This window comes from Durio zibethinus, chromosome 17 (assembly GCF_047325235.1).
Source record: "Durio zibethinus cultivar Kanyao isolate XHJ-2024 chromosome 17, ASM4732523v1, whole genome shotgun sequence".
NCBI classification, from domain to species: domain Eukaryota; kingdom Viridiplantae; phylum Streptophyta; class Magnoliopsida; order Malvales; family Malvaceae; genus Durio; species Durio zibethinus.
Window position 1 is genome coordinate 5395988 of NC_143178.1, and position 60948 is coordinate 5456935.

Sequence of the window (60948 nt, forward strand, 5' to 3'; positions counted from 1 at the left end):
ATGATTTGAAGCTAGATCCTTAACTTACTGATATTGTGTAAAGAATGCCTTTGTAAGGTCCTGCTAGGAATGAATACGAGTCTTGTCTAATTGAATATACCATATAATTGCAAAACTCATAAGGTTATCTTGAAGTATGTGCATTAACAACTTCTCATCATGAGCATGTGCTGTCATCTTTCAACAGTACATGGTGATATGGGTCATCGGACATTTCGTGTCGTCATATTTTTTAAATTTAAAAACCTTAAATTTAGGCAGAATAACCACATTAGAGATCAAACAAAGCTCGATTGCATCTGTGAAACCATAAAAATTCATTCCTTCCACTGCTCTAAGCCTTTCTTCCAATAGTTTCATCTTTTTCTAGGCACTAGTATCTTTCATTTTCTCAGGTATTTTTATCTTTAGCTTTTTTCTTTCTTTTGGATTATCCAAATCAGGAATCAAGATTGGATCGGATGATTTTTTCGTCATAGCAGGATTAGAAAAATTTTGAAACTGTCCTGAAACAGGTGCTGATGTCATTCATGGATAAATATTGGAATATCCACCGAGAGTATAAATTTGTACTCTAGTTCCTTAAGAAGGTTAGGTTGGTCGAAGCTTAAATCCTAAAGGGTATATAGGATCTGCTATATCTGACGATTACTTTTGAAGGCTAGGATATTTTTCTACTGCTTTTCCCTTGTCAAGTTTCCTGAGCATATCCATTATTATACTGAGATCCTCTCTTAGTTCTTCTTGAACTTTTTCAATTTTCTCAAATCGACTAGCCTGTTCTTGTTTTATAATTCTTATTTAAGTATTAATATTGTATGAATGACGAGTGGGTTGAGTCAAAATTTTTTAAGGGTGAGCTATTCTTGAACTTTTATTATCATAAATTTTTAAAAATTAAAAAAATCATAATGCAATGTGTCAAAAAAAAAATTTTGAAAGAGAATAAAAATGATACAGATGATGCATGAATGTAAGCGGGAGATATTTGCTCTTAGACTAATTTTAACACTAAAAATTTTTATTGATTCCATATAATTTTGATTACATGGGATTTATCATCCTAGAATTATATCCATAAAAACGTTTGGCTTGCTCATAATGGTCATTTGCTTTGTCTAAAAAGTTCACTAGGCGCTGTCTGTATTCCACTATGGGATTGACTTCTTATCTTAACACCTCTACTTTTTTAACCATTTCCCATGCTTTTTTCATTGCCTTACAAACTTGATTAGTCAGATATTCTATGTGCTATTGCCTTTCTAAGCTTTTTGCCTTCCACCTTATGCGAGCATCTCTTTTTGAATCACATGTGAAGATTCAATCTTTTTCCCTTTTCTGCCACTCATTTATTATTGCCGAAATATGATTCTTATGGTCTTACAGTTATAGCTCTAACCCTTGGATCACCTGGTGAAGTGATTCTTTCTCATTCAGTACTTCTAGGTATTTTTTTCTCTCTTTCGTGATTATGACCTTTAGCATTTCCTTTTCTTTCTGACATTCCACCAACCTTGCTGAAGCCGTATTATACAACCCTTTCCAATTCTAACATTCTTGAAAGATTTCGGTGGCCTCCTCTTATTTTTCTTGAGCTTTGCCCTTCTATTGGTTCATTTCTTCTTAGAGCTCATCCACTTCGTGTTGTCGAGATAAGACTTAGTGACCTTTCCAGTCTTAAATTAGACTCGTAACCTCTTATTTTCCTGGTGTAGATCTTTCAAATCATTATTAGCCATATCCCGTTCTTTTATAGCTTTTTCCAATCTGCTCTATTGTATCTCTGCTTCATATTTTAATTATCTCACCTTCTCGCAAAGTTTCAAATTTTTTTTTCTTATTTTTTCTTTTTTAGCTTCTAATTCTTTCTTCACAAGTTCAATTTCTAAAAATTGCATTTCTTCTAAAAGATTAGCTAATCGATGTGAGCTGTCATCAAAAGAAAGTATTATATCTCTAGGCCGCTTTACTTTTCAAATTTGATAATCGGGGGTGACATTATCGATGAGAGGCCTTAATCTCATTCTTCATGTTTTCTTCCATACTTGAATCAACTGCTCTGAGGTTTTTGGTGGATTCGGTTCCCCATAAATGAATTCTACTTAGGCCAAGCCATGAGTGACAGGAACAAATTGCTATGCACCAAATTGCCTAAGCACCATTAACGAAGCATAACTTACAACGCCCTATAGCCCTAATAACGATATCCATGGCTCGTTTCTTTCACGATACAACAAGAGCACCCGAGGTATCCAAGGCACCATCCATTCAATTTTATCCCCGGTAAGCCTTCGTATATATAAAACCCACTCTCATTTGATCTTCAATATCAGCCATTGACTTTTATGAAACTTTTTGATTGGTGCCTTATTTTTAAGATACGATTTCAAAAATGTACTCTTCCCACACTTGAAATGACTTCTAACCCACACATATAATAAAGGTGTACATCTTATGAATCGTCTTTTTCCATTTCGTCTACAAAAATTTAATGACCTGATGGTTTCGATTATGACTGTTGATGCAAGATTAATTACTTGGGTTTTAATTTACTCAAAAAAGTCCACAATTATCTCAACGTAACCCAAAGTCTTCGAAAAGATTACCATGTCATACAATGCTAGAGCAAATATAACTAAGCCTTGATCATCATTCTAATGCCCTTGAATGAAATTTCAGAAAAAATCCCAATAGATGTCGAGATGTTCACTTTTAGGCTTCGCAAAAGAATCTATGGTTTCTACTTTTACCCCCATAAGCTTGGCTAACTTTTTACGATAATCTGATTTTGACTTTTAAGTAAACACTTTGTCCAGACACTGTAGTTCTATCCCAAGCAAAACCTAATACTCCTCAATTGTTGGCACCAAATCCTTTTGATTAAAAGTGAAGCATTTATAGGATGGATCTCAAAACTATATAGCTATCATAACCAACTATTTATCAATCATTACTGAAATGAGAGATGTAATCTGTCCATACTTCTTACAAAAGCTTTCTTTTTTTTCTTCGCTTAACTGACCCTAGATAATGGCTAAGTCTTCTAAATCATTTTGTGTGAGATCTAAGTGCACATTTTTAGGTAACTCAGACACATAATCGGTACACAAACAGTCTTCACTCTTTTGTTGGGTTTCTTTTAACCAAACATATACTTCATTATACGACTCACATGAGACACTGATTGAAGATGAGTAAATCTATAATTCTATGAGATCCATGAAGACTTCTTAGGAAAAAGTTATCCTAGAGCAAATATCTCGATGTAGAACTGTATGATATGATTAATGTAAAAGAGAAAAACAAAACAAAATTGAGTTAGTGTAAGGATGTGGTTTTAAAAAAAACTTTTTTTTTAAGTTTTGAGATTTTTGAGTTTTGTTTTGTTTTGTATTACACACAACATTTATTCCTACATACTTTGGTAAACTCTAAAAAAAGTGGGTAAAACTCTACCTAAGGTTGGCTTCTTACTGCTTATTACATGCTGGATTTGGGTTGACATGCATCTAAAGGTTCTCAAATTATTCCTTACTATCGTCCACACTGGAATAATAAGGTACCCCGATCTTTACTCATTACAGGCTATGAACGAAAAGGGTTCAATTCAAGTGAAAGTATTTCGCTTGCCATTGCAGAGGTTATCACCTCACGAGGGCATGGTACTTTACTTCCCCTATACAGGATGAAACCCGGGTATAGAGCTTATGCATGAGATGCATCATATCATTATGTGTGTATATGTTTCTTAATTTATCAAGAGTAATATATACAAGAAAACTAAAGCATAAAAGACATAATAAAATAAATGTGTGAAATGTATGTGAATTTTTCGTTTTCAATTTATTTTTTTTTTCTTTTTCTTATTGAAAATGAAAAATAAAAATTTAAAAAAATAATTATGATTGTTTAAATCAAAATTTAAGGATAACACATAGTTAATTTTGGCCTGACTCTAAAAAAAATGGCATCCCCAGCGAAGTCACTAAACTGTCGTAATGATTTTGTGTCCACCAGACGAATTTGAAAACGAAATAAAAAATATAACGAAGTCGTCACCGATCTTTTTTTGGCTAGGTGTAATTGGCCACCTATTAAAACATATCTTTTTTATGAAATCTTAAAATTAATTAAAATTTATGAAAATGATAATTTTAGGGTTTACATAACAGTCTGAGTTTGAAAGTCGGTTATGTATGGGGAAGGATTAGCACTCCCACAGCACCCGTTTAAAACGGTATCAATTAATTACGTGTTATCCTTTAATTTTAATAAAAAATAATCTCATTTTCAATGTTTGAAAAATAATTTTCTTTTTTTATTTATTAGAAATTGTTTTTTATTTATTATTTATTTTTATTCGAGAAAAATAAATTAGAACATTTTTATTGAAATAATTCTTAAAATGTTCCAGTACGTTGGTAACATTAGAAAAACTTTTTTTCACTTAAAGATTTCTTAAGTATCGTTTCTCAGAATACCTTAGAATCCTATCATCAGATATTCGAATTTACTTTTCATAAAAATTATGTCATGCATGCAATGCAAATGCTAACATATTGATGCACACATTTTATTTTTACTCTTTAGAAATATTATGAATTTTTATTCTTTTTGTTCATTTAAAAAAATGAAGAAAAGATGAATTTTTATTATATTGAAGATTTTTTATAAATATTCCAATACACTAGTAATATTAAAAAAATATCTTTTCACCTAGGGAGTTCTTAAAGCATCTCTACTCGGAATACTTTTAGAATCTCATCATTGGATAAATTTTCTTTTTTTCTCATTTTTTATTACTTATTCTTAATTTATTAATTAATTTTTATTATTTTATTAAGGAAAAGAAAATTTTTTATTGTATTGAAAATTTTTTTTAAATACTCCAATACACTAGTAGTATTTAAAAAAATCTTCTCACCTAGAGATTTCGTAGGTATCACTATTCGGAGTACCTTTGAATCTCATCATCGAATAAAAATTTCTTTTTTATTATTTTTCATTAATTTTGAATTATTTTTATTTAATTATACTTATAAAAAACTTTATTATAAATTTTATTATTTATTTTTATTATTATTATAAAATAATAAAAATTTATTTTGGTAAATTTAAACAATTTTATATGCATAAATATTAATAATAAAATTTAAAATAACAAAAAAATTAAAAAAAAATTTTTTACCTGAATCGGACCAGTCAACGATTTGGGCCAATTTGGTGGTTCAATCCGGTCTGATCTGGTTGGTTCAGGTTCAGCTGTTCGACACCAGTTTGGTCTGATTTGGGTCGACTCAATTGGATCGATCGAGAGAGAAAAGGAAAAACGGGTTATCGGATCGGGTGCGCGGATCCAAGGTCGGGTTACGGGTCGACGCGCGGATCCTTTAGGGTCGAAACGACGTTGTTTTGCTATCTTCCTAAACGACGTCATTTTGAAGGCTTATTTAAAGGCCAAATCAACTTTTTTTTAGTTTTTTTTTCTCTCTCTTTCTCTCAGACAACTCTTTTTTTCTCTCTCTAAAACTTAGAATCTGACGACTGCTTTACCGCGCTGACCACCGTCTGTTGGTGGTCAAAAAAATAAAAAATCTCTAAAATGAATGTTTTCAGCCTCCTAAGTCTAGATCCTAGCCTAATTTTATGAAAAAGGGTTTCGAACAGCAGGGATCTAGCCTAAAAGGTTTCGACCAAACTGGCTTTTCTTGTTTCTATGATTTTTTTTCGTTTCTGTAGACTGGCGCTGTTGTTCCCATTCCAAGGACTGTTGGTTTGCTTGTATTTTGGTTCTTTTTTTTTTTTCTACAGGAAACTTTTTTTTTTAATCTGGCAATAAGTGTCTTTTGTTCTGTTTTTGGTTTTTTTGGCAGAGCTTCTAGGCTTTTTTTTCGTTTGTGTTTTTGCAACTTTATTTATAAAGCAAAAAAAAAATCAAAATCTCAAAAAATCTGAGATTTTGATTGCCTACGATTAGGGTAGCCACTAGCTATCAAAACGACTACCAGTGGCTGCTAGAGCTGGGGCAGCTTGTAGGCAGCTGTACTGCCAGCGATCGACAGAAAAGTTACCAAAAAAAAAAGAAAAAGGAAAAAAAATAAATAAATAAATACATAAAATGGTGTCTACATATGCTAGTCAATTATAGTTAATCTAGTCTATTATTTTCAGTCTCCATAACTACTGGTATAAGCACTTTATTTTGCCTAAGTCGATTCTTAAAAAGATTACTCAACTTTGCTTAAGGTTCTTTTGAAAAATGGAAACCAATGTAATAAAAGGGGCTTGAGTCAGTTGACAAGTAATTTGCAAGCTCAAGTCTAAGGGAAGGCTTGGATTAAAAGACAGAAAGGTATAGAATCAAGTTTGTGTGCTAAAACTTCTTTAGTTTTTTTTTACACAGGTTGGCTCTCTATAGATAACATGGATTCAAAGTTATGTGCTTAAAGGGATAAGCATATGGGAGATTCTAATCTCTCATAACTATAGGTAGGGATTGAAAAAGATGCTTAAGCTTAAAAGTATTGCTTTCAAATTCTTAACACAAATAGAGAATAAACTAATATGAAAAGATCCTAGCTACTTTACTACCAGTCTGTAAGAGGAAATACGAAATAAGCAATTGAAGGTTTGTTATAACGTATAGATCCGTGGACCTACTGCTAGACATGAATTAAAGGAGTCGCCACCAATCTTTTTTATTTATGTGTGATTGGTCATTTAATTGAATCTATCATATTTAAAGAAGACTCTCAAAATTAACTTAGGTATTTTTAAATAATAAATTTTGATCCATAAAATCAAATTTTAAGTTTGAGAGTACAATTAAACATGAGAAATGTTATAACACCTTCATGACGCCTATCAAAAGATAGTACCAGTTTGATTTCAAATTATCTAAGCCTTAAACATTTTATAATTTACCCAAATATTTACCACTGAAAATTGATCTTAAGATTACTTTAATAGTTTGGTAGTAATTTAAGATAATTCTCTTACCTCAAAAGTATTTATGGCGACTAATGTCCCATTCTAAAAAAGTTCCGTCGTTAGATTTATTAATATATTTTACTCAAAAAAATAATTAGCAAAATTCTTCAATAGTTTGATAGAATTTACTTTTATGCAAATCTCCCAATAATTTAGTGAGATTTTATTGTAAAATATTTATAAAATTTTACTTTTGAGAAAATTCATTAAATTTTTCAATAGTTTAGTAAGATTTAACTTAAGATGCAATCATTCAATAGTTTGATAGAATAAAATATAAAATGTTTTGTTAACAATTATTTTTATTTTTAAAAATTGATTTATGAAATTCTCCAATAATTTAGTAGAATATACTTTTTCTTGGTTTATTTTACTTATTTGGGTTCAAAAGAATATTTCTATATTTTTTCATATACAAAATTTGGTTTATTTTTTCAAGATGTGAAACTTCGAAAACCCTTCACTCATGCACCTCCCAACGGAAGGTTTCCTCGCTCTCAAGGCTCTCATGTATTAATTTTACATATTTGGGTGCCATTTAGTACCAAACGAGTTTCCTACTTTATTTTTAATTTTGTTATCTTTATTTTTAATATTTTTCTTTTTACATTAATTCAATAATTTTATTTTTGTTTCTTTAAAATTTTTTGTGGAATTCATTTGATATTTTTATGAAAAACTTTTTTGACACTTTCTTTTATTAATTTTAAATTAAATAAATTTGTAAAAAAAATTCAGGAATTTTTTAAACCATTTTTTTTATTTTGGTGTTTTTAGAATCTATAATTAAACTTCGTAAAAAAAAGAAGTCAATTTAGGTCTTCGTGTGATACCTCAATTAGACTTTTTTTTATTTTGTTTTTTATTTTTTTTAATTAGATAAATTATAATAGGTATATTTTTAAAATTCGTAATCTGATTAAACTTTTTCAAACATTTTTTAAAGTACCTTTGCCAATTCCCCATAGTTTTAATAAACTACACAAAGTTAGAAAAATGGAATGGAACTAAGTAGGTGAAGTCACAATTGCATCAACCATGACATCATACATATCGTAAAGAGAAGAACCAATAGAGAGAGAGGGAAAGCTTGTGAAAAAAACAAAAAAAAAAAAAAAGGTAGAAATGGGATTTTATGCCCAAATTCAACCCAAAAGAATTTTCTTTGTCCAATTCATAAAATTTAAAGTGAAGTACGATTATTGTATCAATTGATAGTAAAATTTTTTTACTATCAGAATTAATAAAATGGTATGTAATTTTTTTACGAATGACATACAGAATGATATATATTTTTATTATTAATAAAAATAAAAAATTAAAAAAATAAGATATACGCTAATTTTTTAATTTTATTTATGAAATTAAAAAATTATAATAATATATAAAAAAGAATTATATATGTTGTGAAATATAATTTTTAATTTATTATTCTTACTATCCATTCTTGATATTAATAAATTTTTAAAGTATTTTTTTTTTGTTTTGATGATTGATTTTTATTATTTGGCAAGAAAGTTAAAATGTTAAAGATATACGTATGTAGAAATATATGTGAGGTACACTAGGAATAGAATAATTTTTTTATTTTTTAAGGTCTTCGGAAATTTTTTATATCCATTAAATCTGCATAAGAATAAAAATGGATATAAATTTTTTACTGAAGAATAAATACTGATATGAAAATAAATATAATAAAAAAACAAAAAACTTTAAGAATACTCTACCTACTCCACACGCCTACCCATCCGTTTACATCCTTAAACTCTCCTCCCAAGCGTACTCTTTGCTCCTCGTTTTGATAATCGTGTTCTCTATCTGGTTGCCATGAACAACTCATCAATCATCAATGAATCATTCTCTCAAGATCCCTCTCCCTGTAAGCCAATTCCTCAGTTTTTCTTTTTTTTTTTTAAATTTCAGTCGTAACCGTTGACTTTTAATACTGAATTAAGTGTCACTGTGCCAGAAGAAGCACAAAAAGTAGCTGTTTCCATAAATTTTGCCTTCCCAACGCTTATGATGAACGGAATAGTGAAGTGATTGAATTTTCTGTAATTGGTGCAGCGCTGGAGTCTCTTGATTCTCTTCATTTCAATGATGGTTTACTATGGTAAAATAATGGGCAAAAACGTTGACTTTTATTGAAAATGAAATGCAAAGAGGAGCTGTCCAGGTCATGGTTGGGGTTCAGCCTGCATGGGTTTATCACGGCAGGGTATGGGCCATATGGCGTATGTTGAAATACTCAACCAGAAAAAATGAATGATGAAAAGCCAAAAGTCATGAGCTGCAGAGAGAAAAGGAGAGATCAGCATGTGATTTTCGGTGGTTGCATTGTTTCTTCTCTCTGTTCCCGAGAAATTCAACAGTTTTCAGAAGATCATGTGGGTGGTTAGAGGTTAGCCGGCTGGCCAATGGTTAGGATTCAAAGTTCAAATTAACATTTTTGCAGGGAAAGAACTCCAGTTTCAATGGATGGAAGCGCAATTGAGCTTTTCTGCCAGCATGGAATTCTGTTGTTGAGTTATTATGGGCTGTTGGCCCACCAGCAAACCTAGATTACAATCCAAAACCAAATAGGATTTTGTTTATCGATGTTTATTGGTCTATAAGCAGTCTCTTGGTCTACATGGCTTAAACTTGCTCTTACTCAGGCCTTGAGTAGTTGAGTGACAAGAATGAAGCCCATAATCTCTTATCAGAGGGGTTTTTTTTATTATTATTATTTTTTAAATAGCAAATAAAAAATTTAGATGAAATTGTTTATTTTGAATTTTTAATTAAAAATGATTAAATAAAACTTAAAATTGAAAATCCAAAATGATAAATTGAAATACCCTTTTCTTCTTAATTCGTTGAAAATTGGAATTTAACTATGATTATTAACCAAAATGTTTTGGATAGGATGAACTTCTCTGGTGTGGATCATGGATTCATCGAGCCTCACAGGACAGCTCATCTTAAATCCAGTCCAATGGACACAAGATGGGATCAGATAATGATGGCTATTCCTTCAGTTGGGATGATATGAGAACTGGAACGAGGGCCCTTCTGTCCAAGTCATTTTCCTGAACCTCATTCCTTGCTCCTCCTCTAATAGACGCTTAGCCAATTTTGGGTGATTTAACAGGACTTCTTGGAGAAAAGCACAGCAGAATTTCAATTATACAAATCACATTCAGACAACTACATATGCACCTTAATTCCAGGAACATCTGGATTCCAAGCCCACCATACACCAGGTCAACGCAGTATAGGCCTCTGTTAATTCTAACTTACTAGAAGTCTCAATTTCATTCGTAGCATGGTTGGGAAATGTTATTTTTGATGAGATGAAGTATTCTGCTACAATGGTATAAAAAAAATTTTGGAGGGCCCAGGGCCCCTGCCAACCCCCTAGCTACGCCCCTGGGGGCTTCTCTACAAAGCAAGCGAGAGCAATCTGCTGTAAGTAACTACCACATCTTTCCTCCTCTTAACGTAGGCCAAGTACCTTGACGCAAATGGTGGAGTAGCCACGTGTGGGACTTCGACTGTAACCGCAGAGAGCTTCATAGCACAAGCAAAGAAGCAGGTGGACTAAAGTTTAGGTGATAATCCTTCCAAAATGTCTTACATGGTTGGATTTGGAGAGACATATCCACAACATGTCCACCGCAGGGGGTCATCTGTTCCATTCATTCAAGAACATCCTAATCGCATGACGTGTAGCAATGGTTTTCAATACCTGTACTTTAGTTCACTCAATCCGAATTCCTGGTTGGATCTGTAATAGGTAGTCCTGATAGTAAAGACAACTTTGCAGATGATCGTAACAATTATCAGCAATCTGAGGCAGCCACATATATCAATGCACCATTTGTCGGTGCTTTTGCTTTTTTCTCAGGAAAAGCCACTGCAAACTAAAATCAGGCTTATGTAATAGCGAATATGAGAAAGAAAGAGAAGCTAATGTAGTAAAAAGAAAGTGTCGGGACATTTGGTGATAAAAGGGTATAATGATCTTTTTTCTCATTAAGATCTTCTAACAATAATCAAAGGTAATTCAAACATTTGTGTCAACCTAATTTGACACACTTAATGTCACATTAACTTGATCATGTTATTATTGTCCCTCATTGGTCCCCTAACTTTCATCTATAAATACAAACATCCAAGCACCACCAAAGCAAGTTCCATCTAATCCTAATCCTAATCCTTTACATTTTTTTCCTTCCGACCTTTCTTATTCTAATTTATGCGTCGAAGTGTAAACTCAGGGAACACTCTCTGCCTTTGCGTCTAATCGTTCTCTTCCAATCTCTTATTCTTTTAGGAATACCCTTACTTCGAAGCTAGGCACAAACACTTGACACGCTAGGTAAAGGGCCTTTTTTATTCATTAGCTGAGCGTGGAGCAATGCAACCCAAGAAAATAACATTGAAGGAAGGAGAGACAACTGTCCAAGCCGAAATAGAAATAAATAACAACCAACACTCAGATCGACCTGCCCTACAACAAGCCAGTCCAACCATGAAACAATTTCAAGCCTTAACCAAGCAAACACAATCCCTTAAATAGATGTTGTAAATTATAACCCCCACCATAGGCTTAGAAAGTGCCCGACCTATCATTTATAAATACAAACATCCAAGCACCACCAAAGTAAGTTCCATCTAATCCCAATCTTTTACATTTCTCTTCTTCCGACCTTTCTTATTTTAATTTGTGCGTCGAAGTGTAAACTCAGGGAACATTCTCTGCCTTTGCGTCTAGCCGTTCTCTTCCAATCTCTTATTCTTTTAGGAATACCTTTACTTCGAAGCTAGGTACAAACACTTGACGCGTTAGGTAAAGGGCCTTTTTTATTCATTAGCTGAGCGTGGAGCAATGCAACCCAAGAAAATAACATTGAAGGAAGGAGAGACAACTGTCCCAGTCGAAATAGAAATAAATAACAACCAACACTCAGACCGACTTGCCCTACAACAAGCCAGTCCAACCATGAAACAATTTCAAGCCTTAACTAAGCAAACACAAGCCCTTAAACAGATGTTGTAAATTATAACCCACACCATAGGCTTAGAAAGTGCTCGACCTCTCATTTATAAATACAAACATCCAAGCACCACCAAAGCAAGTTCCATCTAATCCCAATCCTTACATATCTCTCCTTCCGACCTTTCTTATTTTGATTTGTAAGTCGAAGTGTAAACTCAAGGAACACTCTCTGCCTTTGCATCTAACCATTCTCTTCCAATCTCTTATTCTTTTAGGAATACTTTTACTTCGAAGCTAGGCACAAACACTTAACACGCTAGGTAAGAGGCCTTTTTTATTCGTTAGCTAAGTGTAGAGCAATGCAACCCAAGAAAATAACATTGAAGGAAAAAGAGACAACTATCCCAACTGGAATAGAAATAAACAGCAACCAACACTCAGACTAACCTACCCCACAACAAGCCAATCTAACCATGAAACAATTTTAGGCCTTAACCAAGCAAACACAAGCCCTTAAACAGATGTTGTAGACTATAACCTCTACCATAAGCTTCGAAAGTGCCCGACCTAGTCACTCATGGCCAACAAGCTACGAAAAAACAACCAAGTTACGAAGAGATGGAAGCCTCTTCGACCTCTAGAGAAAAAAATTATAACAACCTAGCTTACCACTACTCCAATCACAACTCGACACATACCATGACCCAACAATCCAAACAAACAAATCTTGAACTCCAATCGAACAAGGACCTTGAAGCTTGGATATAGGCCATGGAAAAAGAACTAAAGGCAAAGGAAGTGGCCTTTGAGAAAAAGCTTAAATTTTTGGAAACCTCGCTATTTATCGAAAAGATTAATAGAGCTATATCTCCAAAAGGGTTCAAAATGTCGACTTTAGAAACTTACAATGGTATTTTTTACCCTTTCAATCATTTAGAATTTTATAGAACTAACATGCTGATGTAAGGAGCGAATGAAACTATGATATATAAAGGTCTTGCTATTACCCTTAAGGGAACAACTCGATCCCAATATAACAATCTAGAATCAAGGTCAATCATAACATTTAAAGAGCTCAGTCACTCTTTTTTATCTAGATTTATGAGTAACCAAAAAATAAAAAACACAACTTTGAGTTTGATGTCAATCCACCAATGTCGTAACGAATCTATAAAAAGCTATGTCACGTGTTTTAACACGTAAGCTCTAAAAGACATAAACCAAATAATCACTGTAATCACCTTGACAAGTGGATTCAATAACATAGAATACCATCTAAAGTTGACTTTGTCATTAGAACCATCTATGACCCTGGCCGACGTCCTACTTGTAGCTAAAAAGTATACAAATGCTGAAGCTATAATGAGAAACAATCAAGGAAAAAAATGTTCATCCTTCCTCTATGGTGGCTAAAGTGAGAGAAGCCCATCCCTCATCTTTGATCGTAAAAAAAGTAAAAATTTTTATGATCCTTCACTAAGATAGAGATGACATAAGGTTAGAAGCCCCAGCGGAGAAAAAAATTATACAGCACTAAATACCTATTGAGAGAAGATTCTGATGTAAATTGAGAATAATCCAAAGCTCAGATGGTTGAAGCCACTAAAACAAAACATGATGAAGGATTGAACCAAAATATATACATTTCATAAAGACATAGGCCATAATACTAAAAACTATGTCAACTTAAAAAAAATTATATTAAAGCTCTGACTAAAAGAGATCAGCTGAAAAGGTTTGTAGAACAGTGAAGACAAAGGTAAGCCAGATCATACTATAGATAAAATTAAAGTGAACCTACCAAGGATAGGAAAGGTAGGCTAAAAGAAAACAAAAATGAGAAAGTCCAAGAAAATGAACCAAAATGAAAAGAAGGCTAAATTGATAATAATAGGCTAGTTGCTGGAATGATTAATGTGATTACTGAAGGGAGCTCAACCATGACCAAAAGAAAATTTAACCTAGGAACGATCATGGCCATGGTTTCTTTAGAAAAAAAAAAGACTAAAAAGAATAACCAATCTTATTCAACTTTAAAGATTTGAAAGAAATCCAATACCCACATGATGATGCTATAGTAATTATAGCTATGGTATATAATTATATAGTCAAAAAAATCATGTTCGATAGTGGAAACTCCACTGACGTCATGTACTAGGGCACTATAAAAAATATAGGAATCAGTGAAGACCAGCTGCAATCTATCACTACAACCCTAATGGGATTTGAGACTGAGCAAGTACCAATAAAAAGAACTATTAAGCTACCAATCTCTCTGGGGACAGAACTAAGGACAGTCACTTCAGTCATAGAGTTCATGGTTGTGGATGTCTCATCTACCTACAATATGATATTAGACCAACCTAACTAATCTATTATGTTGCTTATAGACTTAACTCTCTATCTAAAAGTGAAATTTTTAACACCTTTGGAGATTAGAGAGGTGAGGGGAAACCAGTTCATGATACAATAATATTATATCATAATAATGAAAATGAGGATTGAAAAGTATACTGGTAGTTTAATCGGGATTGAAAATGCTAAAAAAGAAGTGTAACAAAAATAAAAAAAAAGTAAGAAAGTAAGAGCAAAAACATATAATTGACATGATGAAAGTGTGCTCTTAAGCCACTCTGAGCTCTCAAGCTCAAATGAAAAGACACATTTTATTTCATGTTTTCAAGTTTTAAGGTAATTTTGAATATAACTAAGCTTTCAAACCAATACAAACAATTACATGTTATTCAAACCAAGCTAATACGCTTGCCAAAACATAGTTTAAAATGAAAAATGCATATTAATTCAACCATATATTCTAAAAAGTTACCAATAACATACTAATCACAACATTAAGATCTATATTTATAGAAAATGGTCCCAACTTAATCAAACAAAAAAAGATAATTGACTAAAGACCTAATTCAAACAAAAATTAATCTGAACTGACAGAGGATCTCATAGCTATATCGTTCTAGGATAACATCCCTAAAAAATATATACAGATTAAAACAAAAATTTAGCACAAAAAATAGTTAATTTAACTTTTGAGAAATAATGCTGACCTATTAGCTTGAACAATGTTTGATATGCCTAAAATTGATACCGAGATAATAGTCCATAGGCTGCATACTAACCCAAATGTGAAACCAGTTTATAAAAAAAAAAACCTTTTCCCAAAAAGATAAAAAGTCATCGAGGAAGAAGTCGACAAATTATTATAAGTAGACCTCATCAAAAAAGTTTATTACCTACCCTAAATGGATAACCAATGTGGTCATGGTCAAAAAATACAGTGAAAAATGAAATATGTGTGTTGACTTTGTTGACCTGAATAAAGCATGCCCAAAAGATGATTTTTCCCTCCCTAATATAGATTAGCTAATGAATGACAGCACCGAACATAATTTTTCAGCTTTATAAATGCGTATTCTAGCTATAACTAAATTAAAATATTAAATGATGATAAGAAAAAAATGACTTTTATTACAGAAAAAGGCTTTTACTGTTACAAGGTGATACCTTTCAGTTTGAAAATGTGGAGGCGACTTATCAAAAGCTGGTTAACAAGGTTTTCAAATATCAGATTGGTTGTAACATGGAGCTATATATGGATGACATGATAATCAAAAGTAAGAGTTTAGTTGAGCACTTAAGAGATCTTAAAAAGACATTTAACAACTTGAAAAAGTATAATATAAAGCTTGATGAGAGCAAATATGCTTTTGGAGTCATGTCGGGTAAATTCTCTAGCTATATGATTAATAAAAAAAAGATAGAGGTGAACTCAAAAAAGGTTCAGGCAATCTTGAACATGAAAGCATCGACCTTGGTAAAATAAGTACAAAAGCTAATTGAAAAAATAGTCACCCTAAGCATGTTCATGTCCAGTTGACAGAATAATGTCTGTCATGTTTTAAAATTTTTAAAAATATCTCTGATTTCATGTGGACCTTTCAATGCCAGAAAGTTTCAAGAAACTCAAAGAGTTTTTATCCTATCCACCTATCCTATCTAAGTCAAGGTTTGGTGAGACCTTGTATCTATACTTGGCCACCACAGACCAGGTCATCAACTCAATCTTGGTTTGAAAAGAAGAAAAAATCAGTCAACTTTGTGAGTAAGATGTTGACAAGGCTAAAAATAAACTAAAATTGTATAAAAAAATTAGCGGTTATTACCTAGGTCAAAAAGCTCAAGCTATATTTTCAAGCTTATACAGTCCATGTACTGACTGATCAATCGCTAAGACAGGTCTTACATAAGTTAGAATTATCTGAAAGATTAATTAAGCGGGCAGTAGAACTCAGTGAATTTGACTTATATATACTCCTTATGTCAACCTTGAAATCTCAAGTGTTAGCAAACTTTATTGTAGAGCTTACCTTGTCACCTTGATAAACCATCTATAAAGAATAAAGCTTTAGAGAAAAAATGGTGAAAACTTTTTATTAACAAATCAACCAAGAACCATAAACAGAGAGGCTAATCTTATTTTGATCAACTCTAAAGGATTGTAATATTAATATGCCTTGAGGTTTTGATTCAAGGCATCTAATAATTAGGCAGAATATGAGGCATTAATAGTTGACTTAAGATTGATAGCCAAGCTGAATGTTCAACATATAATCATGTATAATGACCCTTAATTAGTGGTCAATTAGATAAATAGAGAGTTTGAAGCTTAAAAAGAAAAGATTCAGAGATATCTAAATAAAACACAGGCCCTGGTTGTTGATTTAAAAAATATCAAGGTAAAAAAGATCTTGAGGTCTAAAATTCATTGACAGACTTCCTATTTAAGCTAACCTCATGAATAACAACAGAAAGTTTAGATCAAGTCTTGGTAGAAGAATTGATATAGAAAAGCATTGAAAAAAAAAACTTGTAGGATAAATTATGGGAAAAAAAAACTTGGATGACCCTGATTAGGACATATTTAACCATAAAAACGTTACCTAAAGATAGAGTTTGAGCTAAAGCATTGATGAAAAAGGCTCTTTGTTACACGATTATCAATGAAAAATTATACAAAAGATCTTTTAGCTTACCTTATCTGAGATGTGTAGATGATTGAGAAATAGATTAGGTTTTGCAAGAAATTCATGAAAAAATATATGAAAACCACCTCGAACCTCAACCATTAGCCTAGAAAGTGCTCAAGTAGGGATACTATTCATCCACCATCAGAAGAGATATGACTGACTTTGTCAAAAGATATAATAAATGTCAAAGATTCGCTCACATACAACATCTCTCGTTGATCGAGCTCATCCTTATTATTAACCATTGGCCCTTCATACAGTGGGAAATGGATGTCTTTGAACTATTCACTCAGTTATAGGTCAAATAAAATTTATTTTAGTAACAGTAGACTACTTCACAAAATAGCTCGAAGTTGAAGTCTTAGCCACTACAATAGAAGCCTAAGTCAAAAAATTCGTGTGGAAGAACATAATATGAAATTTTGGCCTACCTTGGTCCATAATAACAGATAATAGCAAACAATTCAAAAACCCAAGGTTCAAAGAATAGTATTTAAGGAATGGTGTTTAAACCTTCACATCTATCTAAAATTCACATCGATCGCCCATCATCAGTCTAATGAACAAGCTAAAGCCATAAACAAGATAATATTTAAAGCCTTAAAAAAGATATTGGATGAAACATAAGGGAAATAAGCCAATGAACTTTTTGGGATACTATAGGCCTTGAGGATGACTACTGCAGTACCAATAAGAGAAATTTCATTCCACTTATCATTTAGAACTGAGGTGATGGTGCCCATCAAGATCGATCTTTCGAGCTTAAAAGTCGAATTAAAATTAAAAAAGAGAAATTAAAAGCCCTAACAGTTTACCAAGACCTCATCGAAGAATAGAGAGATATGACTCTAAAATGAATAGTAACTTATCAACAAAAGGTATCCAACTATTATAATAAAAGGGTCTGACATGATAACATCTCAAAAGATGACCTGGTACTTTGAAAGGTCAAAGCCTCAAGAGTTGATGATCAAGGTGGTAAGTTAGCTCCAACTTAAAAAAGATCATATATAGTAAAAAAGGTTATCTATGATGAGACTTACAAGTTACAGTACATGAACGACAATACTATCTTAAGAACGTAAAATGTAAATAACTTAAAAATGTATTACCAATAGCTCAAATTAAATCAAGCTCATATTTTATGTTCATAACAATGTTTAATGAAATCATAACAATTATGTTCACCCGACAGCGCTCATGTTTACTGCCAACCCTCAACCTAATGCACCCGATCAAAAACATTTTAAAATATATCAATGTTTTACTCTGAGCTCACACTTCAATTGACCTAACAAAATTTGACCTGAGACTTAAATGGATTTTCAAATTAATTTGAAATATTCTTAGGTAATTAAATAAATTTTTAATTCACTTAAGTTCAGGTTGACCTGGTTAACTAAGCTTAAATAAGTAAAGAAAAAGTAAAACCGGAATGAATATATCCAATTCATCATGGAACAGGTTAGTACAAAAAATCATCATTGAATGATTCTTATCAAAGGTCACAATAAAAATCAACCTCACACATCAACAATTTCGAACAAAAAATTTACAAAAGTCAACAAAAAAAAAGCTATGTATCAGCAACATCAATAGCAATAGCAGTAAGACTTATATCATCAGCAGTAACAACATTCACCTAGACCTTCTAGCCTTACCTCTTTTAGCATTAGTCTTTAGAGCAGCTTTAAACTCGACATCCAATGCTCCATCTTCATCTTTTCCCTCTTTTTTCTCTTCGAATTGATTTAGATAAGGCATCAATTTGATATTGTTGATATCAATATAAAAAAGATCAAGGTTGAGGTTGATAAATTTGAAATGCACCTTGTCTTTAGCCAGCTCAAAAACACTGAGCACATTGTCCCTAGAGAACTACACTTGGAGTTAGAAGAATTTATTGAAGGCCTTAAAGTCCTCGATAGTTTTCTTTTTCAATTTTTCTTTTTTCGTCTTCTCAGTCTCTAGCTTTAACCTCTATTTTGTTATCTCAGTCGAAGCATCATTAAGTTTTAGTTTGGCTTGTTCTATTGAGACTTTCTCAATAATGATGGCTTTCAACTTGGCTATAAGCTCTTCATTTCTCTTCTTCTGCTCAACTTTCTTCATATGAAAGACATTGAGGCTAAACCTTTCCAATATGTCCAAACCTTTTTTTATGTTTATCATTCAAGACAGTCATGTCTTTCTCAACCTTGAACAGGTAGGCCATGGCCAAATATATGTGATAGAGGGCTTGAGTGGTATAGTTCATATGCACAAAGGGAGTTTCTAGAATACTGCCTAAAACAAACTCAAACTTAAAAAAATAAAAAATAGAACAACGATATATTAAGGTAAAGTTAAATAACACTTATTGTTCAAAAGAATTACAATTTTGCAGAACCTCTTGGCCATGCTGAAGCTCTAGAATGGGTCATCAGTTAATGGTATACTCTAGCCTTATGCAAACTCTTTCCTAGCTAGGCCTTAGCACTCTAGACTCAGGATTCTTCAAGGTAAAAGAAGAGGCATCGATCCTTAACTTCTTAGTAAGTGGAAAAATGGCTAAAAAGGCATCCTGATTAGCCATGGTCTTTTGCTTCCTGATGGATGGAGAGTGTTAAGCTAAAGAGCTCGGTAACTTACCCATTGTGGGGTTTATCACCTTACTCCCTCACGAGAAAAGGCCCAAAACTGGATCTTTTTGCTTTGGGCCTTTTTAGGCCTAGGCTCATATTAAAATAAGAAAAAGTTAAAATCTTTATTGAAAGACATTTCTACAAAACCAAGCTAAGTGTTAAATAAAAAATAGGTTAAAATAAAATTTTACGAAATTATCTCACACCTACCCTAATACTGCGACTTATTTATTATTTCGAAGGAGGTCAGTTTATAGGCATCCATGACAAGCTCCCTCTACAAGTATACTTTATTATTTTATCCCAATCTGATAGGTCTAGAATAGATAAAGCAACTGGCACATCTAAAAAATTATTAGGCCCATTTATTACCTTATAGGGCATTACCTCGAATTTTGATTTCACCATATTTATTTTTATTTTTTTATTTTTAAAGGTAAAGAAAGAGTAGCTTTCAATTTTTGATAAAGCTCAAATAATCAATGAATAACTTTTTATTGGGTCAAGCTATTACGTAATACCACATTCTATCATTAGGGTATCTTTTAACAAAAAAATTCCTAAATAGAGAAAGATCGAAAAAAAATCTAAGTGTTGATAAAGAATAATAAAACCTACTATGTACCATATAGAGTCAGGGGTGAAATGAGTGATGATTAAATTATAAAAATTAAAAATTAAAACAAATAAAAGATGAAGTAAGAACCTTAGATTGACACATAAGAATCCCAATACACCCAAAGTTGATGTGACTCTAGTTTATCTGTTACCCAATCTGAAAAGTTTAGAATTAATAAATCGTACCTCTCCTCTAGAATATAAAAGTTTGTCACCAAAGTACGGACGTAATAAGCTAAACATATATTAAGATAGTACTTGAGATTAACCACATCCTTTAGTTCTCTTATTACATCTTTAAGGATTATACTGAGGTCACAATAAGTACATACAGAAACTTTGGCCAACTCATCCTACTCTAAAGATTATCCCCATCGTTGTCACTTTATCTAGTTAAGGTATCCCTTTTCTCCTATTCCTCTTTGGAACCCTCCCTATCGTTAAAATTTTCACCATCAGAAGACTTTAACTCCTAAGCAAGAGTAAGATTCCAAGATGAAACCATGGCTAAGAGCAACATGACTTTAGGGGAAGAAAGGCGAGGTGAAGACCTCTAAAAAAAAGGTGATCTCAATAAGAGTTAACCAAAGTGAAATATGAATGACAATGGCAGCATTTATGGGTAAGAGATCAGAAAAAAAAATTGATAAGACTATGCCTTAGAATAAAAAATAGTCAAAGACGAAGGAAGGTCAACCATAGAAGTTGAATCGACCTGAGAGATAGGATAAGAAATAAAGATAAATTTTTTAAATCAAAATTTATCTGAACATACAATTTTTCTATGCTCAAGATCCATTCCTCTCTTACCCAGGCATTCTCATCATTTTATTATTGCCCTTATTTAGACATAAGATTGAGCCAATATGACATATTTGATAATTTTGACCTTCAATGATTGGTGGAACTAGGTCATCGTCATCCTCCCTAAGTTAACCTCTCGTATGTTCTACATTCAAACTTTCAACCTTTCTAGAATTAAAATTGAAAAACATAATAAAAAGTACGCACCAAAGAAAACAAAAAAAACAAGTGAAAAAAAAAAACTATAAAGCCGAAAAGCTTTTGAAATCGAAGAGTTTAAGTCGGATTAAAAGCAATAAAAACATAAAGGTGAAAAATGAAAGCCTCAACAACCATTTATATAGCCATGCCTCAAATAAGATGAACAACCTAAATTATGTCACATGTTAAAGCATAGATTATAATATGTCTTTTTATTTTTCTTGTTTTAGATTTTTCTACTTAAACTATCTTTTTTTTCATTTAATGTCATCAAATTGGTCAGATTGAATAGGTCATCAGAATAAATTAGGTAGATTCCTCAGCCTGAACTAACCTGATGAATTGACATTTGGTTTACCACCAGAATCCAAAACAACAATCTAAATTCAAATTTTTAGAAAAAACATCTTAGTCTCACATCAAGTAGATGAACTCTTATCTTGATTTTTGATAATCTCAAATAAATGACATTTCGATAATCTTCAAGTTGATCGTACACTCAACCTAAGGCACATGTACGAGATTGAAACCCCAAACAGGTTGAACCATAGTTTAAGGCCTATTGTCTTTCAATACCAACTTTCACGATGACATCGACTATAAGGGATCAAATCTCATGTCATCCTTTTTCACCTATTTGGCTTGCATGAAATGTGTTAATCATACACCCAACAGTTTGTTACTCAGATTGCTTGGTTAAAGAATAAAATGTTAACGGCATTTGGTGGTTAAAATGATATAGTGATCTTTTTCCTCATTAGAAGCCCTAAGCAGATAACCATGAGTAATTCAGATATTTATGCCAACCTAACATATCAAGTCAACCTAACACACTTAGTATCATATTAGTTCGGCCACTTCATTATTGTCCCCCATTGGTCATTTATTTCTCATTTATAAATAAAAACATCCAAGCACTACCAAAGCATATTTCATACAATCTTAATCTTTTACATTTCTTTCCTTTTGACTTTCTTATTCTGACTTATGCGTTGGAGTGCAAATATAGGGAATACTCATTGCCTTTACATCTAACTACTCTTTTACAACCAATTATTCTTTTAAAAATACCCTTATATCGAAGTTCGGCACAAACAAAAAGCTTTCATTTCCATGTTCAAGCTGTTAGAAAAAATCAGGAACAAGATTTGAAACTATGGTTTCCATTACAGCAGAGTTAATTATGTCAAAAAAACATCATTACTTAAAACTCCTGGCAAACCGTTGAACCTATGCCTACAATAGCAACTTAACAAGCATTCAAATTATTGAAATTATCTCATTTCTTTTACATTGCTTTCAATTTCTCCCTTTTATCATCCTCAAAAAGATATTTAGTACTATGAACAAAAGAATAGAAACAATAAGCCTCTTGACAAAAGGTACCAAAATAAAAACCTAGCAATCAAATGCCCAAAAAATAAACAACTTACTACTACTGATATTTATAGAGTGCTGGAAAGAAGTTCAGTATTCATTTAGATAACTCTAAGAATATAAAATTTTAACATTCTAAAATTATACCGTAATAGTTAACCAATTAAAACCAATTATCATTTGTAAGGTTTAAATTCAAATTTCTTTCAATTAATGGTAGATCTTGACATCTAATTTTGAAAGGACCAATTAATAAGATATAATTTTTTTTCAAAAAAAAATTTATCATACTTATTAATGCAAATAATATACTAATAAAAATATGAAGAATTTCTAAAATTATAAAACAAAAATATTATTGTGACAATATTATATTTTTAACAATAATAAGATTTATAATTAACAGTAAAATTACTAATTACACTGATATCAATGAATTATGGGAACTTTTTTTTTTTTTTGCAATTTAAAATTGAAATAAAAAAGAGATACGAATAAATCAATTATTAAAAATTTTATCAAAACAAGACAAGTAAATATACTCTTAAAAGAATGATGATGAAATTTTGAGATTAAAAGTTATAGTATTTTTTTCATCTTTTTGTAAAGTAATTCCAATATAATTTTTTTGTTTAAAAAAAAAAAAACACAACAACATAAGATATAGATCTAAAGTAAAATAAAAGTGGAAAATGATATAAAGGAAAAGTTGAAGTAAGCTAAAAAAAAGGTTAAAACTCAATTATTAAAACTTGCAATTTCTTTTTCTCTAAATTTCTGAGGTTTTGTCTTTATTGTATTAAAAAATAAAAAGAAAAAGTAAAACACATTTGATATTTATTGAAAATTTAAAGTCTTATCGAGAAAGTTAAAATTTTAATTTGATTTATGTTAAGTTTATATGATTGTAATTTAAAACTTATGGCAAGTCTTTTAATTTCAAAATTTTACAAGTAATGATATTTGGGTATAATAAACATAAAAGAATTAATGTGATATGAATATCTCTTAAATTGTAATGCATAGATTAAATAATAAAACCATAAAAAAATTCATAATTTTATTTTAGGGATTAATTTAAATGTATTTCATATAAGTATATATACATCTATACTACTATTTATAAAAAGTATCTCGAATGATCCTAAAGTTACCATGTGTCCGTTCTTTGGGTTTAATTTGTTGGTTTTTTAGCAATGCACTAAGCCATTAATGATCGTTTTCATGTGCTTTTGTTTGTCTTTTTCTCTTTCTTTTTTTTCACACAACTGAAACAGACTGACAGAAAGAGATAAAAGAAAATAGTATTCAAAATATGAAACTTTCTCTTTTAATCAAACCATCTTTTAATCCTCATTAATACTTCTACCATTCCCTTTTGGTTTCCCTCACATTTTCCTCTTTACAAAGGTAATGCATATTTTTTCTTCCTTTACTTTTTCTTCTTTGTTTTTTTTTTAAATTTTTTTGTTATTATTATATCATCAAAACCAGAAAACAACTATTGTTTTGGAAGTATTTGTGTTAGATAGAAATCAGTTTGATTCCTGATAAACCTTGCTGGGTTACATTCTGGTGAATGAAAGGTTTAGTTTTCATCAGTTAATTATTTTTTTTTTTTATTTTAACTCTCTCACTCTTTAATGAGTAAGGAAATAGGGAGAATATTCTAAGATTTTGGGTTTTTTCTTAAACATTTGTAAGGGAATTCAAGGATGAATCTTATTATTTCTTTAGTAGTCCAAAATTATTTAGGTGGGTTTTTTTAGTAATGTATTGGGCATTGTTTGATAATGAAGTTACTACCTTTGAAAATTCAACTAGATCGAGATTCATGACTTTGGTTTTTGAGAGGAGAGAAAGGTTTGTGAGGGACAAGTTTGCTAAATTTGGTGGGATTCTTCTAGGATGGTCTTTAGTTCATTATTAAAATAGATTATTTCAGACAATTTTTCTTACTACTAGATTTGTTTTTGTATCAAATTTTTGTTAAAACTATTTCTTTACTGGTTTGTCTAATCCAAATCTCCATATACTCGTAAATCTTCAAAGTTCTCTTTATTGTGATTTTCCTTTTTCCTAAATTTATGTTATAATTATGTTTTCTTTAAGCCATGAGATTTATAGATCTCTCAGCTTAGGTTACTAAGCTTTCTAACTTTATACGTGAAATAATGCTTCTTGGTGATCATGTATCTGAATCTACAAACTTGGATACATCTAAGGGGCACTAAGCCTTTTCTTTCTATTACCATTAAATTTATTATGGAGAAAACCTCTATTTTGATCAACTAATTATAAATGTATACCATCCAGATGAGGTGTGACATCACATTTTTTAAATTTTTTATATTTTTCCAAAACCAAGGAATATCACTCTATGAAATTTTAACTGTTTATTGTATAAAGAGTCTGTGTTCATATTGATCTCATGCAATTTGAAGATGGAATTGGCATTGTCTCCTTAAAAGTCATCATGTGTAATGCATTTCACTTGAGTTGGAGGTCTTGATGAGCATGGTGAAAAGCATCCAATTATAAGAAAAATGCATGTTCTATTACCATGGATGATTTAAGTAGGCTCTCTGTTCATTAATTTTCAAGATGTAAATACGCTTTGTAGTTGATAAGAGTTTGAAGTTTGAGGAATGCTTCGTTCATTAAGTAGGAAAACAATAGAACAACACATACTTTAGTAAAACATAATCTTTCTATTTTAAAATGTTTGTATTGAGTTAAGAAATGTATTACTAATATTAGTACTATTTTTATATTTGATGTTTTCATGTATGCTTTTTTTAATTCAAGAACTGAATATTATCAACTATTTTAACAAAACATAATCTTTTCATTTCAAAACATATATGATTTTTCATATTGTTCTTGAATTAAATTTTACATTTTTTTATACAATTCTCTTCAAATCTCAACAACCCTAAATGAGTTTGAAATTCTAAATCATGACTAAAGTAATTTGATCTAAATAAAAAAAAATTGCATCCTTTACTTCTTTAATTTTTCAATTTAATTTTTTTACAATACAAAATTATTATTTAAAATTAACAATTTTATATTTATAATTATTTTATCTTAATTACATATATCACCTTTTATTAAAATTCAATCAAATATCAATTAAATGAAATATTAAAATTTTTTTAAATAAACCGAGCGAAGCCGTTGCCCCGCACTAATATACTGAAGAAATAAGGGATTTTAAAAATGTTGGCGGCCAAGGCCCCCGTCTCATTTTATCCACCGCCCCAGTTTTTAATGAATGAATTATAAATTTATTATAAATTTTTGTTAAAACGCGTAATGCCTTCTTAATTATGAAAAAAGTAAACTTCTCAAACTTTTTGTTAAAAAAAAAAAAAAGCTATCACGCGGCAATGTCCTTTTACGTCCCAATTTTTGCTACAATTGGCTCCTATCAACAGCTTTAACGTTTTCAAGACAACTGCTTTGGTGAAAGGCTGAAAATGTTATCATCGCAATCCCATTAATGGATTAATCCACTTTTGTACTGTATTTAGTTTATAAAAAACACACTGAAAGATCAACATTATTTTTTAGAAATTTCTATTTCGATCCAAAATTACTATTATACCCAAACCAACAACGATCTCATACGAAATGGTTTTTGTTTGGGCAATTAAAGCCAAACAGAGTCTACTTTCGTAATTCCACAAATCACAGAAAAATTCTCAACAAATCACTGCAAATTCTACTTCATTCTGCCTAGGGGTGTAAATGATACATTAGTACTCGCAAGCTACTCGGGTTCGATTCGAAAAAAATTCGAATTCGGTTCGATTATTGTCGAGTCGAGCTCGAGCTCGAGTAGCTCGACTTACCGATCGAGCCGAATTCGAGTATTCTTATATCTGACTCGAGTAGCTCGCGAGCCTAATCGAGCTTTTATATTTAAATATATTTTTATTTTTTTTAATTAATAAAATATTTCGAATCCGAGTTCGAGTTCGAGTTCGAGCATGAATAATCGAACTCTTGTCGAGTATACGAATCGAGCTTATTTTTACATATTAATCGAGCTTAATCGAGCGAGCTCGAGTAGCTCGAATTCGATCACGAATCGAGCTCGAGCTTGAAAAATAAAACTCGATCGAGCTCGAGCCGAGTATCGAGCCCGGAGTTGTGAGTCGAGCTCGAGCTCGAGCTTCTCACTACTCGGCTCGGCTCGGCTCGTTTACAGCCCTAATCCTGCCCACCACAAACAGGCACACATAAAAAACGTTCGTTCATTTGTCGGTCATTGTATTTAAAATAAAATAAAAACCCACCGAAGCTCCGGAAAGGAAAATCAGAGATCTAATTTTCTTCGTAGATCTGAAACTTTTTAACTCAGATCTACACCTGAATTTTTTCCGTTTCGCTCATGGCGATCTCTCGCTCCTTTTTGCTTTTTCTTTTGATCTCTCTTTTTGTTTCTTTTGGTTTTTCTGAGATCCGTTTCACGGAGATCCGATCCGATGACCGCGCCATTATCCCCTTCGATGAGTTTGGATTCACCCACAGCGGCCTCCTCAAACTCAACGTCTCTCAGATCGCTCTCTCGAACCCCGACCCGGACCTTGACTTTTCCAAAGTCGGATTCTTCCTCTGCACACCTGACGCATGGATGCACGTGCTCCAACAACTCGAAGACCGGGAGGTCACATGCGTTCTCAATTCCGATCTCGTCAAGGTCGTCTTCAACTTCAAGTCTTTAAACGGGAAATCCAACTTCGACACCGTTTACAAAGAAAGCGACGCCGATCAGTACACTCTCGTCTTCGCTAACTGCCTTAGTCAAGTCAAAGTATCGATGAACGTCCGATCAGCGATGTACAATCTCGACGGCAAGAAAAACACCCGGGATTATCTCTCTGCTGGCAGAACAATTCTTCCTAGGGTTTACTTCCTTTTGTCCCTAATTTATTTCACTCTCGCAGGGGTTTGGATTTACGTGCTTTACAAAAAACGACTCACTGTTTTTAGAATCCATTTCTTTATGCTGGCCGTGGTTATCTTAAAAGCTTTTAATCTGGTATGCGAAGCAGAGGATAAGTCTTATATTAAACGAACCGGAACTGCTCATGGTTGGGATGTTTTGTTTTACATTTTCAGCTTCTTGAAAGGAATCACGCTTTTTACGCTGATTGTTTTGATTGGTACCGGGTGGTCGTTTTTGAAACCTTACTTGCAGGACAAGGAAAAGAAGGTTTTGATGATTGTCATTCCACTTCAGGTTGTTGCTAATATTGCCCAGGTTGTTATTGATGAGACTGGACCTTTCGCTCAGGATTGGATCGCGTGGAAGCAAGTGTTTTTGCTTGTTGATGTTGTTTGTTGTTGCGCGGTGTTGTTTCCGATTGTTTGGTCCATTAAGAACTTGCGTGAGGCGGCTAGGACAGATGGGAAAGCTGCAGTGAATTTGATGAAGTTGACTCTGTTTAGGCAGTATTACATTGTGGTGATCTGTTATATTTACTTTACGCGTGTTGTGGTTTATGCTTTGGAGACTATTACTTCATACAAGTACCTTTGGACCAGTGTGGTGGCTGGGGAGTTGGCCACACTCGCGTTTTATGTGTTTACAGGGTATAAATTCAAGCCAGAGGCACATAACCCGTATTTTGTGATTGATGATGAGGAGGAAGAGGCTGCAGCAGAGCAGTTGAAACTTGAAGATGAGTTTGAATTGTGATAACTTTCATTGAGGAAAAAAATGGAAACTGATTGAAGAAATTGATGCAGGGAACCAAACTGGGACAGTTGAGGTAGAAACCTGATCTTTAAACTTGGTACCAATGTTAAGAAAAAAGTGTGATAATTCTTGCTTGTTTTTACTTGTTATGCTTTTTTTATATACTGTGCCGTTTCTTTTTTGAAGTTGATAGGATAATTTTAAAATTTGATGCTTCTCTGTGAATTTGATAGCTTGTGTAATTACATGTCCAAAATTCATGCCTTACTTTTTGTTCAACTTCTTGTTTATTCACTACTCATTCTGGCAATATGTTGTGAAACAGTGCAGTTATAGTAATCATATAGATTGATATATGTTACTTATATTCGTGTATGTATCTAAAAGTCGCATTGTTCATAGACTTGCCAAGAACTAATTACAATTTGCCAAATGAAATGCTCTTTTAGTGAAGAGGGGTTGCTGTACTACTGAAGCACTGCCTGGAATATGTGTTGGTGCATTACTTTTAGTGGCTTTTTTATACATGTGAAGTGATTTTGATATATCAAATGTGCCTGAAATCTAGTCATAGCACACTTACTTTAATGAATCTGAACTAGCTATCAACTGAATCTGAAATCCAATTTCAAAGAGCACTCCAAGTTGCATATAGCCACTTAACACTGATCCATTTACTGTGGCTTACTTTCCACCGCTATCCAGGCTTCAAATGTTCCTTTAAAATGCAAATGGGTAAATTTAGTCAAACTATTATTTCTTTTCCTTAACAGAAAATATAAATGAAAATTGGAAAACCTTGAATGACTTAAAAAATTGTTTAAAATTGTGGCAATGCTATTAGGTTTAATTTTTTTTCCTTCTGCAAATAGATAGTTTTAGCATTCATTCCCGTGATGTATTAGAGTGATCTGACCAAAATTGCTTCGCATAATATTGGAAAAATTGCCCTTAGATGTCAGTTAATGATGGTATCCTCTGATTAAGTTGATGGTTCGTTAATGCTACTAGATCTATTAGATGTTCTGGATTGGATTTTGTGGCATGGGTTTGATTTGTGATGTTCAGCCTTTAGAATAGATCCTGGTTGGGCATGACAACCTACAGCAAATTGTGCTGAATGCAACATGTGATCATTACTTGACCTGTTCTAAAGTAAAGTATAGAAGTTATCTTTTGAACTTGAAATCTTTGGGAAATTTTCTTTTGGGCCATCATTTTCTGACACCTACTTATTTCCATTATGATGAGGTTTACTCTCAAATGCATGAAAATTTCCAGCCACTAAGAAAAATGCAATTCCCATTATGCTTTGAGCACTGTGGATAATCAGTTTATTCAATAGCTTGACTTTGCTAATAGATTTGTCTAATCTGTGCTTTCTTCTAGCTGATTTAGTGGATCTTAATTGCACATTTTGTGTGCGATCAACCACCTTGTGAACAAATCATTGTTTCCAATCTTTAAAAAGAAAAAGGGATCACAGAGGGATTACTGACATTGTTTGCAACTTTTTACTTGGACTTGGTGAGGACAGAGCAGATTGTGATATTTTAGCTGTAGAGCTATTTGAAGTAAATAGGAGGATTCTGCAGTTTGAAGATAGTATATTAACCTATCAAGAATTCACCACTAGCAAGTAACTCAAGTTTAGTTAATTGATTTGGATGAGCTAACTCCATATACCAGATGAGAACTTGCATTCTCTATTACTTTCAATGTTCATGATTCTTTGAATTTGAGATTGCTTTATATGGTCCATGTGTTATAGTAATAGTTTCTTAAACAATATGAGATGATTTTTGCAAATACACAACAACTAGCGATAAATTCCAGACCTGTGCTAGTTTATAACTTGCATGTGCATTTCATTTAAGTCGGTTGGCATATGTTGTCTTTGTTTTTTCAGAGATTCCAAACTTGTGGACTGACCATTAAGCACCTTATTCTGTGTATTGAGATCTCATCCTCTTACATTTAGCTACTCATTTGCAGAGCAAGGAGTTCATGTGGTTGAATTGGGTTTGTGGTGAATGTCTGTATTTCATCTAGGTTGGCAGTCAAGATATTTCATGAATTGCAGGCATGAGGGATTCTAATAGTAGTCTAGCTCAGGCTAAGATCTAAATTGTTGATGGTAATGTAGGATTAATATAGAGATTTATGCATAGCTAGTTTGTTTTAATGATTTGGTTGTCTCGGACAAATTGTTTCAAAAGTTTCATCTTGTTGACGCCCATAGAATAGGTCTATGGTAGTTTCTGATTCCATTTGGTTTATCAATCCCATGATTCCTGTCCTAACCATTTCATATTAAATGCTGAGTAACTCTGGTTTTGTATTTATATAGCCATGGTTGATGCAATATGTAGAACCTTTTCCCCACCACTGTGAATGCGAAATTAGTCAGGAGAGCAGGGCATACATGCTCTGTCGGTTACCAACTAGGAAAGAGTTTGATCATCCATGTTGGCTGAAGGCTTGTTTTAGTCTGTCTGTGAAGCTCTTTATTTGTGGTTTGTCTGTCCTCTTCGTGATCACTGTCATCCTGACAAATTGAAACTAATGCTAGAAACTTTACCGAAACTCCTTTGTTTACTCTTTTGACTAAAGTTTTATGCGATGAAGGCCAATATGGAGTTGAGAGGAAATGTTATCAGATATTTCAAACATTTAACACGCATTTGCTCCTCCTTTTACCATTAACTTATCGCTTAAGGGTGATTTCTTGAACCATTCTTTTTGTTTGAGTTAATCCTCACCCACCTGAACCTCTATGACCAGAGTTGTCTTCTAATTTTCATAACTTTTAAATTTAATAATTCGAATATTTGTATTGAATAAAATATTAATAATTTATATATTTATATTATATTTAATGTAAAAAGTATATTATTTTATTAATATAAAAATATAAAATTTATTTTAAATTTATTTTTTTTGTTAAAATTTTAAATTTTATTATGTTTATAATATATTATAATATCATATTTTAAATTATCAAATACAGAAAAGCAACGATGTCACTGTCATGTTGTACAAAATTTCTATCCCAGACAGGACACCTCTTCCTCGCTCATCGACGGCCATTTTCTACATGAGGTTAAAAAGCTAGTAGGATGCAGGGGATATGGGACCTCAGATATCCTATTAAACGCACCTTCCTTAGTGTGAACGCATGTCTTGTAACATTTTGTTAAAGTGAGAAGCCATGCATTCGTTCCTTCCAATCTTATTCAAGCTTCTAAATACCACTTTTTATGATTTCAAAGAAGCTCAACTAGGTTACGCTAGGACTAAGGGCTGCCAATTCTCATTCCTGTTAAACAAAAGTTCAATTGAATAATTACAACATTTTAAACTCTTCTAAACTTAATTATTCATGAGTTCTTAATACAAAATATAAAATAATTCAATTCACGAGTGTTTATGGATACTAATTAAAGATGATTAAAAAACTATTTTCAATTTTTTTACTTTTATTTTCATTAAAATTAAAAAATATAATTTTTTCTTTAAATATCATCTAATCACTTTATAACAACATTTCCTAATGTAAAATCATCTAAACCCACTCACAACAATTTGATGAATTCAATGATCGCAAAATGAACATAATTAAATTTAAAATATATTTAATTAATTTATATAATTATTTTTAAAAAAAATAATATTTAATAATTTAAAATTTAAAATTTTAACATTTATAACTTTACTTTTTCTATTCCAAAATTATGGTATTCTTTCTGTAAAATAAAAAACCATAATTAGTATGCTTTCCAAGTGTTAGATACTTATGGCTAACGATTAGATTTAATAATTTTAATAATTTTAAAATGATTAGATTTGATAATTTTAAATATAATATTATGACATAATAAAAAAATAATATAAATAAAAGATATGAAAATTATGAGTTAAAATTTTAATAAAAATTATAAATAGATTTAATAAAATTAAAATATATATTTTATATTTTTAAATCAATAAAAAATATAAATTTAATTTTCATATAAAATATGATATAAATATATAAATTATTAAAATTTTACTTCACTAAATCAAGCTAAATTCTTGGTCCAAATTTAATTCACGATTTTTAGAAAGAGTATAAATATTTATAACTCAATAACAAATTAGTTTCAGCATCACATCAATTGGCTTTGGTCCCCCCACACACTCGCACGGAACCCAAGTGGACCCTACCATTTTTTCACGACTCGTAACGCCCACACATAAATTAGCGGCGTTAACTTTGACAGAAAAGCCAGCCAACTAAGTTAAAAACAAGTCTTTATCTCCGTGAAACTCACAGCCAATCAGAACTCAGGCAGATAAAGAAAATCAAAAGTCAAACCATTTCTGTCCAATAAAAAATGGCTGTTTTGTACTTGAACCTGGTATTACAATCTAGGGGAGGGAATTGAAACTCTGTTCGGAAAAGCTAACGTTGGGGATGTCTCGGTGTTTTTGTCAGTGTCAAAAGAGAGACAGACAGACAGAGAGTGAGGAGTCCAGTGCAGTGGGGTGCGAACGTTTTGTCCGTTTTGTCTGTATTCCATGAGGGGTACGAATGTTGGGAGCTAAGGAAGCAAAGCAAAACGCATGGCTGAAAATGGCGGCACAGCTACACCATAATGTTGCCAACTTTTTGTATATTAGCCACAAACAGCAGTTCTTGGCTTGAGAAGCGTAAAGAGAAACAAAAGGGATTGATTTGCAGTGTCGTGTAAGAATTTTTTTTTTGCACAAAGAGTTAGAAGTATCTTGGGGTTTAAGGTTGTCTTGTCTTGGTTTTTTATGGATGGAAAAAGGTGGCATTTTGAGGACATGGGTACCAGGATTAATGCTTTTGTGGGTACAGAGAAAAGTTTCGGAAGATCTGATCAGAGCGATGGTGGGTTGCGTTTGAGGATGCAACAAGTTGAGGAATCTGGTCCAGATAAGAGCTTCATGCCAATGTCTCATCATCAGCTTTCATCGTCATCATCATCATCTTCTTGTTGTGGTGAAGGATTTGATCGAGGAGCTTGCGGTGGTAGGCCCATTGTTTGCAACGCAAGCAATCAGGTACCATGCACGGGAGATATATGTGATATTGTTGCTTCTGCTTCTGCTTCTGCTGCTGCAATGGTGTTGAAGTTTCTGCACATCATCATCCCTTTAGCGCTGATCCTTCTTTTCCCCACAATTCCTCTGGTAAACTCCACTTCTTTCTTCATCCTTTTTCTTGTAACTTTCTATGAAGTAACTAAAGAATAGATTAATGCATGGTCTTTAAACTTAATTAATGTTGGAGAAATGGCAGCGCCGGTGAATGTTAAAGTTCATTTCACTGCAGCTCAGTGGCAAGAGCTGTAGAGGCAGAGTGTGATATACAAGTATATGATGGCCTCTGTACCTGTCCCTTCTGAACTCCTTATGCCTCTCACCAGAAACCCTTCAAAGGGTAATGTTTTCCTTTTCTTCTTTTGTTTATCAATGTAGACGTAGTGTCAAGTTATGCTTTTCTTGCATTAATTGTAAGTGGCGTATGCATTTTCTTGGTGTTGATAGTGATAAAAGGGTGTTTGGAATTGGGGTTTTCAAGCAATAGCTCAGATCCGGAGCCATGGAGGTGCAGAAGAACAGATGGGAAGAAATGGAGGTGCTCGAGAGACGTGGTTCCTGATCAGAAATACCGTGAGCGTCACTCTCATAAGAGCCGACCCCATTGAAGAAAGCGTGTGGAATCGCCCAACACTCCATCTACAACAATGATCACAATTCACAAACACTTGATGTGACATCTGATAGCAGCAAGCAGCCTCATCAAAATCCTCATTTCATCAACCACAGCGATGCTCATTTATTCACATCTTCATTTGATCAACCCAGGTGGGCTCTGGATTCCCAATACTCTGTCTTCTCTGAATCTGATAAACCAAATCTTTTATTTCGTGTTATGAATGCATCATGTGGACATTTTTTGTCCTATCTAAGTTACTATTATAATAAATAAGTGATTGTTGATGGTTAACTCTTGAAGGTGCTTGGAGTGGTTCATGAAAGGTGAGAGTACCGTTTCTTTTGCTAGCAATTCCAACCCAGAGTGGCAGCAGTTGAAGACACAAGGGATAAAACATGGCGGAAATGTGAGTGAACATCAGCAGCATTATAAAGACCATCGCCTCATTTTGCAAGTACAGCATCTAAACAAGCAGTTTAGCCCAGTTTAGGCTCTTTGGGGGGATCCTTGAATCTCAACCAAACACAGTCAGAAGAGACGAGGAGCTTTGTCGATGCATGGTCAACAGCAGAGAGGGAGGCTGCTGAAATGGATGGAATTGGGGGCCCTGTTTCTTCAAACGAGAAGCTAGCACTCTCTTCTCTTAAACTGTCATTGTCTGATGGGAATGGAAACAATCAAGAATAAGACGATGAGAATAGTCATCAAATGATGTTTTTGGTATCATGGGCTAGCAACGGAAAATGTGAGGGCTTTGAGACCCCAAATTACGGATCCTATTTATGGATGCGTTCGCTGCCTGGTGGACCACTGGCTGAAGCATTATGCCTTGGCATTGCAAGTAGTCAAAGCACAAGTACGACTAGTTGCAGCAAGAGCACATGAGACGATGGCCAGTGGCTAACTTTTATCAACTTATGGATAAGAGCTTTAGAACTTGGACGATGTTTGAACATTTCTATGTCGGACAAGGGTTTTTTTTTTTTTAATTCAATGTTACTGACTTGCTGCTACATGGAAATTTCCATTAAGCTTTTATAGCTAAGCCCTATCTTTTGGAATGAGATGATCAGTGAATGCCCTGATTTCTTCCTGGTTTTGGAGAAGGGGCATGCTTTGGTCTCCTTGCTTTTAACAGCAGTGATTTTGAATTGTAGTGCAAAAACTTTAATCGATGCTTAATTTCCATTAAAATCAATGCTACTATCATTTATTAAATCAATTTATTATGTAGCAGTATCTGGCGAATTCGAGATTAAAATTTTAAGACCTAGAATCAAGAAGCAGGACTGCTTACAACCATCAAAGACAAAGCAAAGTCACAATCCGCAAAATCAAAGAGAAGTTTTCATCTTCTTCTACACGATAGTTCCTTAAAGATTGGGAACCATTTTCCCTCCCCTTTTGATAGAAGAACTCTTTACCAATAATTTATTGACATTTTTTGTGATTTTTCTTTTCCTATGTGAAAATTCTTTGGTGATTATTAATAGGTTTTAAGGGTTTGAAGCACCCGCCAATATTACAAGCTAAACATGGGCTTCAGCCTGGTGGTTCAAGCTTCCCACTTTAGGTGGTTTCCTCCGCTTGGGTCAGGAGAGAAACCTGGCCCCCAATGTCAAGAGGAAGGGGGTTATTTATCCGGCCTTTACTCTGGAAAAGCAGGGCTTCCCATTTTGAGCTCCTGAATGGTGCTGCGAAAATAAAAGGAAAACGCCTATAGCTATCGGGCTAGGCCACAAAATTTGTTTTCAAATTTTAAAATGAGATAAATAATGACTAAGAATCATATCATTCATGAAAAGCAAACATCAATATGTCTCAATTTCTCATTTCAACCATCTTAGGTCAGTAGCTGATCTCTTTTGTTCGAAAAAGCTGTAGTTTTCCTAACAAAAGAATTATTTCAACAAATAAAATTTTCTATTATTCAAATAACAGAAAAATTATTGATCGAAAAATTTTCAAAACATTATTTTTTTATTTATATTTTTATTACAGAAATTAACGATTCCATTCCAAAAATCAAATTTCGCCTTAATCATGAACCTTTTGATATAATTAGTATCAAATTGGGAATAGTTGACCAAATCTTGGTCCAAAATTTTTCTTTTGAATTTATCAAAAATTTCTCAACTTTTATCAAGTATCAATTTTGCCAAACTGTAAAATATGCTAAACACTTCTACTATATACATTTCACCATAACTAGCCCTCTTAGAGTCTTTCAAAGAGAAAGATTTTATCAATTTTACCAAATTTGAGAAATTAAAAGAGTAGCTGCAAGAGCCTTCCTTGACCCTCCTACAAACGCTCAAAACCACTCTAATGATTTAAATAAAATCATATCCAAATACATCAACCATTCTTAATACCAATTCCAAACATAAATCTCTATGACAATAAAAGCAAAACACTTGCTTTTATCTGGCCACTATTATAGAGTTTCTCAGAATATCTGTAGAAATTAATGGACGAAGAATAATAGTAAGATATTATTATTCTTGTCATGATGACCTAGAAATAGAAAGTGAACCAGAAGCGATCCAACTCCTAGAAAAACTTTCAAAAATGGAAGGCATCGATCATCCTACAAAATGCTATATTGGTATCAAGAAGGATGGCAAATGTGTAATAAGACCAGCACCAATTCACCTCAATCTTTTAATCCAAAAGACGAAGAATTGCATAATCCAAAAAATGCTATGGAAGGATAACCCATTATGTAGATATTCCAACCAAGAATAAGCCTAGACTAAGCTGATCTTAACTGTTAATACAAAAAGATAAAAATATTCAAAGTCAAAGACCAACTATACTGTAGTAGTTACTGTTCTCGATAAAAAATATTGTAGCAGTCACTATAGCAAATAAAAGACAGAGACCTGCCACAGAAACTATTGTAGCAAGTCACTGTAATAGTAATGTAGATAAAAATTTTACTGTATATTATAACGGCAACTGTACATAATTACTGTTCATGTTTTTATTTATTTAAGCCTTCATTGCAATCAGCCGGGGGAGGCTTTTCAGTCATTGTTATCCCTTGTCTTCTTAACTTACCTTCCTCTCTTTTTTTCAGACCATCCTCCAATCCTTATATATCAACTATTTCCTTTTAGTTGTCTACTATTTATATTTGATCCTTTCTGCATCTTGTAAATACAAAATTATTTATATTTATTGAAAATAATATCCATCTAATGTTAAAAAATTTGTGATGCATTTGCATAGACCAAAATGCACTAAAAGCAGTTAAAGGTTTACCCACGCTGAAGTTTAGCTAGAACAAGACAAAAGAAGTACAGTATAAATATCTGTTGGCCCTGGCTCGTACGTGCTTTTCTTTTTCATCTTATCCTAATTCCTTAAAGATGGTCACCTTTTTCCTCAAAATCTTGATAGGTGAGACAACACTATCTTCCTCGACACCACCATAACAGATTGAATTTTTTTTTTTCCCATTTGCAAACAATATATGACTGATCACCACTTTTCCAATGCGATGCCAGAATGCAACCAAGTGGATATAATTATTTGTGTTGTTGGTGTAAGACCCATGACACACAATCACATGAGCCCCAGATTCCAGACTCTTAAGTCAGCACTAAGCTATGATTAAACTTTGTCAATCTCTTTTCAAGATAGTTAACCAATTAGGGTAAGACCACAATCCCCTTTGGAAGAGATTACCAAGTAAAAAAGAACATATTAATCTCTAATCCCAATAACAACATTTCCAGAGAGATGATCGGTAATTAGATCGATTACACCGTTATTAAGTCCCCTTCTAATATTTAACCCTTATTTATGCAAATACGTATGTATATGTATGTATGTATTTATATATATGATCTTGACATGTACTCCTATTATACCGACAAATGGCATAAGGGGTCTGATGACGACGGTGAGGATGACTTCGTCAAGCTCCATAGATCATTCTCGTTGCTGTAGACTTGCGAGTTTTGATTTGATCTTTGCAAATTTATATGCGATGATTGACTATCATCATCGTGGCAAAGACTGAAAACCGCATCAGAGTCACTAAAACATGATAATTGCTTGCTTGTCTCTACATGACCATTTAGCTGGAATGCCACAAGTCGGTCCAGGGTGACCCAGTTATTAACGCCATTTTTGGACCCATTAGTATTCTGAAAAGAACCTGGGTGATCACAAGCACCGTCCCCTTGGTTGATTGAAGGTGGCTCAGTTTCAGTCAGCATATCATCGATGGTTTGGTAACAAGACTCGAATCTCCTTTCTTCATCAAAGGGTGGACTACTCATGGGAAGCGAAGGGAGAGTTGGGCTTTCGAGCCTGGGGAGATGCACAAACCTTTCATGTAACTCTTCGCCGATTCCTGCGTTGTTTGCTACAAGCATTCTTCGATTGTTGCTGTTGTTGGTGTTGGGGATGTTCATGTTACTCAATGAATCATTCTCCATCTTGCAAGTCCTTCCCATATACAGAAGAATTTGATCTAGAACCCCAACGTTGGCTGAACAAAGCATCTGTGTCTTTGAATCCAGAGAAGTGGACGAGGAGCTTTTAGGACCCTCTAGGGTTTTCTGATAATTTTTCTTTCTAAATACACGGCAAACCACCCAGCCATCTTCAGACACGGAATCTCCGATGGGATTGGAAGCCTGGACCAATTTAATAATTTAATATAAGCAAAACAGATTAATGACAGAGCATTTTGTTGCTATTAAGATTACAAAGAACTACTAGTAAAATATCAGACAGATTTGTACGAAATGCTTGATTAATGATACTCCAATATTATATAAATACATACATACATACATACATACATACATACATACATACATATATATATATAAAGAAATATTGGAAGAGGTTTGCTTACATTAGAGTCATAGGGAGTGTTATCATCCAGCCTGTACTCGTGCATAATCCAATCAGATTTTTGTCCATGTGGAGCTCTTCCTTTGTAAAAAACCAATGTCTTCCTCAATCCAATTCTTCTAAAGCCACTATAGATAATCTTATCACGGCCAGTTGCTTTCCAGAACCCGGCAGCCGTTGCACGATTAGTTCTGGTCCCCGTTGGGTATTTCTTGTCCTTGTGGCTGAAGAAGTACCAATCGTTTTGTGGGGTGGATCCTATTTTGCACTTCTCTGCGCATAACCCACAAAAGGCATAATTTCATAAAAACCCTACTTGTTAATTAGACTCACATGTAAAAGAAAGACCAAATAACATTGTAGAGAGAAGTTAAAAAGGGTTTGTTTGATTTGTTATTACCTTGTATATCCCATGGCTCAAGCTTGTTGAGATCAACTTCCCTAATAACATCAAGGTCTATCTTTTTATAAGCCACTTTCTTTCTGAGGTAATAGTGAAGAAGCTCCTCTTCTGTGGGATGAAATCTAAAACCAGGAGGGACCTGAGACTGACCATTTATGGATAGATTCATATCTTCTGACATTAGCTGAGATCTCTGCAAATCTGGAAAGAAGATGGCTTTTCCTTGCTGAGATATATAACTGATATATAATGTTTAATGGTTGAAAATTAAAATGATCCACTGAGAGAAAGAGAGAGAGAGAGAAGGAAGGGAGCAATAACAAGGCGGAAGAGAGCGGGGTGCGTAAAGGGTAATGCAGTTATGATAATATATAATGGTGGTAGGGCATGAATGGTCCAAAGATGCATGAAAATGGCCATTGGTGTACTTCGCGTGGGGTCTATGCCCTTGAGAAGAACCAGCCACCTAAAAACTAGAGACCACAGAGAGAAACATAGAGAAAAATAAATAAAATGGGTGAATATATATATAAGGGAAGTAGGTCCCACAATATAGGTGGTTACCCCCCAAAAAGATACGTTAGAAGAAGTGTGCGAGCGGGGGCACTCCCACATCTCAAGTATGACCCTCGACCTTAATATATCTATTTGAAAACCACCTCTCTTTATCCCTTAAAGGCATATCTCTTTCATTATATAAATATGTAAACATCACTCGTTTTACTTGTGCAACCACCTCAACGACAAGAGAGCAAAAAAAAGATGATGGGGTGCCACTGAGCTTTCATGGCCCCCCTAGACCAAGAAAACACATCACTTTCTGGTGACTTAGCTTAATTTTTTCACTTTTATCATTCCATAAATCAATAGGATAAAAAAAAAACAAAGAACCCAATTTATTTATTAACTGCATTTTTTCTTTTTCTTTTTATTTTTATTTTTGTAGTTGTATGCTATATTTAGGGTACGTGCAATGTTTATTACTAACGTAAATTTGGAATGCCCCGTGTTCTATACTTTTTGGGAAGGAGGGTATTACTCGAACGGCCCAAAAAAACCCACTTCTTCAATGGTGTCCACGATACGATCAAGAGGGAGAAGAGGAGCATTCTCTCTTTAAATTTGCATGTTTTCCTTTCCTGCATTTCTTTCATTGTTTGCTTTCCTTGATTTTACATGGCAACGGCTGAATCTTTCATTTGATATTAGAAAATGTGATATATAACATCTCAAAATTATAACCACAGGAAAGAATCGCCATTATTTTGTAGACGTAAAGCTTGACCACGCATGATAGTAGCTCTAGGGAAAACCAGCTGATCAGCTTCCGAAATTAATCAAATTATATATGATTTTAGGTGCACTTTTTTCTTGGGTCCAACTTTATTTCAATGAGAAAAAAATAGCTGGCTTTGCTTCTTTAAGATTAAATTTTCTTACAAAAAGTACTGTATAGGTGATCAGAAAGATGGGCTCCAACGTACTAGTAAGGGACTTGTTCATTATTTCATGCTATAAACGTAAAGCGACAAGACAGAAGGGAAAAACACCATGAAATGTAAAAATGGAGCAATGCCAAAAAGGTGCACCATGCATTGATGCTGTGTATAGAAATAGAATCATGGAAAATGCTTTTATCATTCACTCAGGGTCCCAATGACTTATAAGCTTTCCCTTTGCCAGGTTTTGGTCATTCTTTAATCGCAGTGCCTACTATAACAAAGTAATTAACTCAGCTATAAATGGACTATGAAACCTGTGCCTTGATGACCAATTGACCAGCTAAGAAGAGGAATTTTCTCATTAATTTATCTCCAATTAACTTCTATTTCTTAGATATAGATGATAAGGGTGAATTGGGATTTTAATATAGTTGGTTGATGCAATCCCTTTTAAAAATTAATATTTTACAAATTTGAAATTTAAATTTTAATACTTACATCTTTTTCCTTGTAAGATTAAATTAACTTAGGCTTCATTTCGTTGAAACTGTTGCTATTTACTTTTTATTATTGATATACTTTCAAAGAGACCCAAGGTTCATATTTTCTTCTCAACTTCCTTAATGAATAATATACTAGCATTTTTTTATAAATTGCATGACTTTGTGCCATGATATTCTTTTTTTATTCTTAGTGATCCAAAACTGTAGTTATGATTGTTATTGATTATTTTGATAATTGAATTAATTTCCTCATAATGGGAGAGATGAATATATCTCTGCTTCATATGTATAGAATCTATAAAGTTCACATTTAGATAATTTTTTTTACCTTATCTGCATTACATTGATGACGTATTAGAAGAGATTGTAGCCAACAATCTATCAATCCAAACCGTCTATCAAGTGCATATTATTTGCCTATCTTTTACCACTCATAGAATGAATCGAGCTTTTAATAATTAAAAACCTTTCAGAAAGAAATTTTGAAAGATGGGAGACATTTTTACCACGTTAACTTTCCTTAAACAAAGGGGAAAACGGCAAACAAAGGAAAAAAATGGCACAGGATGAAAAAGTTAAGAGTTGCATAAGCACAAACTTGTTAAATTTTGAAACTGCAACCAAGCCAGCCGAAGGCCGGAATCCAATTGGTATGGCTACCAACTCAGTTCTTGACTTGTTAATATTAGTGAACAATTACCAAACTTGACACAATTCTAATTTCAATTTAGGGTCCATAAATATGATATTTCACAGTTGAAGCAATTCCTATATTTACATGCATAGTCTTTGTCAGGGTGAAGAGATAAATTCAACTTTCCACCAAATATGCTCCTTTGGGATGAGAAAATCAATTCATGCGTCAATTACAATAAGTGGAGAAAACATAAATACGGAACCGATTAAAAGCAAGAGAAAAACCAAATGTTTTGTACAGTTACTCGTGTTCAATTTCTTTCTTGGACTCCAAGGTGAATTCGTGCAAGAATGTATTAGTAATCTCTCTTCAAACACCCTATTGAAGTATGACAGAAAAGAAGAATTAACCCACATGCATGGCGGTTTGATTTTGTGTAAAACGAATCACTTTTAAATGTGATAAATAATTCTATATGGTATACTAGCTAGCGATAGATATGTATCTTTAGAAACAGTAGATTTCTTAGATTCGATCTTCAACGACGCTTGTAATTTTCTTTTCTAATTTCTTTAGACTGCGGCTTTTTTTTATTAAAAAAATCCAAATATTACTAATCACAATGGTTCTTTTGTCATTTGAGTTTTTTTTTTTTTTAAAGGAAAAGACAGAAAGAAGAGACCAGTGCGTTGCACCACAACAGGACAAAGATTATAATAGTGTAATATACAATGATAAAGTGAAGTGAAATCTTTTTGTAAATGGAAGTCAATCCCATATTAACAACCTTTGGTCACTAATAAATAGCTTTTGCAATCTCCACATGTGGGCGGCATTTGACGAGAGACAAAATATGATCTTAGTTTTTATCTGACGAATGCACACTATAGCCAAAACCTTTATAAATTCCAAAAACGATAGTGCCGATGGATGTATGAAAATCTCGGTGCTAATCGATCTTTTCCTTTCTCTTTCTCGTAACGGTAGCACTACACATATTCTGTTATGACTGGTGGGAGTTACTGTCTTGGTGCTAATCATGATCGTTATTTCTGTAAATTCCATGGCTAATCATGATTTTTGGCCGACAATTGATGGAACAACCACTTCACACTAACCTGCACTAGACATCTCATCTCTCCTTATCACCTTCCATCTTCTTGTTGTAGGTTGCTAGTTTGGTTGAAAGTTTATATTTACATTTATATATGAATATATTAATATTAATCTGAGCTATGCTACTAACTACATTCCTTTTATAAGAAATGTTTAAACTTTTTTTACGACCTAAGTTGACAAATTGTTCTCTTTCGCTGTGGTTGTAAATGACTAGTATTGTAGCAGTAGGCCAGCCTTATTAATTTTTTTTACATACATACAATATTAAAATTTGATAACAAAGAAATGATTATAAATATTAAGATTTGAATTTTAAATTTATTAATATTATTTTTTAAAAGTACTTATACGAATCAATTGAACTAAATTTCATATTCAAATGATTCTCGTTTTTAATAAATGTGATTCTTTTTTACCCTTAATTTACAATGGTTAAATTAATTTGGAAACTTAGATATAATTTTAAAAAATCACTAAATTAAGTGGCACCTTCAAATCAACCATTATATAATGCTAATCACATACTATACTACGTGGAAATCTTGTGATTATGAAACAAAAACAGAGTTCAAAAGTTATAATTAATTAGTCATGGTGAGGAAATGTCGCTTACAATGACGTTCGAGTTTTGCAATTGTCACATCATCATGTATTAGGCAAACAATGTGAACTACTGACACAAAAAATTAGAGAAAACAAATTAAGTTACCTTATAATTTTCACGACTAAAATATTTTGCAGAATATGCAATTGTTTGTTCTAGAATCTGTTGTATGAATGGCTTTCCACATTTATCAAATCTGATTTTTTTTTTTTTTTTAAAGTTAACTTTTGTAGGGACTTTATGAGAGATGGAAGGAAAAGTATTCAATTAGTAAAACTTTTTTTTAATTAACCAAAAAGATATTTTTTGAACAATGTGGGGTATAGATTTTTGTGGGTCTTTCTTTTAATCGACTCCATAAATGACCTTAAAAAAAGTCATGACTGATGAGCTGTTCTATGTTAAAGAGTTTTGAATGGGAAAATTATTTATTTGAGAACATTTATGTTCCAAAAAAAAAAAATCTTGTTAATAATGAATCGTGTTTACGCAAAAAAAAAAAAAATCTAATTCAGAACGTTACTAGATTTGGCTTTTAAATTTAGGATATTGATACAAGATTGCAACTAAAACTCTTAATTAACTTTCTAAAGAAAAAAAAAACCCTAAAAAATTTGTTTGACTGGTCAAAAGAAGATTTATTTGTTTTTTTTTTTTTTAACAAATGATGTCTTGAACTGGAAATAAGAAAAAATTTGCAAATATTATCATTTAAATCTATATCTTTTGGATGTTATCTCTTATATAAATTATAAAATGATGCATTCACTAATTGAATTAAGTTTCACATTACAAAAAGGAATAATACCTAAATAAGTCCTCAAACGTTACTTCAAAACTCAAATAAACCCTCTATCTTTTATTATATGAAATTAAGGTTATGAAATTTAATTTTATTGTAATTAGAATCTTGAAATATTCAAATTTTTGTTTAAAACTTTTTAATTGAATGATATAATTTGTAGAAAACACTTAGATTTATTTAGATGGGTTAAATGATGAATATTTAAGATAATACTATTTTAAAATTTTATCAATTGGACATTATTCATCCAATTTTAGGATTTAATGAGTATAATTATAATAAAATAAAAGTTCATAATCTTAATTTAAAGCAACAAAAAAAAGAAACTTATGTGCATTTTAAAATTAAGTTCGAGGATTTATTTGGGTATTAAGGAAAAAAAAAAAAAGCTAAGTTAATTTGATGGCATGTTGAGCATATTGAAAGAACAATTAAGTAAATGATGTAACATTTATATATATTTGATGTTTTGTTGGTATATAAATTCTATATATTATCAATAAATCACATAGTACCATTTTATTAATAAACAAATATCTAACTCTTAAAATAAATATACAAAAAATTAATTTTTTAAAAAATTTATCTATTAATAAAGTGACATCATCTTGTTCTTTTTCTTTTCTTTTATTGAGCACTTTGAATAATAAAAATCTACTTGTTTTTTTAACTTCTCTCTAAAGTTGTTCTTTCTTTCTAATGGATAGCTAAACGTGAGTTTAATTAATTAATAATTAGGATTTTTATGAAATTCTGCTTTTGAGGGTTTATATACAGAGAAGTGCAAAATATAAAATAAAAATAATAATAATAACCCACAACAAATAACAAATAGAATATTGGCAAATAAAAACTCCAGGTAGCTAGGCTTAAACTTCTTACTTTTAGTTGGATTCAAATAAAAAACAGGCAAATATCTACTCTTAAGAATTCCTTTTCAAATTTGTCTTCTAAAACGCTGAAAATTAATATTTAAAGAAAGATAAAGAAGATCTCTTTTTTTCCAACAGTAACACGTAGCAGCATGGTATTGAGGAAAATAGAGCAGCTGTTAGGGAAAAGCTCACAGCTAGCAGGCAAGCATGTGATTAAGGCCCCATTTTTACCAACTAAAAGTTTTGATTAAAGATGATTTAACAACAACAACAACCACTTAATTTCCTGAAATGTTCTTAAATTAACAGTGATTTTCTCATAAGCAAAATCTTGATAAAGCTGCTTTACACAAAAGCGGCATCGATTGGGAAATTATTATTGAATCATTTATTTAAAGGTGAAGATTATAGACTAATGGGGGACCCTTTTCCATTGAAATATACGATGAGAATTCAGATAACAAGATGCCTTTGGCTTTTGGGGTGTACAATGCCTGCATGCCCTCAAAACATGGCCAACATGGGTCCTTTTTGCCTACCATGTTTTTTCATGGTCTTGTTGTATATATGTATATTTTCGCATTGCCTGGAGTTTGTCTGCAAAATCTAGTCTCTTTTCTTTCCGTCCATCACGCTCTTTTATATATTATATTATTAATTTCTAACCTAAAGAATATCGGCATCACTTCAATCAATATGATCATGGACTCATCAAAAGAAATTAGTTCATACATCTCTCACGTCTTGAAAATTCATATAAGTCTCTCCTTCAATTTTTTGGTCAAAATTGAGCATGCACCATAAAAATAATTGGGCACTCTCTTCAATTATTTGCCGTGTGGGAAATATCCAAGATGATTCATACTCGGTTTCTGTAAATCATGTGATAAATTAATTTGTATCATAACTCGAAGAAAAAAAAAGTGGTAGATCATAAATGAAGACTCGTTGATTTGAAAAAAATTACACCATACCATGCGTGAATTATATCTTTATCGTTTATAAATTTCACACATGATATAGAACAAATTGTGAAATACATGAATGAACAAGATTAATTAGATATATAATCATTAATATTGTGGTTGCCGAGTTGAATACATTTTTAAGGCCCTAAGTAATGCATTGACATATTAATGATAATAAGTCAGGCAATAATAAATTAGATTTTGACAGGTAACTATAAATTTTAAGCAACGTGAAGAAGAGATTATGTATTTCCACGTTGAACTTTCGTACAAATATGATGCAAGATTAATAATTATTTGGGAAAATAGTGAAGGACATCGAAAAGAGTTGGCGAAGACTAATCTGATAGGGTTAGCCCCAAAATTTAGGCCATGTTCGCATATTTGGAAACATACGTTTATATCGATGTCATGTCTAAACTGGCTTCACCCCTTTGGACAAATTTGGACAAACAAGTTTATGCATAAAAGAGATCGAACATGTTCGTCCAAAAAATAAAAATATATTGCATCAATCTCATGTTTCATGGTAAAGGGTGGCGTGCACTGTTCTTTACCTTGTTAAATTAGATGTCAAGAAGCCTCATTTCATAAATCTTGGCCGGGCCCAGTGTCTTTTCATCGAGCTTCTCTTTTACATTGCAAACCTCAATTAAAATTTTCTCATTTTCAGTACTTTTTTATTGAAAAGCTACACATTAGTGTTTTTTTTTTCTTGGGGGTATCAGTTCCAATCGTTTTCCTTCTTCGACAGCCCAACCATAATTAACTTTTAATGACCTTATGGTTAAAAGAGAAACTCAATCTATGTTACAAGTCACGAGATATTAATTGATAAGGCTTTTTGAGCAATAGTTGATATTACCTTCAATTTGGCTATAGGATAAATAAAATAATGATGCATATGTAGATGTATGCATGATTGATGAAGTGATTTAATCCCAATAGCATAGCAGAAGGGGAAGGTACAAGTAAAAAAGAAAAAAAATCAAATGAACTGAATTTAATTGGAAAGAAAAAAAAAAAAAAAAAGAAGGATTTGATCATTTCTTTAAACATCTTTATAGAAAGTATATGATGTATGGATTAGAGGGAACAAACTTCATTTATTCAACATCATTTGTAATTGGATGTGAAATTTATAGTTGAGTTGAGTTGTCAAACTTTTTCTTAAAAATTTTCTGGAGCCCAATTTTTCATACAAGCATCCATATATCTACAAACATGCAAGTGTGTATTGGTCCTTCCCTTCCATTCCCAGCTTGTTAGGTCCAAACCCTAAAACCCCACCATACAATTTGCATTTGGTAATGAGTGCGAGATCATCAAACAACTATATATGGAAAAGATAGTATAAAACAATTACGTCACGTTAGTGTATGTTCTTTTATTCAAACCATACTATATAGTCATATTATTAGAAAAGTCAACTATTTACTACTACACATCATATGTGATAATTAAATTGTGAGTTATGTTAACATATGTCATTTTCATTCAAAGACATAGTCATACTATTAGAAAAAAAATCAACCATTTATTAAATATCATTGTAATAATTAAATGGTAAATATTTATTTCAATAAACTTATTAATTAATTTATAATAAATAATTATTTTTTTAATAATGTAATTATATGACATAATTTAAATAAAAATATATACATATATGCTAATGTAAACTGTATCATTAGTCCTTTCTCTACAAATGTATAGGTAAGCTATTTTACTAATTTGATGTAAATTATTTCGGGTGAGCCGTAGGTGGCCAGATTTTTCCATATTTTTCTTTGCCCAGTGATAATAAATCATTTCATTTTGAATAAAGATAATTTTATACATGCATGGTTTAACATATCGTAAATATTGAAATCGTTTTCGGATGCGTGAAGAGACCAAATATTGTATAATAAAGTGAAAGAAAGGTTTAAAAGAGACTGATACGAAGAAAGAAAGAAAGATTTTGATTAGTGATAAGACACGTACAGGTCTGGAGAAAAAGTTCAATACATGTGTGTCGAATTTCGATGAATCTGTAAGATTTCTTAACGTTACGCAATTCTTTTTCTTTTCTTTTTTTTTCGTTTTTTTTTTCAAATTAGGAAAGGGAAAGTTCATACTGGTGGCTCCCATTTGAGACCTGACAGCATTGGAAACTATTTGCGTTTGTTCATAGAGCGTTGCCATTTAGGAAAAAAAAATGGATTTCCTCTCCATTGGACGATAGCCATTGACCCCACCATAGACAATGAAAACAAGAAAAAAAAAAAAAAGTAAAACTCTGATGGTCCCTTGGTAAGTGAAGGTTGTGTTGAAAGATGGCATGGTGGTTTGCTTCATAAAAATCATTAGTGTCATAGTCATATGATTAAAATAAATCCTAGTGAATTTTCACCTGACTAACCAACTAATTAGAGAGCTCCACGTCAGTCATTTTCGAATTATCAAATGCTAAGCTCAAACTCAATATTGACAAGGTTTTCATCATTTATGATGCAACATTAAGTTACTAGTAATTGCTACTTGCTTTGTAATAATTTGCATTGAAGGAAAATCAAGGGGGGTTTTGATGAACCTGTTGGTCCATCAACTTCTAAGATCGGTGTACTTAAATGATATTCAATTTTTGTAATAAAATGGAGTAATGAAAAGCAGGTGTAGAAATTATGAAGCAATAATGTTGGTCAAGTTCAACATGCACCAATCACTTTAATTATCACTCAATCAGAACCATTAAGGCATTTCAAGAACCTTGATACAGAACAAAGCTCATCCAATTATATCTTGAACCGCAAGATTTAGTTTGTTGATTTCTTGCACAAGACCTATAAACCAAGTAACCCAATTAAGCTTCTCCAAATCTGACTGTCTAAAGACCTCTATCCATCTTGACGGTGGGCTTCAACCTGGCCCAACATCAACAAACCCCCATGGATTTTGTTGTCTATTTGAAACCCCCTTTTTCTTTTTTCTTTCTTTTTTTTTTTTTTTTTTTTTGCCCAGAAACCTTTTTAATTTAATATGGTTTTTTACTTTCTTTTTTCAACTAATTATAACTGCCGTAGCAATGTAGCCTTCACCTATTACGGCTTACAATTTCTGTTATATGCCCTTTTTAAGCTTTCTGTCCGAGGCAAATATTAATCGTTAGTATTTTTTCTTTAAGTAATTTTCTTTGTGTGAATCTATAAATCCCATTTGGATGTTAAAATCAGTATTAGTAATTTAACTTAATTTATTCATACAATAATTTTTAAAAAATGATATCTTATAAATTTAGATTTAAATTTTAAGCACTTGTAATCCTTTTTATTCTTAAATTGTCCCTTTTTTTATTATAAAAAATTATAACATGTCTTCAACTTTGAAAAAGAAAGCAAAATCATAAAATTTTCTGAAAGAATTAAGGTGATAATATGATTGAACAGGGCAGGTGGTAAGTTAAAATTGAAAAAATACAAAAACAAAAATTGTCATATAATATCAGTATTTGTAGTGTATATAATTAAAGTGCAAAAATGTAGGATCTTGGATTTCTACATTTGTAACGGCTTTATTTTATTAAAATACTGATTTCATATTTGATACCATTTTAAGAAGTTTAAATTTAGGTTGATCTTAGGCATTGATTAGCTGAGCAAAGAAAAAGGATTTTGAAGAATTACTTGCCGTTTAGCACCAAATGGTTAATTAGTAGATAGATGAGGAATTGATGTCCTGTCAACGAGCCTACAAATTTGAACATTAAACAAATGAAAAAGTGAAATAAATATGTGAAATGACATGCTCATATTACTATTTCAATTGTTTACAAGGTCTAATATAAAAACAAGGAAAACTAAAAATAGGGCAAAAAATTGGTTAGAGGAAGCATTGATTGACAACGAGCCATCTTTGTTTGAGGAAGCATTCCTACTGCTCGACAGACTTCATTGATCTGAGAATCCAACAGATGCTAAGATCCCATTTCTACACTTCCCGACCGTCCTAACACTCTCAATCAATTCTTGAGTACGAGCTTCTTGTGATAAAAACCTCCAACAGCTGTTCTGGGCTGATCACTAGCTTCACTTTCAAAAATCCAGGGTTGTTGTACTTGGAGAAAACATCAGTATGAGACCTCTTCAGAGTCCCTTGATAATCACAGGACATCCTGTAAGGAGCAACAAGCGATGCGGGGATGCTGTTGGACCTGACATGGCCTTTTCGGACAATCTGGTCGCCATTACCTAAACTGTCTTTGCTGTTAACTGGAAGTAGATAGTATATATGATTTTCCAGGAAGGGTTCTGCATGGTTAAAAAGTGGTTTCCAAAAGAGATCATGGCTTCGAAAAATAACGTGACCTGGGAATTTATCTGTCATGCTTCCTGCCGTTGTTGGAGTAGAAAACTCCGTGACTCCAAAATTTGAAGTTTGTTGGTGTTGAGTTTTGACTTGAGAATATTCTTGTGAATACAAAAAGGAAGAACAGTTGGAGGCAAAGATAGAGGGTGTTTCTTTTATTTGCATTCTGACGTACAAGTTAGTAAAGATCAAGTTAGAAAGAAAGAAAGTAGGAAGGAAAAAAAGAAGCAAGTGGGATGAACTTGGCTTCATGATGCCTAGGTTTTCATATTTATAGGTAAACTGAGGGGATCATAAGAGAACAATTAGGATAAGGCCGAGCTGAGATGGCACTAACCATATCAAGTCGGCACAAATGATAAAAATACCTTTATTATCTGTTAAAAACTTGGAAAGAAGAAAAAACCATTGTACCCTTTGACCATCAAATGCTCCTAAACTCTGTCCTTCTATTAGGTGGTCTAAGTATCAGATCATCAAATTTATTATCGACGTTCTCGATGTGAGATAGATTGACTGCATGGTTCATTGAAGGCTGACATTGCAAAGGGAGGTCTATTTTAGATGATGACTAGCTTTGAACAACAATTCGACTTGACGGTTATCCAATCTCGTGCATGTGTTCTTAATCGAGTGCATAATCAATTTAAAGGTTGTCGAGGTAATAATTGTCTAAGGTGATTCAAGATTAGTGCTGGAGTTCATTTGACCACGGTGAGACTTGAATTTTCTTTCAAAAATTTGGATTTAAGCTCTATTTTGGACCTTAAAGGTGAACCTGGCTCTTTGTTTACCCCTAATGGTTATCTGGTTTAGATGGTCCATCCTAGGGCTCTTTCAATTAGGTCGGTCTGACAGCATTAAATGAGAAAAGAGATGGTTTGAATAGGAAGATTTAAAGTAAAAAGACAAAAATATGTCTTCCCGCCCGTGCTCCGACATGTGCCAGGGAACTTGTCATCCATCTAGTCTGCAATACGTCTATATAAAGGGCTAGTACGACTTCAACTTTCCACCTTTTGCTTTTTTTGCCCATAACCTGACCTAAAATTTTCGATCTCAACATTTTTCAAGCCTTTAAAGTTTTTTCTACACTTACTTCAGTATGTGTTTCTAACCATGTCCTCTAATATGAGTTTTGGATAAGCTAAAAGTTATAGGGTAGAGCTACAGGGAAGTTAGCGAGGGTAACAGGATGACGACTTGATCCCTCATATTATTGGGGGCTGCAACTATGCAAAGATAGCTTATTAATTCAACCCAATGTTCGAGAAAGGGCAACGATGCAATAAAGAGAATGCTTGAGCAAGAAATGAGTGAATTTTAAACACATAAGAATTGTGTGCTCAGATCTACTTCGAACTTCAACATTCACATGCTTTCCCTGACTCTCAGGTCGATCCATCTTCTATGGCTGACCTTTCCTCCTCTTCGGTTGTTCTTCCTTCTAGGGTTTAATCTCCTCTACTTTCTACCACTTTTACTCTCCCCTTCAATCAGTCTTTTTGGACATCTCGTCCTCTCCTAAAGGTCTTCACCTCATCTTTTTTTTTTTGGGATCGAGCTACTTTCATCCATTATTCTTTCTCAGAATCTGTCTCTCACCCAAAGGTCAAATTCTTTTGATGAAAAAAGTTTCAATGAGGAACAAGAGGAAGGAAACACCTCGATCAGAGAAAGTGACGGTGAAGGGGAAAGTCCTGTAGATGAGGACGAACTCATCGAAGCTCTTATAGATACTCCGTGAGACCTCAATGTGATTTTCAAAGATGTGATAATTAAGCTAAATGGTGAGACAAATCCAAAAGACTGTCATAATATATGCTTGGCATATCATGTTCGTGCTCTGGGTACCATTTTTCTTTTTCTCAAAGAAAGGTATAATATAATAACATTGAACTCCTCAGACTATATCACTGATAGATTAAAGTCATATCGACTTTACATATATTGAGAGTCGTTCGTAGTCGATCTGAGGTTTTCATTTCATCATTTATTCATTTCAATTTTTAATTCTTACAATTTGATCATCACTCAACTCACCCTAAATTATATTCAGTACATAGTCACTTTCATTATTTTTTGTTGATAACTAAATATTTTTCCTTCTCTCCCTCTATACAGGGAGTTCTTTTCTCTTAAAAAAATCTTAATGACAGCAGGTAGTTCTATATCATAGCTTAGCCAAATAAAAAACTTTCCACTGATTACTCGAGCTCAATAAAGAATTTGAAGCTACTCTTCCTATGCCTTGAGAAACAAAAGGCAAATAAAGATGGTGAGTCCAAGGTTAAGGCCTAGGAAATAAAAAGTACACCCAACTCCTTTATGGACTTACCAATGGCCCTCTCCATCTCTGATCTGTCATATTGGAATAAAATTTTAGATTTTACATGTAAAGAGAGCTCGTCATTGATGCTCACAAGCTAAACTTTCTAGAAGTGACAAATAGAACAAAGTATTGAGGTAAGTTTGAGGTAATCTCGTAGGGTTTTGTTTCAAATTAACTTTTTATCTAATTGTTAGCTCAATTTTGTAAAGATGGCTAATAGCAAAAACTTTAACATCTCATTGTACCAACATGGCTCGAGGCCCAAAAGGGAAAAAAGAAGGTCTAGCTCGGTGCCTCGTCCATGGGAGAAACAAGGTGGTCAACACCTCTATGCCCTATACTCTCCCAAATCAAAAGTCAAAAGTTAAGGCAAGTTGGGACCTGTCTTTTACATCAGTACCAATACCACCCCTTCTAACTAAAAAACCACAAGGAAAGATCTTGTCCTCTGCTTCTAAGAACCCCAAAGCGAGGGTATTAAAACTTAGCTCAGAAAGAATATCTGTAAGGTTGAAATATGCACCAACGAATGATTCAATCTCCAACATCGACGTTGCTAGGAGGTTCTATAAGGTCACAGTTTCTTTTCTTGATGAGTATCTCTTGACCTCAGCTCAATTTCTTGTTATGATTATTATTTTTATTTTTCTAAGTTTAAGGTATTTTTATGTAGTCCAAAATGAGTTTCACCTCAGCCTGTGGAAAACAACAGTCAAGCCCTCCATCACGCTTATCTTGCCATAGGGCATATGCTAAAAGTTAAAAAATATATGGCTACCATTGCTAAAAAGCACAATAAGAGCTTAGAGACATTGGGTAGCGTTAGGTCAAGCCTTAGCACATCCCACAAGAAAAAAACTGAGCTAAGAGAAAAGGTGAACGATCTAACAATGAAGTTGAAGGATGTCTTGGTTGACAAGGTCTTAATCGAATCTATGAAGGAATAGATGGAGTTAAAGTTTAATGATGCTCAAACCAAAATCTTAAGGCTGAAGTCTGAGTTGAAAGCTCAGGATAAGAGAAAGAAAGAGCTAAAGGTGAAGGCTATGAAGGAGTACAAGACCTCCAATAAATGTCTCTGATTGAAGATGGAGTTTTCCAAAAATAACTTACTTGGTGCCTTTCAGTTGGCCAAAGATGAGGTACAATTCAAATTCTTCACTTTCAACCTCAACCTCTATGATATTAACATCAACAATATCATATCAAGGCCTTATTAAAATCAGCATAAAGAGGATGAGGAAAAGAAGAAGATGAGGCCCTAGAGACGAGTTAAAAGTCGCTATAAGGATAGTGGAGAAATATGTAAAGGTTATCGAAAATGAAATCATCTTTATTGCTTCTACTAATGAGAGTGTTCCCTTTACCGTTGCTACTGCTAACAAATAAATTCTATAATTGTTAATTTTTGACTTTGTAAATTTTTTACTTTAAGGTCAACTTTTTATAATGATCTCCTATACTTTAACTGATGTATTTTGTTATAATGAAATAAAAAGGAAATTTTTCTTAAGTTTTAGCTTGGGTTTACCATCATTTCTTTCTTATTTGCACAAGTTTAAAAATGGTTAACCAATCTAAGGTAGATAATTGAATTGAAGACTTACATAATTGCTTAGATTAGATAAACATAATTACAAGTTCTATGTTATATTTTTTCAAATCACTTAAATGTAAGCTTACCGAAAATAATTTAATTCAAGTGTTTACAAGTAAATTAATATAAATGTGAGCTCAGTTTGTACTGATCTACTGGTAATAGACTTGATTTGCATTTCACATGCTTGGGATGGTAGTGCCATTCATAAAATAATACAAGTGTAAGCTCGATTTATACCAAGTTACTAACAATAAATCTTTAAGTTGTCTACGTTTCACATTCTTAGGATAACATTGCCATTTAGATTATGTAATTTGTAGGTCACATTGTGAACAACCTTCTTAACAATATATGATCCTTCCCACATCGGGGCCAATATGCCACTTCGATCATCTACTCCTAAAGTTTTAACTTTTCTAAGTACTAGGTCATTCTTCTTGTGGTGCTTGCACTAAATCTTCTTATTATAATAGTTGGCTACCTTTTGCTGGTAGGTTACAATCTGTATTAGGGCTATGTCTCTTTGTTCTTTGGCCAGGTCGAGGTTGGCCCAAAACACCTCTTCATTTTTTTCTTCTGATGCCAATCTCAACTAGCATTATAGCCTTTGTTCCAAATACCAAATGAATGGGGATTTCACTTGTGGGCACTTTCGTGGTTGTCCTCAAAGCCTACAGAACTCATGGTAGCTCATCGGCTAACTTCCCTTTTACCACGTCAAACCTCCTTTTCAAAGCTTCTAATATTATCTTATTTATAGCTTTAGCTTGCCTGTTAGACTAAAGGTGGGCAACTGAAGTAAACCTAAGGTCGATGTGAAGATTTAAGCATCATTCTTTGAACTTCAGATGTTATAACATATACATCTATAAATTTATAACTAGACTTAATAAAAAGAATCACCACCAATCTTTTTTCTAATTGTGATTGGCCACCTAATGAATCTATCCTTTTAAAGAACTCCTAAGCTTGACCAAGGGTCTTTAAAAGAATAGGTTCTAGTCTATTAATCAAAACAAGATTCGAGAGTTTGGTTACATATAGAGAATGTTATAGCACCCTCATATGTCCATATAAAAGACAATACCATTTTATTTTAAATTATTCTAAGATTTTGATTCTAATGGTTTTAATTTTAATATTGAAAATAATTCTTAAGATTTCTCTATCAATTTGATAGAATTCTTAAAAATATTTTCTCATCTCAAAAGTATTCAAGAATTCTATTTATTTTCTTGAAAAGGCTCTATCGTCGAAAAAAGATTTAAACATTTTTTTATTTTGGATTTTCATTGAAAATATATCTAATTCTTTCACTATTTGGGCGAAATTAGATAAATTTTCTCTCCTAAAAATTTTTTAGATAAGCATCCATTTGTAATTACTAAAAACTTCATCCTTGGAATTTATTTTTATTTTATTTTTTATTTCTAAATTTTTCACCATTTAGGTCTATTTAGAAAATTTTTACAAGTTTTATTTCTAAATTTTTCACTATTTGGCCTATTTAAAAAAAATAAAAGAACTCTTATTATTTTCATAATCTTTGAAAAGAAAATAATATGATAATTATTTTTTAAAAGTTTTATTTAAATTCTTCCACCATTTGGAACAAATTTTAAAAAACTTCTCACCTAGAGATTTCTTAGAAAATTACCATTTGAAATTTTTAAGATTCTCATCCTTGGATAAATTGTCAAATTTTTTCAACCAAATTTTTAAGTTATATTTTTTATTTGAAAAAGAATACAATTACTTTTATTAAAATTTTATCTAAATTATTCCACTATTTTGATCAAATTTAGAAAGATTCTTCACTAAGAGATTTTTTAGAAAATTTGTAATTTGAAATTTCTATGAATCTCATCATTGGGTAATTAGTATTTTTATTCCAAAATTTTATTAAATTTGTATTTTTTTTATTTTTGAAAATAAATATTAATTATTATTATTTAAAGTTTATCTAAATTCTCCTATATTTGGAATAAATTTAAAAAAATTTCTCACCTAAAAATTTTATAGAAATTAACATGTTGCAATTTCTAAAAACTCCATCATTAGATAATTATTATTTATGCTTAAAAAAATTTATTAATGTTTTATTTTTTATTTTTTTTTTAATTTTATTCTCTAATTTTTTAAAAAAAATTTAATAATGCAAAATACTTTTAAAAAAGTAATAAAATAAATAAAAATAACAAAAAATAATAAAAAAATAAATACCAAAATAAAAAACTAACTCGGTTTGGCTGGAGAACTGGCTCAACTGCAAGGATAATAGGCGACTGAAACGGCTTGAGGAGTGGCTCAAACTTTAATAGCTGAAAGCGAGTCTTCCAATCAGGTCGCACTGCGAGTCGGGTCGGAGTCAGTAAAAAACGCAGATCTTGGGCCTTTTTAATCTTTAAAATGACACCGTTTTACACTTATATAAAAGGTCTAAATTTTTTTTTTAAATGTTCTTCCTCTCTCTCTCTTTTCTTTCTTTTTTCTCTTTTTCTCTCTCTAAAAACCAATGAATACCGATTAAAGTTTCATTAGATTCTAGAAAATGGTATCAAAATCTAAAAAATCTCGTCGAAAGTCTTGTCAATTTTTGGAATCTGATGTCAGAGATTGAAAATCTCATCGAAAACTAGGATTTTTGTCAAAAAATCATCAAAATCTTCAAAGATCGCTAAAAAATTTCACCGAAAATTGAAATTTCCAAAAAAACTTTCAAGAAAAAATACTTGCAAATTTTCTTTTTAAACCAAAAAATTTCTCTAAAAAACTTTCTTACTCTTATGTACTCTCTAATTGCTTTTATGTGTTTTTTTGCCCTGATAATCTGTGTGTATTTTCCTGTTAAATCTAGGTTCATATTTATAAGGTTCAAATGATAAGAACCTTAAACTAGAAAGGAATTTCAATGTCCTTTAAATTCCAACTTCCCACTTAGATTTAACCTAAACTTTATAACCTAAAGAAACACTCCTAAACAAATTCAATCACCCTAATCTTTTCCTAATTTTTCTTTCCATTTTTATTTATATTTATATTTATATTTTTATTTTTATTTTTATTTTTTTATAAGAAAAATAATTACAACCCCAAACAAATTAGGGTGTTTATATCAGATTTTCAAATTGTTTGCCATTGTCAATTATTATAAACCTAGGTAATCCAAATCTACAAACTATATTTTTTCACATAAATTTTTCAACTTGTGCTTTCGTGGTGGTCACTAGGGCTTTAACTTCTAACTATTTATGAAGTAATCTATTGCCACTAAGACGAATCTTCTCTAACCTATAGCCAAGGTGAATGGTTTGGGACATCCATTTCCCATTGTATGAATGGCCATGAGCTGATGATATGAGTGACCTTGGTTGAGGGGAAATGTTGTATGTTGACAAATTTCTAACACTTGTCACATCTTTTCACCAGTTTAGTCGTATCCTTCCTAATAGTAGGCCAGTAATAGCCTTATCTCAACACTTTATAAGCCAAAAGTCGAGGTTTGAGGTGACTTTCACATATTTCTTCGTGGATTTCTCGTAGGATATACTCTACTTCTTTTTTATTAATATATCTTAAGTAAAGTAAGCTAAAATATCTTTTGTATAATTTTTCTTTGATCATTATGTATTAAAGGGCCTTTTTCATCAGTGCCTTAGCATAGACTCTTTCGTTGGGTAACATTTTCATGGTTAAGTATGCTTTAATTAGCATCATCTAGGTTTGTTTTTTCGTAACCTATCCCACAAACTTATCCTCAATGCTTTATATGCTAATTCTTCTACTAAAACTTAGTTTGAACTTTCCATTACTGCTTCTAAAACCAACTTAGACAGAGAGTCTGCTATTAAATTTTTTGACCTCAATATCTTTTTCATCTTGGCTTTCTTGAAGCCAACTACCAAAGCCAGCATTTTATCAAGATACTTTCAAATTTTATCTTCTCGAGCTCCAAACTCTCCATTTATCTGACCAACCACCAATTAGGAGTTGCTATAAGTGGTTTTATGTTGAACAGTCAGCTCAGTTGCCAACCTTAGGCTAGTTATCAATGCTTCATATTTTGATTCATTGTTAGATGTCTTGAACTTGAATTTCAAAACGTATGAGTACTATAACCCTTTCAAGCTAATCAAAATAAAGTTGGCTCCTTCATCTTGGCTTGTAACTAATCCGTTGACATAGAACTTTCAATCATCTTTATCCAAGATTTTTTCCTTTTTCTTAGACTATCCTTTCAATTATACCGAGGTGTACTCTATAATAAAGTCTTCATGTACCTGTAATTTTAATGTTAATTTGGTTAAAATGAGTAGATCGAATTTGCTAAGCTCAACTGCCTATTTTAATAGCCTTTCTGACATTTTAGACTTTTGTAAAACTTGCTTCAGTGGTTAATCGATCAGGACATGGATCGTGTGGGCTTAGAAGTATAGCCTAAGTTTCCTAGCTGAAGTGACAATGACGTAGCCTAATTTTTTTATGCCACTATAGTTAACTTCAAGCCCTATTAATACTTTGCTTACAAAATAGACTAGTCATTGTTTCTCTTTTTTTTCTCTGACCAGGATCGAGCTGATAGCTTAATATATGTTGACCAAGTATAACTACAGTATTTTGCCAATCTTTGATTTAGACAAGACAGGTAGGGAGAATAAGAACTCTTTTAGTTCATCAAAAGCTTTTTGACATTGAGAAGTTCACTTGAAGTCAGAGATATTCCTAAAAATTTTGAAGAATGGTAGACATCGTTCTGTCGATCTAGACATGAATCGACTAAACGTGGCTATTTTGCCTGTCAACCTTTATATTTTTTTTATCGAGGTCGATGCCTTCATTTCAAAATCGCCTGAACCTTTTCAAGATTGGTTTTTATTCCCTTTTGGCTAATCATATAACTGAAGAATTTATCGATATAACCCTAAAAATGTATTTGCTCGGATTAAGTCTCATATTATACTTTTTTAAAGTGTTAAAGGTTTCTCTAAGGTCTTTCAAATTCTTATTCAAACTCTTACTCTTGACTATCATGTCATCTATATATACCTTTATATTACGACTGATTTGATCTTTAAACACCTTATTCATCAATTTTTGGTAGGTCACATTTACATCTTTCTGTCCAAAAGGCATGACCTTATAATAGTAAAGGTCTTTCTTAGTAATAAAAGTTATTTTATCCTCATCTTCTTTTAACATTTTGACTTGATTACAGCCAAAATAGGCATCTATGAAGCTAAAAAAACCATGCTCAATACTATCATATACTAACCGATTTATGCTAGGGAGGGGAAAGCTGTCTTCCAAACAAGCTTTATTCAGGTCGGTAAAGTCCACACACATTCTCTATTTTTTGCTATACTTTTTAACCATGATCGCATTGGCTATCCACTTAAAATAGTAAACCTCCTTGATAAAGTTAGCTCATAATAATTTATCAAATTCTTCCTTAATGTCTTGTTATCTTTTGGAAGTAAAAGTTGTTTTTCTTTTATTGAACTGATTTTACCTTAGGATTAGTGTGTAATCTGTGGACCATCACTTTGGTATCAATTTTAGACATATTAGACAGTGTCCAAGCAAACATATTGGCATTATCTTTTATGAGTTTGATCAGTTGGTCTTCATGTTAGAGCTTAGCTCTAATCAGCATGTATTTTTGAGAAATATTGTTCTAGAACGGGATTGTCATGAGGTCTCAGTCAATTCGGGTTAGTTTACGTTGAAATCTGATCTTTGATCAATTATTTTTTTTTGTTCAACTAGGTCGAGATCATTTTTTATGAAAATAGATTCTGACATGATGATTAACATATTGAACAACTTGTTAAACGTATTAATAAAAGTGAAGTATATTTTTCATTTCATGTTGTGTTTGGACCAACGTGTTAGCTCGGTCTAAGTAACATTAAAATTTTGACACTAATTTAGAAGCTCGATCATTTCTAATGCTATCTTAAAAAAATTAAGAAATAGAATAAAATTAAAGTTTTTCAAAGCTTGAGAGCTCAAAGCGACTTAAAAGCATGCATCTTTCAGGTCGATCTTACATTTTGTGCTTTTATCGATGATTTTTTACTTCTTGTTAGTTCTTTGTGTTGGCTTTTATTTGTTTTTGACCTTGGTATCGATTAAGCTACCTGTCTGCTTCCCAGTTTTACCTTTCATTATTGTAATATAATGTTGTCATACCACGGACTGGTCTTTTTAAACTTTTTCAACCCCTTCAAGTGTTAAAAATTTTACTTTCAAATAAGGAGTTGAGCCTATAAGCCATATAACAGACTAGTTATGTTAGTCTAATATCATGTGATAGGTAGATGGGACATCCACTACCATGAATTCTACAATCAAGATAAT

The 60948-nt window shown here is 32.3% G+C and overlaps 1 protein-coding gene and 4 pseudogenes across 3 annotated transcripts; 3 read left to right on the forward strand and 2 right to left on the reverse strand.

Moving 5' to 3' along the window:
* Window positions 1–9145: 9145 nt before the first annotated feature.
* LOC111274053 (endoglucanase 1-like) lies at window positions 9146–10899 on the forward strand (annotated as a pseudogene).
* A 15959-nt stretch (window positions 10900–26858) lies between these two features.
* On the forward strand, window positions 26859–28629 carry LOC111274063 (protein CANDIDATE G PROTEIN-COUPLED RECEPTOR 7 pseudogene; annotated as a pseudogene). Its single transcript, XR_016329103.1, has one exon. The product of XR_016329103.1 is annotated as a protein CANDIDATE G PROTEIN-COUPLED RECEPTOR 7 pseudogene (transcript).
* A 3761-nt stretch (window positions 28630–32390) lies between these two features.
* On the forward strand, window positions 32391–35607 carry LOC111279306 (growth-regulating factor 8-like; annotated as a pseudogene). Its single transcript, XR_016328957.1, has 4 exons — window positions 32391–33543; window positions 33638–33799; window positions 33907–34227; window positions 34379–35607. The product of XR_016328957.1 is annotated as a growth-regulating factor 8-like (transcript).
* Window positions 35608–37302: 1695 nt separating this feature from the next.
* On the reverse strand, window positions 37303–39951 carry LOC111287480 (NAC domain-containing protein 43-like). The gene is made up of 3 exons (XM_022878078.2): window positions 39354–39951; window positions 38955–39226; window positions 37303–38730 (listed from the first exon to the last, which is right to left on the reverse strand). Exons 1-3 carry the CDS (start codon window positions 39535–39537, stop codon window positions 37951–37953), a joined length of 1236 nt encoding a protein of 411 aa, XP_022733813.2. The 5' UTR covers window positions 39538–39951; the 3' UTR covers window positions 37303–37950.
* Window positions 39952–50109: 10158 nt separating this feature from the next.
* Window positions 50110–50938, reverse strand: LOC149513982 (uncharacterized; annotated as a pseudogene).
* Window positions 50939–60948: the final 10010 nt, after the last annotated feature.

Coding starts and splice junctions, on each gene's coding strand:
- LOC111287480 (XM_022878078.2), bottom strand. CDS start 39,537: ATGTCAGAAGATATGAATCTATCCATAAATGGTCAGTCTCAGGTCCCT. Junction 39,227..39,353: donor TGAGCCATGGGATATACAAG/GTAATAACAAAT, acceptor GGTTATGCGCAG/AGAAGTGCAAAATAGGATCC. Junction 38,731..38,954: donor ACACTCCCTATGACTCTAAT/GTAAGCAAACCT, acceptor AAATTGGTCCAG/GCTTCCAATCCCATCGGAGA.